Consider the following 72,089-nt stretch of genomic DNA (forward strand, 5'->3'; position numbering starts at 1 on the left):
GCCATATCGTCTTCAGAATTTTCTAAATCAAAATTTTCTTGAGAAATACATTTAGAATATTTAAGAGTGATAGATTTACCTTTAGGAGCTTTAAAGTTTAACTCATAGGTTTGTAAAGAATTAACTAGTTCTTCTACCCTCATATTGTCCGTATCACGAAGTTCCTGGATCGCGGTTACCTTAGAATTGAACTGTTTAGGAAGTGAGCGTAGTATCTTTGCACACACTTTACTTTCTGGGATTTTATCGCCAAGACCCCATATAAAGTTTACAATGTCATTTAATCTTATATAAAAGTCCATAAACATTTCATTTTCTTCCATATGAATTTCCTCAAATTTGGTTGTGAGGAGTTAGACTTTAGATTTCTTGACAATTGAAGTACCCTCGTGTGTTATTTCTAAAATATCCCAAGTTTGCTTTGCAGTATCACAGGATATAATTCTTTTGAACTCATCCGGTGATAGTGTGCAAGTGATTGCATTTAGTGCTTTTGCATTGACACTACTTTCACTTTTCTGAACTGTGGTCTAAGTGAAATATGGTGAAACTTTTATTGATTTTGAATCATCGATACCAGTCACTTCAGTGGTAGGGGGTTCCATTCAGTCACTGTGGCTTGCCACATACTCTCATCTATAGATTTAAGGAAAATCCCCATCCTAGCTTTCCAATAGGCACAATTGGAGCCATCAAATGGTGGAGGCCTAGTGACGGAGAGGCTATCAAAAATTGACATCTTATCAATAGCTTAGATCAATTAGCTCAGGAAATAAATCCAAATATAAAGAATTAGAACGAGCTATTAGGCTCTGATACCACTTGAAAAGGCCAAGCTATATGTCCCAGAGGGGGGTGAATAGGACAATGCCAAATTAAAAATAATAACAGCAGAATTAAATAATGAGATTGCCAAATAAAGGAAATCAATTCACAATGCTGAAATGAAAGGCAACCTCAGTAAACAAGTATTGAGAGGTTGATACAAATGTTGTTCTAAGGATAACCTTACACCATAAAAATCAAGGGTTTATGGCAGAACAACCTTATTTCTAAAACGTTCTTCGTATCAAAAACTCAAACCGAAAAGGAATAAATAAATAACAAAGAATTGAAATAAATTATAAGAATTTAAATCTAAATTATTACAACATTCCTTGCAGTGCTTGAAATGTAAATATTACAACATTCACATCCACATATACATTCCACAAACTTGAGTGATAAAAGATAGGAAATATAAATTACACATCCATAAAACATAAAGAGTTATAGCGGTTCGCCTATGTGTACACCAACTGTTAAACAACAGCCACACAACTTGCTACTCCACTCCTAATATCCTCACACAGGGGATATTAGCATTCACTATGAAAATAGGTTTCATAGGTTCACTTAAAACCTTCACAATTGTGTCTTTCGAATGGGCTTACACAATTCAAAAACCCTACTTCTGAGTTTTCCTGACTCTCCTCAGATAACCACTAGATTGAGATTTTTCTGGCTTAATCTCAAACAAAAACCAAAATGAAGGAAATTTACAATACAGTAAAATACCTGAATTTCTCATTTTGTAGTAGCTCGGAAGAACTAATCGGAGTAGAAGTTCGAATGTGGAAGTTTAATGTCCAATACTCACTTTAAAATGGTTCTAGGTTCTAATTGATCTTAAATTAAACCAGTTGGGCTAACAATATTTGATTTTGATTCCAAGAAGAATGGATACAACAATTCCTCTTTTCAATTCAGATTGAAATATAGAAACAAAATCAAATTACTAAAGCTAACAAAAGAGAATATTAAATACGCATAATGTAGCTTAAAAATAAACACAAACTTATCTCAGAGTGATGCCTTGATTTTACTTGAAATTCGATATGAAACTCTGAAATTCGTGTTCTATTTATAGTTGCAGAAATCTCATCTACGACTAGTCCTGAAGACACCACAACTGGTCGTAGACTGAACAGAATTTTGAAATTTTAAAAGGGATCGGATAAAATCGTTTCACGATTGGTCGTAGGGTGTTCACGACTGGTCTTAGACCATCCACGACCGGTCGTGAGCATACTACGACTGGTCGTGAGAAACCAGGAACAATTGTTGGAATTTGAGTCGTAGGTCCAGGACTGGTCGTAGGACGAGTCGTGCACTATTCACACGACCGGTCGAACAAAGTCTAGGATTGGTCGTAGTTCAACCAAAAAATTTCAAAAATTTGCAATAACTTAGGACTGGTCTTGGAATTTCTTGGACTGGTCGAGCCAGAGCTAGGACTAGTCGAACAGAGTTTAGGACTAGTCTTAGAACAATCCAAATACATGTAAAGTAATTCAATTTGAATTATGTATACAAAATGACCTATTCTAAGGTCAATCCAAGGTCAATCATACCTTGAAAGTGAGGTATGAACATTGAGACTTCATTTCTTCAGATGATAGTTGACCTTTGAAGATTGTGAAGCTTGAGATCTCTCTACTTGATGTAACATTGAGCTTGAGATCTTCTAGAGCTTAAATTACATTTAATCTTGAGTTGTACTTCTTGGAGATTGAATTACACTGGACTTGGGTCTTAAACAAGATCACTTCTTCCGTTGTAGCTTGTACTTGTATTTCTTGAAATGGTTTGAAGTAATTCTTCATTTTTGATTTGAAGCAAAGTGTTTAGAGAGGTGATGCAATGTCTTGATCATATATACCAATGAGCTACACAAGACATAAATTGATGTTTTGGCACCACAAAATTTGACAACCAAAGGAGCATAAAACCATAACACTTACAACCCGACACGTCGATAGCGGATCCATTCACGAGCTAGTCAAACTCAGCCTAGTTATGCATACTCCCTCAGGCGGGTAAGGCCATACCCCCTCCTAACCGATCACAATACAGTGGGAGACGCAGCCTACTGGAATACGACCCTCATGCGCTCATATATATCCACTCGATTTTGACGTTGGGGCATCATCTGGTACCAAGAGGGTTTATGAATTTTCACCCAGGGCCATCTATGGCAGCCCGATGCTAATAACATATTTATGGTATCCCATCTAACCATCAACGATATACCTGTGGAGGCTACGACCCTGATGTCGCTAGGGCGTACAGTAATCACAACACATAATGCCAGATGCATGAGTCATACAATCCAGTCATGCATCAATCGTGCGCATACCGTACGGTCATGTGAGATAACATCCGCCTATCAGGGAATCTCATAACAACCTGCCCAATGACATATGCAATGGTCAAACATATCTCATAACAAACATGTAGATGATGCGTATGGGCATGTATCATGATGGTATGCTGTCACATACTCATAATCGGTATCAATAATCGATATCAACAATCGGCCTCGACTATGCGGACATTTAATCAACATTGTCCCAAGGAATGACCCTCATAGAGCCTAACATATAGTGGACTCATGACCTTGCACAAGGGCCTAATATACAACACCATGGGCCTTACTCAAGAGGTTAATACACATCACGATGGGCCTCTCGCATGGGCCTAATATATATCACAATGGGCTCCATCGCCTGTCCCTCAAATGCACCATAATGGGTCTCATTATATAGGCCGCATATACATCACATTGGGCCTCGACAATCGGAATCGGCCTTGATAATTGGCCTATACAATCGGCCTTAACAAATCAGAATCGGCCTCGACAATTGGAATCGGCCTCGATAATCGGGATCGACCTCGACAATCGGAATCGGCCTCGACCTCAACAATCGGAATCAAATCAGCCTCGACAATCGGAATCGGCCTCAACCTCAACAATCGGAATTGGCCTCGACAATCGGCCTCGACATCCAGAATCGGTCTCGTTGATTAGACTTGGCCTCGACAATTGGAATCGGCTTCGTCAATCGACAATCGAAATTGGCATCGTCAATCGGACTCGGCATCGACAATCGGAATCGAATCGGCCTCGACAATCGGAATCAGCCTCGACCTCAACAATCGGAATCAGCCTCGACAATCGGCCTCGACCTCAACAATCAGAATTGAATCGGCCTCGACAATCGGAATCAGCCTTGACCTCAACAATCGGAATTGAATCGGCCTCGACAATCAGAATCAGTCTCGACCTCAACAATTGGAATCGAATTGGCCTCAATAATCGGAATCAGCCTCGACCTCAACAATCGGAATCGGCCTCAACCTCAACAATCGGAATCGAATTGGCCTCGACAATCGGAATCGGCCTCAACAATCGGCCTCGACCTCAACAATCGGAATCGGCCTCGACCTCAACAATCAGAATTAGCCTCGACAATCGGCCTCGACAATGGCCGCACACAATGGCCTAATGTACATCACCATGGACCTTACGCAAGGGCCTAATACACGTCACGACAAGCCTAATACATGCGCCTAATATATATCACCAGGGGTCACGACCCATGGTCCCCATATACATCATAATGGGTTACGACCCATGGGCCTCGATATACATCATAATGGGCCGTAACCCATAGGCCTCAATATACATCATGTGGGTTACATCAATGTCCGCACCAATGGTCCTCATATACAATGAGTGGGTCGCATTAATGGGCCGCACTAATGGGCCTATATACATTAGATGAGCCACATCCCATAGGCCTAGTATACATCACATGGGCTGCATCACATGGGCCTATATACATTAGATGGGTCACGTTCCATGGGCCTAATACATCACAATGGGCCTCAACCTATGGGCCCCAAATACACCTCAATGGGCCGCACCAAATGGGTCGCATCAAATGGGCTGAATCAAACAGGCTAAATCAATGGGCTGAATCAAATGGGCCAAACTAACTGCACCATTCATCCATTTTTATATATCAATTTAGAGTATTATTTAAAACCATATCAAAAGATCATCTGGACCATACTACACCTAACTGTGGTGATAATGATTTCCATTATTAAATTCCAATGGCCCACCATAGTTATTTTTTTCCATCCAATCTGTGCATAAGATTGCAAAGACCTGGACATGGAGGAAAAACAAATATCATATAGATCTAGAACCTTAAAATCCCAAAGGGTTTTCAATGGTGGGTGTTCATCCCACTGTTTTCTGCAGTTTGGTCCACTTGATATTGGATCTATTTTATTTTAAGTCTCAGGCTTGGAGACAAGCTCGTCAAATAGATAGACGGTAGGGATACATCACATGCATCATGGTGGGGCCAGTTGTCAATGGGTGGACGGTAGGGATACGACACGTACATCATGGTGGGCCGGTGCATGGCTTACATCACAGTGGACTCCACCCGTAAAATGGATGGACGGCATGGATGTCATGCATGCTGCACCGTCTAGCAACTGGATGGTGCAGATATATACATCATGGTGCGGTCCACGTAGTGGCCCACCTATATAATCTTAATAATATATATATATATATATATTCTTATTGTTATTATTATTATTATTTATTATGTGCAGGAGGCAGCACTACCATACTCACACACCAGATTCATCTGGACGGTGCAGATCCCATGATTAAAGGTAGGTCCCACATAGGAGTCTACGTCCAGAAGGTATGAGCATATATATATATATATATATATATATATACACACACACACACACACACACACACACACACACACACACAATAATATAATATAATATATATAAGCCATAAGGAACCCACCGTCCAGACCTCTGAAGGTTCTGGACGGTGCAGATTTCATGTGTATATCGTGGTGGGTCCACACGTGTGGCCCACCTCATCATGGCTATATGAGTATCTATCATATTCATATATAAATAAACATACACACACACACACACATATATATATATATATATATATATATAAAATATTATTTATTATAATTATTATTATCATTCATGTACTGAAGGTCCAGCGTCCAGGGGGTCTGGATGCTCTGGACGGCGTGGATTTGATCCACAACACTATGGGTGTAGGCCCCACCGTCCTGACCCTTGGATGGTGTGGATAACATAAACGTCATGGTGGGTCCACTTGAGTGTGGCCCATTAGTGGATTAAGCTAATATTTCTGTTTTCCCAACCTGCCCAAAGCGACCCAACAGGTGAATAGCAAGGTAGCTGCCACTGATGGATGGTGTGGATCTACATAGTTTATCAAGGTGGGCCACAAATCGAGAGAGAGAGAGAGAGAGAGAGAGAGAGAGAGAGAGAGAGAGAGAGAGAGATGTGATGGGGAGGGACCCCGCCACTATTGGGCCCTCCCAAATACAATGCATACATCAAGTGGGTCCCACAACAAGTGGGCCCCTTAAAACTCGAAATCAATGGCTGATCACCCACCTATTGGCCTTCTTCTTTAACTCATTGGACTCCTATGCTCCTTGTCTTCAACTTTGATGGAGGTTGATGGAGATTGGAAGGTTGAGATGGGAGATGAGAGGGTGGGAAAGTGGGCCACACATGGGAGAGAGAGCTTGGACGTTGAAAGCTCTCATGAGAGTTGGGATGTTGCTTAAAAAATGAGAGAGAAAGAGAGGTGATAGATTGATATGGCATGGCTGTTGTAAGGAAGGTATGGGCTTGGTTGAAAATTGTGTAAAAAGGGAATGGGTAGGGAGAGAGAGAGTTGACTTAGGGAAAAAGAGTGATGGTTGCTTGTACTTGAGGTATGGAGTGTACTTGATTATTGATTGATTGATTGATTGATGAGACATGTTGTAGAGATTCTCTCGAAATTCGCAACGCGTGGTGTTTCTTTGGAATGAACGCAGGCCTACAACTCCTGGCTTGGGTATCGGATCAGTGCGCGAGCTGCGGCGTTGGAACCGCGGCGACGGTGCGGTCGTAGGGGTACAAGTTTCGAGTCGACTATATGCGGGACTCGGCTTAGGATCGCGCACAAACATTGGATACGGGTCGAGGATTGCCGGAATTCGACTGGAAGGACCATGGAAGCCTACGAAATGGTACGTACGGACTATAATACGGGCCTTACAGCATGTGTTCTATGATCAATGTATGGAGTAAGAGTTTGAGAAACTAAGATCAACCAACTACGTGTAGGAACTTAAACGGGACAAATGCTTTTAGATACTCGATAGGAAGCACTGAGTTATTAAGATAATCCAATTGCCGAGTTGAACTATCGACCACTTGCCCAAATAAGATATGGTAGCTAACTGCATTTTTATATTCTTGTGTAATCAACCATTTATTGCGAGATTGGTAGCCTTACCTCTAACAATAAACAGAGTGGGAGAACTTATGATCTTACAATAAGGGGATAATAGAGATAATTAGGGCAACCAAAAGTTGCAATAAATCCCACATGATTTGAAGGGTCCCTAGTAAAAATGAAAGATCTGGGACAACCTAAATAATGCATTCGGTGGTAGTACGTGCAAAAAGGCTATGATTGGGCAGCGTCATTCCTACTACTTGAGGATAATGCTCGGTTGTCTTGGGTTGACTAGGTTGCCAGATTAACTAAGTATGAGATCTGATTGGAGTTCGAAGCAGCCCCAACTAAGTCCTCGCAATGGGAATGAGACAAGTTCTCTTCAATTGAAGGAGTCCACTAAAGTACACACACATATGAATATATTATGTACTCACATGAAGTTTTTTCTCTTGCGAAATGAACTTTGTCCTCAATTGTTTGATCGTAGAAGCGTGGGTGCAATGGATCATGTGTTTTAAAAATATCGAATTGAAATACGCTCTACGATATTCTCTATCTTTTCATGTCGACTATTTCCTTCTTAGATGCATAGAAAAAATATATATATACATATCTCTCTCTCTCTCTCTCTCTCTCTCTCTCTCTCTCTCTCTATATATATATATATATATATATATATTAGATAGATAGTATGTTTGTGTGTGCATACATTGCATACATATATGCACATACACACATATATTCATAGCAAACTGAATTATGTACTATGTTTCGCATCCTTGTTTATTGTTATATCAAGATCATATTCAAAATGGAGAGTGCCGTTTACCTACGATCCTCTTGGGAGTTCATGCACCCCTGTTCCATTAGAACAACCCCATGATATTTTTTGTATACCAATTCTTAGATCAATGATTTTCTTTATTTTATTTATTACTTTTTTTTTTCTATTCAATGATACCCCTATCAAGTTGTGTAGAACATTCCTTAGAAAAATGAAATGTTGACTCTCCAAAAACTCATATTTCAATCTTAAACAACATACCTAAGCAAAATTATAAAGCATAATAAGGAACATGTCCAAAATTTATTGAAGAAATGAATAATTAGACCATCTTAATCTAATTATTCTTGTGCAAGTTTCCTGGTTTGTAATTACAGTGACAAAAATGAGGAAAATGTTGAATGTTAATAAATTTACATTCCTCAAACAATGTCACTGTAGATATAAAATAGTCACCATCAAACAGAGAGGAATTGAGACATGATTGCAGAAAAAAAGTTTTCTTGAAATTTAAGTACAAATCCAACCTATATAAATAAAGCTTGAGTGGTTCATTGGACCACCACCAACCACTCGAAACACTCTCTCATATGGATCAATCAGTAACAACTCAAGTGTTTTCTTATCAACCAGCAAGGTTTAATATGAATCTTAGCCAGCAAGTCCTTAAGAAATAAACCAGTGTAGTGGTCCAAGCCAACAATTTCTTTTCTTTCTCCTTGATTTGAGATTTTTCTTTAAGTTTTAATCCGCTAGTAAATTTTGTCACAAAGTTCCATTAGTGGTTTCTTCATGCTTGATGAACGCAGAGCTATATACAAGCTCATCGTATCCCATAAGCTATTTTCCTGCAACCTGTCAATAGTTTCAATTACTTAGAGAATGTGCGAATGACACTTTAAGGACAACGTAATCACTGTGATTCAGTTTGTCCTTACTATTTTCATTTTCTTTTATGATTTAACAGAAATTGCAAATATGACATTTGAGAATATCAGGTTTGTAACAACAACTATCTGCCGAATCCAAATTGGACCACATAATTTGTAAGCAATCCAAAATATCAGCTCAAATCGAACACAAAAAGGGACGGTGCAGAAAAAGATGGTCAACTGTCTCCTCATCTTGCATACATATAATGCATATATTTAGGATCACTGTTACTCTTTTCTTCAGGTTATCAATGATAAGAACTTTTTAACTCCCAACTAGCCATCCAAAGCCCGTTGTATTAGGAGGAACACGGTAGAACCACATAAATTTTGTGCACCCCACCTCTCTTTGATGGCTGACACGGCATACAAGAGAGGAAAGGGATTTAATCGATAAAAGGCTAGTCTTGTCGGCTTTGCCCATGGGCCCCAATGCAACAGCTTACAAATAGAAAAATCCCACTTTTCAATAGGTGGCTCAACAAATTGACAGTTATCAACGGTTGTTACTCCAATCGTGAAAGAGCTAAATATTTTTTAGCCAAGACCTCCAACTCTATGTGCAGGTCTATATACAAATGCACGGCAGGAATGTCCAACGAAGATCCAAGTGGTGCCTACAGAGCTCATACTAAATTCCCACGAGGTTGACCTTATAGAACCTTTTTCCACGTACTTGTGTGTGGGTAAAAGGTACTACGAGGTTGACCTCATAGAATCTTCATATACGTATCTGTATGTTGAGTAGGGAAAAAGGTTCTATGACGTCAACCTCATGGGAAGCTTCCCATGAGATTGAGCTCTGTAGGCCCCGCCATGATGTATGGCGGGCATCCATCTCATTAATCAAATGCACCCTTCCATGGTAAGCCCCAGGCCTAAAAATCAGGCCAATCCATGACTTAAGTGGGCCACACCACAGACAACAGTTGAGAGTGGATGCCAACCCATTGAAACCTTCCTGATTGTGTATAAGGCCCAGTGAGATGTGGTTTACACATACAGCCCATCCATTGCATGTCCTACTTGGATGAGGGGTTACGCCACATTTTAAGGCATTCCAAAGCTCAAGTGGTTCCCACCAAATCCTTTTAGATGTTTTAGGCGTGATTTCCTATGATGTCACACATCACGATGGTGCCCACAGAGCTCAAACTTTGGAAGCTCCCATGAGAGCGTCTTCATAGAACCATTTCCCATCTCTCTCTCTCTCTCTCTCTCTCTCTCTCTCTCTCTCTCTCTATATATATATATATATAGAGAGAGAGAGAGAGAGAGAGAGAGAGAGAGAGAGAGAGAGGCCCCAACTCTATATATCTCTTTATGTATAGAGAGAGGGGCCGCAGTAAATCAACGTCTGGATCCTGAAACAAGGGCCCCACACACAAATTACAAATACCAACCCAGCCTGCATTGTATAATACCTTTGCCTCAAAAGAATTCTATACTGAAAATACCCCTCAGATACTTGGGTAGAGTAAGAACCAACCACTACTCATTGAGTAGTGCCGTATATACAGCACAACCAAGGTTCCGAGTAAAACAGAATAAGAGACGCCTGCATGCAATGCAGAGTACCTCGGGCATACATCTCTCTTACAACCACAAACCAGCCGGGTGGCTGGCAGATTAGAATTATAAACATGGCCCCAAAATGCAGTCCAGTCAGCTCAGATTAGTGGGTCAAACATCGGCCGTGGGCCAGATTGATGCTAACCTGCAATAGATGGATGTAAGATGGATTCAGATAACCAATTAGTTAAATGATCCATGAGGTGTCCACCAGTCTGCCAGCTAGGACATCAATTCAGAAATTCCATACTTGGGTTTCAATGACCTACCAAAATGGGACCCATATTTTTTTAATGGTCTAATGAAAGTAATATGTATGCCCCACCTTATACAATCTCGTATACATGCATATAACCGCCATTAAAAACAGAAAAACAAAAATCAGTGGAAAGGAACCGGTACCCTAGAACCACCATCAAGAGTAATTAGAAGACAACTGTGTAGATCAGCTACAAGGATAATAATGATAATAAAAAAAAGCAGCAGCAGCAGCAGCTTAGTAAGCTATGATGTTGGCCTAATGTACAAGAAGCAACAGAGCCTTGACTGAAAACAGACACCCAAAATTCGACGTTCCCGGTACAGCAACACAACTGCCTCAGCAAAAACATCATTTTTTTTTTGGTCATTAAGAGGGTGGGTCTCTCTGCATTAAAAGAACCGTTGCCTCCATTCTCCTTTCCTTCTACCTATGATTCCTAATACCCATAGTTGGTGCCATAGGCCGAACTGTAGCCTCCGCCGGTGTGGCCTCCAGGTCCAGCATTGGACGGTGGAGATGCGTACATGGGCCCACGAGCCTGAAAAGAATTATATCCCGGGTCGACAGGGCCGGGTGGGTTGTGTGTTCGTCCTGCAGCTTCAGCCATGGAATTCTGCAACAAGGACAAGCATGTTTATCAGCAAATTGTCCCGTGCATATCCAGATGTTGCTTAAAGAGCAACCACTACTAAAAGCAGCACCCAGATAATCAGCACCCAAATAAGAATTAACAAGGTCCCAGTTCCCAATATCAGAAAGGTTATAATCTCACAAAAAGGAAAAATATCAGAAAGGTGAAATCACACGCTGTTGTGAAACAAATAGAATCCAACAGGAGTTGCCATTGAAACATATCAAATGAGGGAGTCACCATTACATAACAGTTGTCTAATACAAAAGCCGAAAAGAATAAAGAGAGTAGAGGCGTGGCATCTATTGTATTGGCTGTTGCAACCTGTACCACTACCCATTTTGTAACGACTGTAATTGCAATCTAAGAAAAACAGCATAAAATCAGGGACACAATAGCACAGGCAATACTATGAAATAACATTCGCCAAAACCATAAAATAAAGCCGCTACTTGTGGGATTTAAATTTTAAGACAACAAAGCTAAGTGTCACAAATAGCAGGCAGTACTAGCTTTGTTTCATTGCTATGGCAACATTTTGATAATGGAAATACAAAGTTTTCTATATAACCCATCCTGATAGCCACTATTGCAGTTACATAGGTTTCATACGCTGCTTTTTTCTTCAAAAAGAACGGGACATACAGCTGTTATGACAGCAGGTAAGATGACAACAACAAAGTGGAAAAAGAAGCCCTTAAAAAAATTGCATTTTATTTTTTATTTTTTGAGATGTGAGACAGTGATTGAAAAGGAGTAAAAAAGAAAAGTTCTATTATTACGTTCTTTCCAGCATTCTATCCATTGGCGATAGATCAGCTGATATTTTTGGCGGACAAAGTGGAAAAAGAAGCCCTTAAAAAATGCATTTTATTTTTATATATTTTTATTTTTTATTTTTAAATGTGACATTTATTGAAAAGGAGAAAAAAGATTAGTCCTATTATTACATTCTTTCCAGTATTCTATTCATTGGCGATATTGGCTGATATTTTTGGCATCGCAGGTTAGCAATGGGATACTTTCCTGGAATACAAAAATGCCAATATTTCCTGTGATATCACAGGAAACTATTGCAGAAATCAGCAATATTTCCTGTGATATCTGCAATAGTTCCCTCCTGTTATCTTCCACTCAAAGGACATCATGAAATAATATTTTCTACTCACGCATCTCTTCTTAATATATTTCATTTATGGAAGTGGCGGTTAATCACTTAATACCATAACTCTGTTCAAGGTGGACGAAAGTGATCTTCAAATATCTCATCTTCAGTTTGATGATGATACTCTCCTGTTTTGTGATGCTGTGGCCATTGAGGTCGATAATCTTCAAAGATCATTCAATGCTTTGAGGTTGTGTCGGGTCTTAAGATGAACATACTTGAAAATGAAATGTTGGGCGCAAGCATCACTAATGAGGTGGTTCAGGAGCTGGTGGAGGTGTTAGGATGCAAGGCACTGCTCTCGTTGTCTTACTTAGGGCTTCCTCTATGCGCTGGAAAGCCTGCAAAGCATTCCTTGGGACAAGGTAATTGAAAAAGTGGAAAGGAAGTTTGCGTGGAAGCAGTGACATCTTTCTTTGGGTGGAAGGTTGACCCTAATCAAGGCAGCGCTTGCAAATTTCCCGGTGTACGTTTTGTCCTCACTTAGGAGCTTAAAGGAGGTTTTGAACAAGCTGGAGTGGCCAAGACCTGACCTTTTATGGCAAGGGGCCGAGGAAAAGAACAAGTTCCACCTGATGAAGTGGGAGTAGGTATGTAAGCCATATACAGAGAAGGGGGTGCGGGAGTTAGGAAGTTGGAAGTGATGAACAATGCACTTTTGGGCAAATGGGTTTGGGGGTTTGGAGGTTTGTTTTGGAGGAGTGTGGCATGTGGAAGTAGTGTGAAGGAATTAGTGACCTTTCCTAGCATGCATAATGAAGTATCCATCAAATCACAGTTCGGTTTCTTTCAAGTCAAAATTGAGAGTACCATAAGGGCTCATTTGGAAGCCTGTAAATGGGAAATGGAATTGGAGGTAAATGAATTGGAATAAATGGCTTACATAGTTGTGTTTGGATGGAAGTAAATGAAATGCATTTGAAATCCAAAAGTAACTTGGAATTTGAGCCCTCAATTGAATACTAAGGTAATCACAAATTACTCACAAGTTGGTTTCCACTTTATTACACTAGCATGTAGAATTCAATTTGACAGTGCATTCCAACACAAACAAAGTTACAAGTATCCACATGTAACACTTGAAACCAGAGGTCCAGAACTGTAAAAAGAAGTGAGGAGAGCAAAGTGATTTGCAATTTGAAAGTCAAGAAGCTTGCCTGTATCAACTGTTGAGCAGTTTGGACTTCTGTAGCGGTTCCATTAATTTCAACTGACATTTCCCCAAGCATGCCCCTTGACTCTTGTATTGTAACGGTTGCCCCACTAGCACGACGAATATAGCTAATATTCGCACCCGAACTTCCAATTACAGCATCAGCATATGACAGTGGAATCTGCATCTGTTGTGTCATCTGTGGAAAAGACCAACCTTGGATAAGAATGACCTAATATTTGCTCCAATCAGCTGAGAGTTGAAGAAAATGACGGTCTTCTAATCTCAGCAATGAATTGTACCAGGTTTGGTGATATGTTTCAACCATCCATTATCAAAGGTGGACCTGAATAGTGGATGCTGCTTTATTCTATGGCACATTCAGTTTGGCCTGCCTGAGTGTTGGCTGCCTGATGAACAGTCCATATCGTTCACATGTTTTCCCATGTCAACATGAGGGTATGTGTGTTTGGCATTGGCGGATGGGTGTTGTCCACTACATGCCCCTGGAAGACAAGTTTATACTACAGACCAGAAACTACCTGTTTGATGATTGGTGGAGGTGGTTGTACATTCATCGAAGAGTGAACACCCATGGGCGCATCTCTTCCATATAGAGGTTGATGAGGCTGTCTGTTGAAAGGAGGAAGGTCAGGTGGTGGATAATAACCATCATGTTGCCTTGGAGGCATGAATTGAGAATTTCCACCAAAACCAGAACCACCAGCATTTGGTAGACCTTGAGGATGTCCCCAAGAATGGTGGGGCATGTTATCAACCTGTGAATTCTGCATTGACATCTGCAGAAACAATGAGATTGTTTACCATGAAAAATGGTTACATACTGTCAAGATTCTCATATTAAGTAATGCATGCTATTGTGGATGTGCATCTGCAACCATTAAAAAGAAATGCTTCACGTATGCCAATGTGTCAGACATCTGAGAGATCTGGGTCATTCACAAGACACGCCACACAGCAAATGTGCCATAACCCATAATTCAACTCAATCTGGTGTGGCATTGATACAGTTGAATGTCCACATTTCGTTATCCGTGCTTAACCTTACATTTTTCCCTTACATGTGTCCTGCCAGACGCACGAACTGGCCTATTTTAAGCTAAAGCAAATTTACTGTGGGGTCCATGTGAAGAATGGTTGGCACTAACCACATAGGCATGTGTGCTGTGTTCGTGTATGGGACTTGCATACATGTGTCTTTGAGTTGGATTCCTACACTGATGCTAAATGAAAACCTTAGTTCACATATAGCTTTGCTTGTAAATAATAAGAGGCTTCATTTAGGACAACAGACTCACATTCATTTCGAATAGCGGAATGACACTGCGATCAACCAAAAACTTCCTCAAATGAGATGCAACTAGTTCAACCGCTTTATGCACACCTGCTGGTTCACCTTGTATCTCAACAATTCTATCATCCTTCAGGGCAAATGCAGGCAGTTCCTCTGCAGAAAATCAAAACAGGAATGAGAGTAGAGTAACACCGAGTAAAAAATGTCATCTTGCATGCAATAATAACACATCATATTGCAAAGAGAAAAGGAACAGTCGAAGGGTGGATTTCTTCTCCAATTGGTCCTTTTCGTCTCTGAATGCCTAAATAATAGCACTTTATGTAAGACACACATCATGAACTTGAGAAATCTTCAATAAGATTTTTACCAATTGGGCCTAAAGGTTATCAACTTACCAATTGGGCCTCATGATGTGGCGTGAAAGTGATGTAGTGACCAGTGTTCGAAATACCGGTATCGCGCAATGTATCGCAACCTTGGGATACAAATACGTATTGGTTATCGCACGGGATATATCGTTTGTATCGCGTAATTTATCGCACTTTTTGGGAAACATGGGGAAACATTGGCAAAACAGTTGAATTTTTTTATGAAACTTCAGGGATTATTTAAAAAGACCTTAATACACACTTTTAAATCATAAAATCTCAAGAAAGAAGTGCACATAATAAATTTCCTTTGTATAAGGTCCTAAGTTATGCGTTATCTGATTAAACTAAGATAAATATATTCAAATATGATGCATAACATTTATAAATGTATAAAGATGTGTATGAAAACATAACCAATGCATTCAAAAGCAAAAGATACATTAGAAATTAGAAAACATACCTATCAATGATGTGTGTATTCAATATCCACCCCGTCCATCCGTTTTTCCATGTCATTTTAGGACATTAGCCAAAAAATGAAGCAGATCCAATAATCAGGGGGACCATACCATAAGAAACAATGGTGATTGACCATTAGTGGCCACAAAAGTTTTGGATCAAGCTGATAATTGTTTTTTCCCTTCATTCAAACTTATGTGGACCACGCAAGTGAAAATAGTTGGAATTGATGCTACTGTCGAAAACAATAGGGCCCACCTTGATGTATGCACGACATATCTGCATCGTCCATTGGTTTTGCGACCTAATTTTAGGGATTTGCCTTAAAAATGAGACAGTTACAAATTTCGGGTAGATGTGGACCACTCCACACGAAATAGTGGTTATTGACCATTAAAAATTTTAGGCTAGAAATTTTTTTGGATCAATCTGATATTTGTGTTTTCCTTTCATCCAAGTCTGTGTGAACTTATCAACGGGTTGGATGGTCACAATGGACCTTAGAAAGTTTTCAATGGTGGGGCACACCGTGATGTTTGTAAGAAATCTACCCCCTCTATTCGTTTTGTCAGCTTATTTTAAGACTTAAGACAAACATTGAGTAGGATCCAAGACTCAAGTGGGCCACACTAACAGAAAAGGTGGGTAGGGAAATTCCTACCGTTGAAACCTATCCGAGTCAATCGTGATGTTTACATTCCATCCGTACCATTCATAAAGTCATTTCTACTGGGATGAACTGAAAACACAAATATTAGACTGATTCAAAACTTCTGTGGCCCCACAAATATTTCAACTGTGGACATTCAATCCTCACGTTTTCAGCCCATCCCCACGTCCTAAAATGAGCTCGAAAAATGGATGGGTGGGGCGGATTTCTCACAGATATCACGGTGGGCCCCACCTAAGTTTTCAACACATGAACTTCCTGCAAAGACTTTCGCAGGAAATCCGCGTTCGTGAAGGAAACGGATTGGCTACTCCCCTGACACTAGCCCCGGGGCTGGTGGTCGGTGTTCTGTGGGCCCCACCATGATGTATGTGTTTCATCCATTCCGTTCATCCATTTTTAAATATCATTTTAGGTCTTTATCCCAAAAATGAGAGGGATATAAATCTCAGGTGGACCACACCACAGGAAAACAATAGTGATTGGATATCCATCATTTAAATCCTCCTAAGGCCCACTGTACTGTTTATTTGACATCCAATCTGTTGATTAGGTCATAAAGACCCAGATGAAGGGCAAAAACAAAGATGAACTTGATCCAATACTTTTATGGTCCCCAAAAAGTTTTTAATAGTCGAAGTTCATTCAACACTGTTTCCTGTAATGTGGTCCACTTGAGACTGGGATATACCTCATTTTATGTGTGGTAACATAAATTGATCGAGAAAAATAGATGGACGGAATGGATGAAACACATACATCAAGATGGGGCCCACAGAGCACCGACCACCAGCCATTGTCTGGTGGCAGGGGAGTAGCCAATCCGTTTCCGTCCGTGAAGATGAGCGCTGAAAATCCTCGAGCTGAGTTGTACAAATAGTTCAAAGGAGATCAAAGTTACATGGGCCCCACAATAATGTATTTATTATATCCACACCGTTCATCCATTTGAAGAGATCATTTTAGATCATGAGCTCAAAAATGAGTCATATCCAAAGCTCAGGTGGACCACACCACAAATAGCAGTGAAGGCAATGATTCTCACCATTATAACATTCGTAGGGCCCACCATAACGTTTATTTTCCATCCAATCTGTTCATGAGGTCACAAAGACCTTGATGAAGAGGAAAAACAAATACCATATCGATCTAAAACTTTTGTGACCCCAAAAGGGTTTCAATGGTAGACGTCTAATATCCCGCAACTTTTTTCAGTGTGGTCCACTTGATCTTTGGATGTCTTATTTTTTGGCTAAAGACTTAATGCGAGCTCGAAAAATGGACAAACGGTTTGGATATAACATATAACTCACGATGGGACCCACAGAACTTGGTGACGTCAACACACCATCTAGGTCGGTGGTGTGCAGTACACCAGCCCATCCGCTTCCTGTAAATAAGGGCTCAAGGCCCCTTTTTTTCGAAGCAGAGAGGGTTCCGACATTCCGGAACCCTAAAATCTCTCCCAAATGACAGGATTTCGAGGATTTCTTTGGATTTCACGCCCAAATCTCTCCAAATCAGAGACTTGGATTCGAATGGCCCATCAAACGCAGTTTCCGATCAGGACAATCTTCTTTACAGGTACTGAAATCTACTCTTGAAAGTTTTTCTTCCGATCAGGACGATCTTCTTTGGCGATATTATGCGATATTTATCGATATATTGATCGATACAAAGAATTATGTAAATTTTTTCAAATTTTTAGTATCTTCTGAAGGGTTTCGTATCGCTGGACTGCGATGCCGATAAAATCGGCCGATATATCGGCCAATAGTATCGATATTTCAAACACTGGTAGTGACTAAGCAAAGTCTAGAGAAGGCCTTGAAACCTATTCAAGCCTTGTGAAGAATAATTTTCCAGGACTTCCTCAGGATATGACAAAAGGAAACATTTAAACTCAACATGAAGTTCATAAGCTTGACAACTATTGACGCTCTAACAATAAGTGGATACCTGCTGCATTTCTTGAATCTAACTCCGCCATCAAAGAAAGAAGAACTTCCCACTGCATTATGGAGAAGGCCTTACCACACTAATTGTGGCAACATTTTAAAAAATGGACTGAATGTTAGAAACAGAAAAGCTGTCAGTCCGGTCAAACCAGCTTGAACCACGAAATCCCAAAGCAGTTCAAACACTGCTTCATACCGGTGCATACTGGCAAACCACTTTTTGATGATTTTCAGACCACAATGGTTTGAAACTGACCAGAAAGACCTCTAGTTCCAGTTGAAACCAATCAAACCAGAGGGTGCTGTCTTTAAAACAATGATTTATGCAACACTCTAGTTTAGGTAATTAACAGAACATGACCCATATCAGCTATGCCAAGGACACATTTCTCAACATTGCAATTTTGAAAGGAAAAAAATCTGTGAAGAACAATGCCCTAGCTAAACAGAATAACATTTCTGAAGACCATTTCAAAACATAGTAGGGACTTGGGACTACCCCTGCACAAATAAAGGATGCAAGTAGCCTGAGACCCCGCCCGCTGGAAGTACCTGTGGTTGGAAGCCACATGTGGTCCACCAAGATGTCCGTGGGAAATCCACCTCATCCATCAGTTTCTCCAGCTCCTGTTAGGATATGATCTCAGAAATGAGCCAGATCCAAAAATTAAGTGGACCACACTACAGGAAACAGTGGGAAAGGAAATGCCCACCATTGAAAATGTCCCGGGGCCCACCATGATGTTTATATGCCATCCAAACTGTTCACAAGGTCATTCTAACTAGAATGAACTGAAAACACAAATATTAGCCTGATCTAAAACTTCTGTGTCCCCATAAAGGTCTTGACAGTGGGCATTCAATCCCCACCGTTTCCTATAATGAGGTCTGCTTGACTTTTGGATCTGGCTCATTTTTTGGATCATGTCATACATGAGCTGCATAAACTGATGGACTCACAAACATCTTGGTGGGCCCCACAGATTCTGACAGCAGGAACTTCCTGCAGGCAGGGGTCACAAGCAACTCATGTCCCACAAATAACTCATTTGATATAAACATGAGGTTGCAGATATCAGAGTCCAAGAACAACCACATTCAGCTTGCAACCAAAATAACCAGTTGTTGCCAAGAAATATTATTATGCATCCACGGAGAAGATTTCAGTTTCCTAATATGTGCATGGCGCACGCAGAAGTATTGATCATATGTTTCTAGTCAGCGTTTGATTCAATGGTGCTCGAGAACCCTTCTTAGATCTGAGTTGGTCTTGTGGCACCATCCCTGCTAAGTGTCAATTTTTGTAGTGGTTTGCCCGCTAGATTATCTTAAAAGGCCAAGTACCACATGTGGCAAGACAATTACGAACAGATCCCATGATAAGATAGTGACAGTCTGTTAGTGTCTCATGAAAAGAGAAACCAATCCCACATGCTACAACATGTAGAAAACTCCAGGACTCCTTGATTGAAGTTCAGCAGCTGATTTCATGCCAGTACAGGTAAAGCCAGCAGTTGCTAGTTTCACCAGAGCAGTGTTTTAAATAGTGTGTAGCGTAGGGCATAGTCTTCACCCCTCTATAGCGTGTAGCATTAGTGTAAGATACATTGTGTGTGGCGTAGGCTATAAGATACTTCTATTTTTTAAATTAAAACAACAGGAAAATATGGTGAATATAAAAATAATAATTATAACAATAATAATAAGGCCTACAAAAAATATGGTTCATTTTTCAAGTAAAAGTATGCTCATAACAAGTTATCAAAAGCCAACCCACTCATAGTCCAAAACAAATCACATTAACGAATTAAGAAGCAAACAAATAACATAAACAAATATCCACAAATCTTTTCTGCAGTTTGAGTGAAAGAAAAATGCTTAGTAGCTGAGTATCACCAAATGAATAAACATGTATAAGTTGTGAAACTAACCGTGGGACTGGATGGGTTGGATACCAGATCACAAAATAGAAAAAAAAAGGACAGCCACCATAAAGAAAAATAGTTGGGCCTATCCGGCATCACATGGGCCACAACATACAAAAAAAAATGCACCACCGCTCAAAAACCACCACCTAGCATGGGGGGCAACATGATGGACTGCACAGGTTGGACGGCATACCATACACACCACAGTAGCCCCCACACAACAAATGGTTGTAGAACAAGCTTATTCTACAACTTTGTATAGGATCCAACCTCCCAAAAAGAAGAAAAAATGAAAAGAAAACGGCCTACAAGTACCCTAAATTATATCCAAAATGAAATAAAATTCATTACTGAACATTAAAGGGAATAACTTACCTATCCAAAATTAAATAAAATTCATTACTAAAGATTAAAGGGAATAACTTACCTATTTTTTAGCTTTAAATAAATAAAAAAAACTTGAGCTCCATAACCGTATTGATGTTAAAAGGGGAAAATTAATTCTCCTTTGATTGGGCTCCAATGCTCCTCGAAATTTAGCCAAGAGAATTTCTTGTAGGGCCGATTGATTCTCGAAGTTATTATCTTCAATCATTGTGGATTGAGAGAACCAAAAGAGGACTTTTGAAAGAGGGAATAGCGTTGTTGGTGAGAGAGGGAATAGTGCTTCAAAAGAGGGAAAACCAAAGTCGTTGAGATTCTCTCAAAGATGCCTACTTCAGAGCAATCTACCTATAAAAAATTAAATGGAGGTAGAGATCTAGGGCTTCGTGGCTTAAAGCAGGCGATAAGAACACCCGTTATTTCGATGCGATTGCCAATGCTAGAGCTAGATCTAACAAGATAAGTAGCATCAATGTTAATGGCTCCAAATTAGAAGACCAGAAGTAGGTATCAGATCATATTGCTTCCTTTTACTCTTCTCTACTTCCAACAGAACCATGGGTGAGGCCTAAGCTTTATAACTTAGATTTTCCTCAGATCTCTGATGTGAAGGCCTTGGGGCCTTGAAGTTCCCTTCTCTAAGGAGGAAATCAAATCGGCTATTTTTCTTTGGGAAGGGATAAATGCCCTAGCTCTGATGGTTTTCCTATTGCCTTTTTCGAATCTTTCTAAGATGTCTTGAAATTCGATTTCATTGATCTTCTTGCGCATTTTTCTCTTTCAAACAACATTTCCAAGGTATGGGGGCTTCCTTCACAGCCCACATCCCCAAAGTTGAGGGTACAACTAATCTTAAACATTTTCGACCTATTAGCCTCTTGGGATCTCCTTACAAAATCCTTGTTAAAATCTTGGCTACTAGACTCAAACTAGTGCTATCTAATTTTATCTATGAGGCTCAAGGAGCTTTCTTGGCTAATAGGCAAATCTTGGATTGTGCGTTGTTAGCTCATGAATGTATTGATTACCATAAGAGAGTTCCAATAGGTTTAGTTTATAAATTGGATATCAAAAAACTTTCGATCATGTTGATTGGGGTTTCTTAGACTATGTTGGCCAGATTTGGCTTTAGCCAAAAATGGAGGTGTTGGGATAGTGGTTGTCTATCCTCAGTCTCTTTCTCTGTTTTGGTCAATGGATCCCCCAAAGGATTTTGTTTGGATCTTCCATGGGACTTAGGCAAGGAGATTCCCTTTCCCCCTTCCTTTTTTGTGATCACTTCTAACGGCTTGAGTAGGATGTCGGGGAGAGGGGAAACTATTGGGTTATTTGGTTGCTTTAAGGTCTCCCCCTCTAGTCCTCAGTCACTCATATCCAATTTGTTGATGATACTCTCTTACTTTGCAAAGCCTCAATCTTTATGGTGGTCAATTTGAGAAAAGTGATCAGATGTTTCGAAGCAATTTCAGGTCTAAAAAATAATCTTTCCAAAAGTGAATTACTAGGTATTAACATCTCTAACTCTTCTCTCTCCAATTTAGAAGAGGTTTTTGGCTGCAGAGTTGGTTCCTTCCCTTCCTCTTACCTGCTGGGGCTTCCACTTTGCATTAGAAAGTCGGACACCCATCTATAGGATGTTGTCATTTAAAATATGGAAAATAAACTTTCTCCACAGGATAGGCGTTCACCCAAACTCAAATGACTCGTGGATGCGCTCTTCATTTGGCTTACTCACTGCTAAATCCTTCTGGAGCTTCATTCGAAACATGAATTCATCTCCTTCCACATCCTTCCTATCCTTCATCTAGTCATATGGAGCTCCTCCTAAGATGTTAGTATTTGTTTGGCTTCTTGCTAGAGGAAGGGCCCTAACAATGGACAATCTTCGGCGTCATAGAATGATTCTGCCAAACATATGCCTTCTATGCTGCAGCAATGCTGAAACTATTCCTTGCCATTGCCCTTTTCCATCCAAATTTTGGGCTTCCTCCTCCAGATTCCGTTAGGACCAAGGTGTCTCATTGCGGTAACGGTGGGCATAACGGTGCCCACCGTTACCAATACGCTAAATCGGTGTAAAGGGTGTAACGGCCAATACGCCCCTGTATCGGTCAATTCTTTTTTTCTTTTCCTTTTTTTGCTAAAAAACTTTAAAATATCTAGAAAATGCGGAAAATTGTAAATATTCTAACTATGCATTCATTTCTAATTTTGAGCATGTTTAAGGTAGTGTAATGGTCCAATCTTTAGGAAGAATGTTGTATTGGGTTGTCCGATGAATTATGAACCTGGCAACTTGGAATTAACTGCAAATCTTTTATATTTAATTATTTAAATACATAATATCAATATAAATTTTTTAAAATGAATATAATACCAAAACGTCTCATATTTGTAGGCTTTACTATGATTTATAGTATTGGTGTATTACATACTTCACAACTCTTGCACATTTCATTTCAACATACATAGGTTAGGGACTTTTGATATCATTTTTCCCAATAGATCTTAAGAAAAAATTGAAATTAAATTCAGGTGAATAGTGTTGTTGATTTGGGGCTGATTTGGCAAACCATTCGATGTCTCAAATCAACCTTAAATTCATGCAATCTATTGGTACTTATCCCACTAATGGATTTGTGGACATTTATTGGACAATGAAGAATGAAAATTTTCAAATGGTCATATTTCAAAAACCAAATGTCTACAAATTAACGATGAAAATCATTCAAATAATTTAATTTTTGGATTGTGAATTAGCAACAACGGTCCATAATTTAATTAATTAATTTTGAGTTAATATATGCCTTATGTACAATTTTTTTGGGCCATGTACATGGGCCCACCTCAATGTATGTATTATATATCCATGTTGTTAATCCGTTTTGCCAACTCATTTTATGACATGGTCCAAAAATGAGGTAAATCCAAATCTCATGTGGACCACTAGTGGCTGAGGTCCTGAATGTGGGCCCCATCTCAATGTATTGTTATATCCATGCCATTAATCTGTTTTGCCAACTCATTTTAAGGCATGGTCCCAAAAATCACACAGACCTAAATCTCAGGTGGACCATGGTTAGTGATGCCTTGAATGTGGGGCCCACCTCGACACATTTGTTGCATATCCATGCCATCCATCCTTTTGCCAACTCATTTAAAGGCATAGTCCCGAAAATGAGGCAGATCCATCAGGTGGACCGCACAATAGGGATTAAATTCCCACCATTAAAAACTTCTTGGGCCAAAAGATTTTTTTTTGGATCAATCTGCGGTTTGTGGTTTCCCTTCATCCAGGTCTACGCGACCTTATCAATAGGTTCAATGGCAAATAAACATTACAATGGACCATATGAAGTTTTTAATTGTGGGCATTCAATCCCAATTGTGCGGACCACCAGAGATTTGGATTTGTTTCATTTTAAGGACCACGACCTAAAGTGAACTGAAAAAACTGATGGACGGCATGGATATACAACAAAAATCAAGGTGGGCCACATGCACCAAAACAATGCATGCGCATGTGCACTAAGCGGCGTATGCCACAGTATTGCAAAAAAAAAAAAAAACTTAAGTGCATGGTTGTTACTTCCATTCGTTTTTTTTCCCGAGAGAGAGGGAACGAGAGAGAGAGAGAGAGAGACGCACCATGGGAAAGAAAGAAGAAGAAGAAGCCATAACAACCCTGCAGCAGTACCGCACCAGTAGAAGAAGAAGATCGCGTACGTTTTTTTTTTTCTTTTTCCTTTTTTTTTTTCGTTTTCTTTTAGGTTACCGTGTGTAACGACTATTACGGGGACCGTAATGGCCGTTATGCCCTATAAACGGTCATTACAGTTCTGTTTTTTCTGGACTTTGCTGTTTCAGCCCCTTATTGTATAGCGGTAACCGCCATTACCATTACGTTACGGCCGATACATAACTGATTTGGGACACTTTGGTAGGGACGATTCCTGAATTTCTTTTGCTTGTCATGAAGGAAGCTTTGGCAAAGATCTCAATTCTTTATGGCGGTTGTCATTGATGACCATCCTATGGGCAATCTAGTTTGAGAGAAATTTGTGCTACTTCAACAACAGATCTTCTTCTTCTTCTAGCATCTCAGCTCAAGTCTGCAGACTTTTGAAGGATCAGCCTTCTTTGCTCAAGCTCTCTGACATATCTTTTATCTCCTCCTCCTTAGGTTAGGCTAGTTTCTTTTCAAATTCAGGGCTGCTGTTGTGCTCTTCCATCTGTTTGTTCTTTGCCTTAGTCCTCTAAGGCTTCTTTCTACTGAATTTTGTGGGGTGCTCCTGGGGGTTCTTCTCAAGTTGTATAGATGTTTTGTTAGGTTTCTTTAGTTTGTCTTCTTCTTTTCTTTGCTTGTTGACCTTTTTGTTTTTCCAGTAGCTTCAGCTCCTTAATATATTTTTGTTTCAATCTTCAAGGAAAAAAGAAAAAGAAAGAGAAAAAAGTCTTTGCTTTTGTGTTAGAATACTCTCCCAGTTTTACACCATTTAGAACTAGTTGTAACTCCAACTGTACATTTGGCAGAGTTCTTACAATTGTCTGATAAATATCATTCTAGAGATATGTTCCATCCCCCATAGGGGCCCCAGTTTGGATGGTCTGGGTAGCTGTAAATCAAAGTCACGTGTGAGGAGAACGAATCACTGCCATTTTTCAAATTGTGCTTAACATAAAAGTATTACAACATAGAACTTTTTAAAATTTTAAGCTTTAAAATGCACTTCCACAGAAGCATGCGCTACCTACACCATACACTACAGTGTATGGAGTACCCTACGCCCAAAATAGTGTACGCTACATGGTAGTTATGGTATTTTGGTGCACTACATACACCACCGCTACGCTACAGACGCTATTTAAAACAATGCACTAGAATATGGCTGCTGAAATAAGAAATGGAGGAGCAAAACAACTGGATGTTTCAGTCCTTCTGGAAAGTGAAGCTTGTTCGATCACTATCCCTTTCAGGTCTTAAGGTCATGCAGAGATTTGTCCGTTTCAAGATTTTCCAGTATGAGCCATTCTTTCTATCAAGCTCCATACAAGGAGGCAAATTCACTGGCAAGCTTTGAGAAAAAAAGAATGTTGTCTTGAAGAGCAAAAGAGAGGATTCAAGCAATCAAATGAAGCAACAAAATATGCAAAGCCAAAAGAGAAGACATGGTGATCTAGTTCACGAAGCATGAGGCAATATGGTATAGAATAAAATAAAATTAAAAATAAGTTCAAGAAGCATGAGGCAATATGGTATAGAATAAAATAAAATTAAAAATAACATATTATGAAGACCACCTGCTCCAAGAACACGAACAACAACACTCGAAGCTTCTTGGATAGATTTTACAGTTGCCCCCTGCCTTCCAATAAGGCTTCCCGCTTGTGCAGCAGCCACTAGCAGCCGTGTCGAAACTGCAGCACCAGCATTTGTAGGAGCATGACCAGACTCATTATCTAAACCATCAATAGCACGTCTATGGATCTTCAAAAGACCATCAACGGCAGGAGGGGTCGAAGCATCTGGCTCTTCTTTTGCTGAAATGATTACCTTTTGAAAGATCGGTAAACAGAACAATCAGGGACGAATAGCTTTATTCAGTCTTAACAAATGAAAATAAATCCAGTACCCAATTTCTGAGCTGAGAAGCAATCAAGTGATGATTCAAATGCTCGAATAAATACAATTAAAAGAAAGAACATAAACATATTGAAAATTGCTCCATAACAATATCATATTCATAACTATGAGGTCGTAAACCATATCATATTGTAACTACGAGGCTGTTATGCTGCATGGAAGGGTTTTTTCTTCTCTTTTTTTATCCTTTTATAACTCCGGGCTTAAGTAAAGATATTGTAATATTGAGCAATAATTACCACACAATATGGTAATAACAATGCCAAATATTTTGTTTCTCACCATATTAAAATACAAAAAGGTGAAAAACTTCTAAAATTCCACTGTATTTTACTGTGACCGAACGCACTCCAAACTATATGGTCCAAATATAAACCTATGATAATCCTTTAAAAAAAAGAGCTTCGAAAGCAACATGGATCTACAGGAGGTAAGTGTGGCCAAATTGCAACACAGACATATTATGTTACAACAGGACAACCTTTCTTCTGGATAAAGGGAAAACAACTGAACATCAAAGCCAGGAAATGCACTGCTGGGATGCAGTAGAGCAATGAGCAGCCAGCTACAACGGAGGAAGGTATATGAAGCAAAGTCCATCATCAAAATTCTAACAAGATCTTCTGGCAGGGCACCAACCCCAAATGGAGAACTTGTTATCAGTAGTTCTTGTGATATCCCAATATGCTAAATTAAAAGCCTTAAAATAATTTGGAGCGACACTTCATTTGAAGTCGAGATATCCTTACAACACCATTAGGGGCACAGCTATCTTTTACATGTTACAATTTATCCATTTTCTGCCAAACCTAGTTCCCCTTTAGAAGCCTCACCAAAATTAAGCTTGAGACAAACAACCAACATGGGCACAACAAAGTCTCACCTATTTGAGAATATGAACATTTTTCCATTAATTTCTATGGTGGTTGGCTCTAACTTTGTGTGACCTTATCCTTTCTTGTCAAAGCCGCAAACCCAATTTAAGAACAATTCAACCCTAAACAATATGTACCCTTCATTTCCAGTTACCAGATCTTCTCATATTCCTTCGGATATCTCACACCAAATTTCTCATATTTTGCTTGCAAAAGGTTTCTTACACAAGCATTTTAAAAATCCTTCCAGCCTTCTCCTTTTGAAGAAATAATCCATTTTGGAGAAATGATCACCTGCCACTGCCTGCATGATAACTAGTCACGCTGTCCCATCCTTCCTGCCAACATGGCACTCAAGTAGGAAAACCAAAATATGAAAATGCTAGGTCCCCACCATGAAGATCACCTAGCAAAAGAATTAGACTGAACCACTTATCAGGTGGGCCACACTGTTCCAATCGATGGACAACTGACAATCTGACTCAACATACAGGTGTGGCCCCGCTAATGATGGGATCAGTCTGACTTTCACCAGGGCCTAGATTGCCGTGGTTCGAGGAAGAAGAAATCAAATGGCACCAACGATTGCATGCAACATGATTAAAAGGTGCAAAGAATACTATGTTTTTTCATATCATGGCAAGCGCAAGAGCAAGAAATAATCATACAAGTAGCCTGATGATAAATGGCTTAAGGGTGGAGGACAAGGCCCAAATTTGCAATGTTGTAGTCCATTTCTACAAACACAGTTGTTGTGCGGGGAGATTTGGGAGCGGCCACTTCTGGAAAATTTGGATTTTCCTTGGTTGTCAGAAGCTCAAGCTTTGGCTCTTGAAAGTCTGATTTCAAAGAAAGAAGTGAAAGGCAACAGTTGATTCTCTTGGAAGAGACAAGGCCTTGGGCCAAGATGGCTTCCCCTAGTCCTTGTCCAGGTTTTTTGGAGGAAGGTCAAACATGAGGTTATCACCATTGTGGAGTTCTTCGAAAGGGGTAGGTTGTCCAAGGAATTGGGAGCTTCTTTCATTGTGATTATCCAAAAGTGGAAGGAGCTGAAAATTTGAAGGACTCTAGGCCTATTAGCCTTTTGGGGACACAATACAAGATTCTTTTGAAGATTCTCGCTTCAAGATTCCAGGAAGTTCTAGCGTCTGTTATTTTGAAAAATCAGAGAGCCTTCGTGGCTAAGAGGCATATTTTGGATAGTGCTTTGTTAGAGCATAAATGTATTGATTCTAAAATACAAAGAGGGTGAAGCGAGGGTGGTGTGTAAACTTGATTCAGAGAAGGCATACAATCATGTCAACTAGGGTTTTCTTGACTACATGCTGGGACGGTTAGATTACTCGTGGCCAAAAATAGAGATCATGGATCCAGGAATATCTTAGCTCGGCTTCCTTTTTAGTCCTTGTAAACAGTTCTCCTACAGGTTTCTTCAAAGCTTCTCAAGGCTTGTGTTAGGGTGATCCATTATCCCCTTTCTTGTTTGTAGTTGTTGCCCAGGCCTAAAGTAGGATGCTTATAAAAGTACAAGAAGTGGATTTAATCCGGGGTTTTATGGGGCTCGCTTTGGTCTGTCAATTACCCACCTCCAATTTGCAGATAATATGATTTTGTTTTGCGAGGCGAAAGAAAAAATGGTTGGCAATTTATGGAAAATGATTACTTGCTTTGAAGCATTTTCAGGCTTGAAGGTGAATTCCTCTAAATGGGAATTGCTTGGGATCCACACTTTGGGAGGAAGGGGTGCGATGACACACAAAAACCTTTGGCTGTTCTGTTCGATCTTTCCCTTCTTATCTCGGTTTGCCTTTTTGCATTGGGAAACCAATCAAACATCTTTGAAATCTAATCATTGAATGAATAGAAAGAAAGTCGTCCTCTTGGAAGAGTCGACATCTATCCCTGGGAGATCGCTTAACTTTGATAAAAGCGGCTTTTGGCTTTTCTCTAACATGCCATTACATTTCATGTCGCTCTTTCAATGTCCCAAGTAGATTTGGGCAAAGCTTGAAAAGTTAAAGAGGGATTTTTATGGTATGACGAAGAAGCACGGAAGAAGGATGCTTGCAAGATTCAATTGGGGGGGGGGGGGGGAATCACTCCTTATTGAGCAAGTGGATGTGGAGATTTGCTACAGAGGGCAAAAGCCTACGGAGGGAGGCGATCACTAGAAAGTAAGGCACAGGGCTAGGAGGGTGGTGGATCAAAGATTTTTCAAAATACAAAGCTTTAGGACTTTGGAAGCCCACTTTTTTGGTGGCTTCAAAGTTCAAAGAAGGTATTTCGTTCATCATGAGAGCAGGAACTTGCATTCACTTTTGGGAGGATCTATGGTCAGGTGATTGTGTGTTAAAGTATTCTTTCCTGGGTTTGGCCAATCTATCCCCCAACAAGAATATTTCTATTGCTAGTTGTTATTCCAAGGATGGTGCTGGGATAGTGTGGACGCCCCCTTGCCAAAGAGGTCTATCGAATGAGGAAATAGAGGTCTTCTTGAACCTTTTGGAAAAACTGGAATTCTTTGTAGTTAACAAGATGGCAGAAGATGCAATAGTTTGGGAAGATCATAACTTAGGAAAATTATCGGTCTATTCTTTCTATAGGTTCCTCACTCCTTCCCCCGTTCCCTCTTCCCACAATTTTTAGTTTTGGAAATATGGAGCCCCTTCGAAGGTTGTTGCTTTCGTGTGGGTTAGTTAGAAGGAATAGAGTACATACCGTGGGCAATCTTCGCAAAAAGGGAATGGTGCTTCCTAATATTTGTATAATGTGCAAAAGTGGTATTGTGTCGGTTGATCACGTATTTATTGATTGCACCTTAGTGAGGAAGGTGTGAGACTCCTTCCTTTCAACTCTCAACATTGCTTGGGTTATGCCGATGTTCGTCCCCTCCCTTTTGGTGTCATGGCATGATGGGGGTGTCGGGAAGGAAGGGAAGGCAATTTGGCGGTTAGTGGCGATGGCATGCCAATAGGCCATTTGGGGAGAAAGGAACAAGTGTTGCTTTGAAAACAAATCAGGACCGAAAGGCAAGATCAGTCGTAGGGCTTTCTCTTTGGTCGTGGAGTGGGCCCCCGGTGTGGAGGAGTTGGACACTGGCGTCCTTATTGCCCTCTTGGGGTTGTAATTTCCCTTTTGTCGTCGTGTTTTCTTTCCAACCTTTTGTGTGGTTCTTCAAAAAAGTTGTTGCCTTACCCCCCCCAAAAAAAAGAGCAAAAAATAATGCATATATAATAAGTTTTCATTTAATAGGGGCCTAAAAGCATGTGTAGTCATAAGAAATCAGTCCAACCATCCCATCTATCCATCCAAACACCCATTGATAATTCAGAAGATCAATAACACACAATGTATTGTCAAAAAATCATCAATAATTAGAAAGGAAATGGAAGATTGTGATCATGATATCGACCATGTTGCGATAATAATATCGTTGACAATTTGAACAATGAATATAACCATGTGCCCATAAAAAAATTTAAAATGGAAAATTTTCTAATAAACATATTTATATCGCCGATACACTAACGATATTACCAAAATCTCACTAATACATTGGCGATATCAATATAACAATGATACAAGCGACACTTGGAATTTACACAGTCGAAAATACTGGTGATATTGATATATTGGCGATACTTAGCGATACATCATTGATACCTGAAATTTCGGATACCAGTGTTATTAGTATTGTTACCAGTATTATCGGTATTGTCGAACTGAAGATACAGATAATATCATGGATATTTTGATAATATCGGGGATACTTCGAACAATGATTGGGACCCACTAAAGTTTTAGATTAGGCTAATCTTTGGTTTTTCCCTTCATCTTTGCATTATGTACTTTTTGAATGGGTTAGATATCATATGAACATCGCGATATCATGGATATTTTGATAATAATGGGGATACTTCAAACAATGATTGGGACCCAATAAAGTTTTAGATTAGGCTAATCTTTGGTTTTTCCCTTCATCTTTGCATTATGTACTTTTTGAATGGGTTGGATATCATATGAACATCGCGGTGGGTCTCAGGAAGGTTTCAATGGTGAGCGTCCCCATTCCAATTATTCCTTATGGTGTGGCCACTAGAGTTTCAAACCAGCCTGCTTTTCAGGCTCGTGACCTAAAATGATATGGTGCAAGTGATGGACAAACTGGATTTCACACCATCATGATGGCCCCACAAATTGCTTGCACTACCTTGGTCACATCAAATGCAGATTGAAAGGGTCACTTGTCACATCACATAAGGTGGTGAATCCTCTTGAATTGAATCACCATAGCAAATGATTCACCGGCATCTGGTATTACCAAAAAAGTGAGAATTTTGTGGAAGTAAGCATCCAAAAGAGCGGTAGCGTTTTTAGGGTCAATAGTTAGAACATGCTTCCTTTCTATCAATAAGTAACCAGGCATTATTGCCATCTTTAGTTGTCAAATCTAGAACACATCACACAGTTACACTGTCCAAGAATAAGACTGTAAAAGTTGCAGAATTTGTTTTCATCCACCAATCCCTCTTCTCACCAATCACTACACAGGTTTCCATGTATTGAAGGTGTCGCCTATCATGATGATTCAGTTCTAACTTCTTGAGGTGGTCTTCTAAAAAAGAAGATGAATACCATCACAGAGGTGGAAGCCCTTAGCTTGCTACCAAGTAGAATGATCTAGCCAACCACTTTACCCAATGAATTAGGGGCAGTTTCTTTGAGTCACTCGCATAGTTTTCAAAGGCCTCTAGAATGTTTGAGACAAATCTTCAGAAGGCCTCCAGTATGTTCTTGAGGCCTAATTCCATTAGGCTTAAGCCTCATATGGCTGAGATGGATACCTCAATCTTGAGGTGCACATCTCCATATGTGTAAACTTCATGTATTGGCCAAAAATGCCCTTGTACTTTCAGTTTTTGGTTCTTTGATTTGCACGATTTTACCGCATCTCCATGTACAGGTGGCAATGTGTCAGGTACTCGGGTCAGTAGTGGGTGATCTTGTAGCAGAACACACCACAAGGCCATGTAAATGTGTGGTTCATTCTTATTTGAAGAGTTGAACCTAAAACATGGATAGGCGAACCAATCAATTAGGAGTTAGGACCACATTTTGGAGGCCACTGAGCAAAAATAACACCAAACATTTGATTCTAACCATTCAATCAATGGCGTATCAATGGTTAACATCATTCATATCAAATATGTAGGACTTTCAACATGAAACCTTGATTTGGATGGATATTATAATATGATAGGGAGAGGTCTAGAATGCAACTCTAGTGAGGACAATTATAGAAATGAGGCTTAGTTAAAATCAATCATCAAGAGATTCCTCATGGCAATGTCACTCATTAGTTTGTTCTATTATTGAAAAGGATGGGGAGATTGACTAGGAAATTTCTGAAAGAATTCGAGCTGCAAGATGAAGTGATTAGGTACCCTTGAAGTGTTGTGCGATAGTTGCATGCCTATGAAACTTTTAAGTGATTTTCTTTCTTCTTTTTTTTTTAATGAATACTTAAGGAACATTTTATGAGATAGCTAATCAACAAGCTATGCTATATGAGGCAGGTGTTGGGCAATTAGAAGGTATCTTGAGCAAAGATTGAGCATGGTAGAGATGAAGATGTTGAGATGGATACAGGGTAAGGCCCAAAAGGATAGCATTAAGAATGAGGTTACCTAAAGCACCCTGGGAGTAGTCCCAATGAGAGAATGGTAGAGAGAAGATTGTGATGGTACGGTCAGGTGCAAGGAAGACCAGTAGAGATGGCTCTAGTAAGGAGGGAAACATTGGTGAGGGTTAAAGAACCTAAAAGAGGATGGAAGGAAGACCTAAAAGGACTCGGATTGAGATGGTGAGAAGGGATATGAAGGATCATTCATCTACCACGTATACAGTCTTGGGATCGATTGGAAAAATAGGATGTTTAGAGCCAACAGCATAGACAAGGTTATGATGATGAGAAGGATGACATGCTTCACGGCTTAGACATTGATGTCTCAAAATGCATGCTTCACAACGGCTTAGACATTGATGTCTCAAAATGCATGCTTCACAACGGCTTAGACATTTGTAAGTGCTATAGTTTATATCCCTGTCTGTTGTCAAATTTGTGGTGCCAAAATCACTGTTATATATAACTTGCATAAGTGAAGCTCTCTCAAGGATCAACATTCATGAACAAGCTAAGTTACAACAAGCAAAGCTCACAAGTACAAGGATCAATCTTGAATGCAAGAACTGCTCACAAGACAAGACTCAAGCTGCAAGACTGCAAGAAGAGTACAAGGCAGTTTGTAAAGAACTCAAGACACTTTCAAGATTGAGCTACATCAAGATTTCAAGATTGAGCTACATCAAGATTTCAAGATTGAACTACATCAAGACTTCAAGGCTCATACTTCAAGGCCACTAGTTCCTAATGTTTCAATGTCCTTTCTTCATGGTTGAGGTTTGACTGACCTTAGGTTGACCTTAGAAGTAGGTCACTTTGGATATATAAATCGAATGTTTATTTTACATAAGTTTGGTCTGTTCTTCGACTAGTCCTAGGCCTTCTTCGACTAGTCCTAGAGTTGCTTCGACCAGTTTAAGAAATTCCTCGATCAGTCGTGAGTTTGTTACAAATTTCGGATAAAATCTGTTAGGCTTCAACTAGTCCAGGAATCTGTTCGACCAGTCGAAGGAACAGTGTTGACTGTATCTTCGACCAGTCGAAAATCTTCGACTCAAAATCCAGCGATGTTTTTCAGGTTCTTCGACCAGTCAAAGGAGACCTTCGACCAGTCGTAGAACGGTCAAAGCTTATCATGCCTGATTTTTCAAATATCTGTTTATGCTTCGACTAGTCGAAGAGCTCCCTAGACCAGTCGAAGACGCGATCTGCTCACCTATAAATAGTGCACGAATCTCAGAAGAAATCATTGAAATAATTAATCCATTCAAGCTAATCTTCGTCTAACTTCTGAGAGATAATTCTGTGCTCCATCTAAGCTAAGTGTGCTTATTTAATATTCTCTTTCCTTAGCTTTATTTAATTGATTTTGTTTCTGCTATTCCAATCTAATTTGATAAGAGGAATTGTTATTCCCTTTCTTTAGAATCAAAATCAATTAAGGCAAGCCCTATTTGGTTTAATTTAAAATCTATTAGAATTAGAACCATTGTAATTGAGTACTGGACATTGAACTTGGACATTCAATCATCTACTCGACTTAGTTGGGCCGATACAACGAAGGAGATAATCAGGTATTTTACATTTAATTGTAAATTCCTTTCTGTTTTGGTTTCTTTCAAGATTTGCCAGAAAAATCTTGTTGTATTGGTTATCTGAGGAGAGCCAGGAAAACTCAGAAGTGGGGTTTTTTAATTGTGTAAGCCCACAGACAAAGACACAATTGTAAAGGTTTTGGGTGAACCTGGGAAAACCTATTTTGTTAGTGAACACTAATATTCCCTGTGTGAGGATATTAGGAGTGGAGTAGCATTCTATGTGGCTGTTGTTTAACAGTTGGGAACCACTATAATCCCTTGTGTTGTGGTTGAATGATTTATACTTCTGATCTTTAATTATTCTTTTGTGGGATGTATGTATGGTGGTGAATGTTGTAATCATTTAATTCAAGCATTGTGAGAATTTTGTAATAGTTTAGAATTTATTTTCTGCTATTCCTTTATTAGCTTGATATTCAATTTCCTTTAAAAGTTGTTCCAGCAAGGTTGCCCTGCCATTTTTATGGTGTATGGCTGTCCCTAGAACAATACATTTGTGATTACAATTTATTTTAATTCAGTTTGTATTTATTTCTGTATTCCTCTTCGGTTTGAGATTTGATACAAAGATCTTTCTAGAAATAAGGTTGTCCTACCATAAACTCTAGTTTTTGGTGTAAGGTTGTCCTTAGAACAACATTTGTATCAACCTCTCAAGATCTGAATTTTGAGGTTATTTTACTTTCTTGCATTGTGATTTATTTTGGCTATCATATTCTTTTTAATTCCGCTGTTATAAGTTTTATTTGGCATTGTCCTATTCACCCCCCCTCTAGGACATATAGCTAGGCCTTTTCAAGACATTGATGTCTCAAAATGCATGCTTCACATCATGGTGCTCAACTACCTTGACCATGCCTCATGAGTTTAAAAACCTTGGTCGCTTGCCAGTAAAATATAACTCCGATTCTCATTGGCATCTAAACCCTATTCATAATCCTATTGTTGACATGGCCCCACTCTTAACCTAATAACATTCCACATTTCATGCTCACGGGAAAGGAGCTACATGACATATTTCGGCTAGTCATCAATCTGCTAGCATTGAGTTGTGCATAGTGGCTCCTATCTCATGTAGGCAAATTTGGGGTTTCCAATAGGCATGTGTAATTTCCTTTTCTTTTCTTTTTTTGAAGATTGTAGTATTTTTTTTTTTTTTTTTGGGGGGGGGGGGGGGGGGTTAACAAAGCAAGGAGAAGAAAAGAAAGAGCTATACATGGCGAAATAGAAGAACCTAAAGAGAAGTTATAAAACTCAAAACATAGGAAAACGAACCCGAGAAACAGCTACCCTAGAAACAACCCAAACCTAAAGAAAGAAGAAACCCAATAGTCTATACAAGAGGAGCATAAGTTGAAGACCAGAGCAACTAGCTCTCCTAGCTTAAGATTTGTTGGATCAGATCGCGATCACTGGGGGCATACGAACTCGTATCAATCCTTGAGATCTCAGAGAATGAAATTGATAACCTTGGGAGCAAGAGAGGAGGAATTTTGAAACATCATTAGTTTCCCTCTAAATGTTCCAAAAAGTTGTCAAAGCAACCAATCAACAGGAAGACGAGTTCCGCTAGAGTTCCTCCCATTCCAAGCATGCAGGAAGGCACAAATCATGGGGGGCATCACCCACGGTTGATGCAACCAAAGGAGAATAAAAGACCACACATGCCGAGCAAAAGAGCAATGCAAGAAGAGGTGGTTGATAGTCTCTTCACTGTTTTGACAAAGAAGGCATATATTAGGGAGAATCATGCCTCTGCACTGTAAATTATCAACCATACGAGTCGCTCCTCGAGCAAGAAGCCTAGATGAAAGCCATGACCTTGGGAGGGGCCCCATATCGCAAGATGAACGAAGGGGACCTCAGGGATGGTATCATGGCTGCTACCAACTAGGTTGAAAAAGGACTTGGAGGTGAAGAGATTGGAAGGAGACAACAACCATCAGAGGGAGTCAAGCGTTCCAACAACAAACCAAACACCATCTACGAGCTTTAATAGCTCTAAAAGTTTGTCATTCTCAGACTCTGTCAGGTCCCGTCTGCATAGAGGGGTCTAGGCCCTTGAACCAATGGACGAGAAGCAATCAACAACCGATATAGAAGGATTAAGAGATATACTTGCTAGATCAAGAAAGACAAACACTAAAGGAATATCTAAAATCCATAGGTCAGATCAAATTTTGATTTGAGACCCATCCCCCAAACCAAAACCGATGCCTTCCCTGAAACGGGAAAGGGCACTGGCAACGGCCTTCCAGATTAATGAAGCCCTATGGAGAGGGGATGGTTTGGTGAATCAACCACCTTCCTCAACCCCATATTTCAAAACTATCATTTCTCTCCACCAACTTTCCAACCCATATCCAAATCTCCATAGCCATTTTCCAAGAAGGGTTGTGTTAACCTCAGAAAGAGCCCTAATCCCAACCCCCTTTCGCAGAGGGCTTTAAAGACCTCAGACCAACTCAAGAGATGAAATTTGTGACCCACAGGATCCCTGTTCTAGAGAAAATCACTTCTTGTCTTATCAATTCTGGAAAGGATTGAAGTAGGGAAATGGAATAGGGATAGGAAATAAGATGGGGGGTTGGACCAAGGTATCCCGTATCGGTATCGGTTGGCGTAACGGTGCCCTCCGATACCGATACCGATACGGATACGGGGGTGTAACGGCCCATAACGGTGCAATTTTTTTTTACCAAAAAAAATGAAAAAATATGGATTAAATCCGGAATATTCTAAGCATTCCAAATATGCATTCATTTATAAATTGGAACATGTTTATGGTGGTGTAACGGTCCACTCTTTGATGAGAAGTTGTATCAGACTGTCTGATGAATTTATGAACCAGATAACTTGAATTTGACTACAAAATTCATGTATTTAATTTTATAAATATCTAATTTATATACTTAACAATTTGATATCATTTCTCCCAATAGTTCTTTAAAAAAATGAAATTAAATTCAGGTAGATGGCATTGCCAATTTGGGGCTGACTTGGAGGACCAATCCATGCCCTGAATCAGCCTCAAATTCATGCAATTTATTGGCGTTATCCCGCTTATGAATTGGTGGACATTTATTGGATAGTGAATCATGAAAAAAAAAAAATCAAAAGGCACTATTTTAAAAAATAAATGTCCACAAATTAACAATTAAAACTATTCAAACAATTTGATTTTGGCATTGTGAGTTAGCAATTACAGTCCATAATTTAATTGGTAAATTTTAAGTTAATACATGTCTCGTGTACAATTTTTTAAGGGCCCGAATTAGGCGAGACCTAAATTGTGAAGTGTAGCACACGTGTCAAAGTTTTTTGGGCCCCACCCATGATGAATGTGTTATATCCACACCGTCCATCCATTTTGCCAAATAATTTTAGGGCATAAGCCCAAAAATGAGGTAGATCCAAAGCTCAGGTGGACTGCACCATAAGAAACAACAATAATTAAACGTCCACCATTAAAAATTTATTGGGGGCTACAAAAGTTTTAAATCAAGCTGACATGTGTGTTTTCCCTTCATCCACGTCAATGTGACCCAATTAACAGGTTAGATGAAAAATAAACATTACAGTAGACCCTAAGAAATTTTTAATGGTGAGCATTCTATAACCACTGTTTCCTGTGTGGTCCACCTGAGATTTGGATCTTACTAATTTTTTGGATCATGACCTAAAATGATATGGCAAAATGGATGGACAGCATGGATAAAATATATACATTATGGTGGGGCCACGGGGCACGTGTACAAAAGCGTGTTGCGTAACTCCAGAGAGTCCGATTTCTTTGGAAGCCTGGTGTACCTATGTGTATTGACGTCAGTAAGTCTTGTGGGTCTGATCATGAGGTATGTGTTATATCTAAACCGTCCATTCATTTGACGAGATCGTCGTAAGGCTTGACACGAAAAATAATACAGATCTAATGGACCGCACTGCAAAAAGCAGTGGGGGATTGAACGTCTACCATTGAAACCCTTTTTGGGATCACAGAACTTTTGGATCAATATGAAATTTGTTTTTCCTCTTCATTCAGGTCTTTTTGACCTTATGAACAGATTGGATGGAAAATAAACGTTATGGTGGGCCTACGAATTGTTTAACGGTGAAAATCATCATCTCCGCTGCTATTTTTGGTGTGGTCCAGACGATCCTTGGATACGATTCATTTTTTGGGTAATGTTCTAAAATGATATTTAAAAATAGATGAACGGTGTAGATATAATAAATACATCACTGTGGAGCCCATGTAACTTTGATCTCCTTTGAACCGTTCGTACAACTCGGAGCTCGAGGAGTGTTAGCGCTCGTCTTAGCATGACACGTACCTACAGCAGCTATACTGGTGTGTGGTACACCAGTCAATCCGCTTCCGATTTCAAATGAAAAAGACGCGAGAGAGGGAAACCGAAAAGAAAAAGAGGGAAAGGAGAGAGAGAGAGAGAGAGAGAGAGAGAGAGAGAGAGAGAGAGAGAAGAAGAAGGAGGAGGAGGAGGCCCGGGCCACAGCCGCAGCAGAGCGAGAAGAAGAGGAAGAAGAAGGAGAAGAAGAAGAAGAAGAGAGAAAAAAACAGGTATGCTTTTTTTCCCCCTATTTTTTAGGCCCGTAACAGCTGTTACGGGACCGTAACGGCCGTTATGGCCCCTAAGGGCCGTCACGGTCGCAGAATCGGGGGGGTGCCCGTTTCGACCACGTATCGCGTAACGGTGTCGGCCGTTACCATTATGTATCGACCAATACGGCCGTATCATAACGGATACGGGACACCTTGGGTTGGACAGAGCCATCTTAATTAGAGTTAGACAACTGCTAATGGACAAGTAACAACCTTTCCAGGAAAATAATTTCCACTCCATTCTTTCTAAAACAATGTCTTAGAGATTATTAGTAGGTTTGCTTATGCAAAGAGGGAGGCCAAGATAATTTCCACTCCATTCTTTCTAAAACAATGTCTTAGAGATTATTAGTAGGTTTGCCTATGCAAAGAGGGAGGCCAAGATATGTGGATGGAAAAGTTCCCACTTTGCATCCAAACACTTTAGCATAAGAGGCAAGAGCAAAATCAAAGATATTAATACCCAGCATTTTGCTGTTGAAAAGATTGATTCGAAGCCTTGAAATGGGCTCAAAATAGTGAATGACCTTTCTCAAATTGGACACGGCAAGCATGGAAGCATCACAACAAAGCAGAGTATCATCTGCAAATTGGATATGGGAAACAGAGAGGGTAGATGGGGCAACTTTGAATCCACTAAATAGACGTATTCACCCATTTTCAACATTCTACTAAGCCCATCAGAAGCGATTACGAAAAGGAAAGGGGATATTTCGCTGGTGTTGAGGGCAAAAATTTGATGGTTGATGAGAACTTGGTGTCATTCACAAGACTTATTTATTATAATAATTATTATTAAAGATAACACACTTCTATTAACCAAGTCAAACAAAGATAAGAGACTATCCCTCCTGTAAATAGATGCCAAAAAAGGTTTCAAGTACACCCCAATCTCCCAGTAAGATTAGCAAACAAAAGAATGGAGATACCGGTATCAACTTACTGATATATCTTTAAATAATCCTTCAAAAATAAATATATCCTTTCATAGCTTTTTAAGGTATGAACATCTTCACTCAGCTGTTAAAATTCCTTGTTAGACTTTTAAAGAATATATGGCATGTGGTTGTCATATATCTTTAAGAAATCCTTCAGAAAAAATATATCCTTAAGTAGGTTTTTAAGTATGAACATCTTTACTAGACTGTTAAAATTCCGCGTAAGACTTTCAAAGAATATATGGCATGGTTGTCTTTATGTACTGTAATTTCTACAGTCCAACGAACTTCAGTTATTACATTATAATTAAATTAAAAGTCATTTACTCATACATGCGCTTCAATGTGCGTATATTGGAACCATTAAAAAATATATGTATATTGGAAACACTACAAATTTATAAAAAAGAAAAAAGAAAAAAAAGAAGGTAAATGTCAAAGCTTCTTGTGCATTAAGCATCCATGCCCATAACAAAACAGCACAGGTTTTCAAATTTTACTTGAATGATACGAACAACAATTGCCATTGTAAAAAGAGTTGGTATGCTGAACATGCATGCAAAATACAAGTGATGCACAAGGAGCAACAACACAATCAAGAAAGGTATGGTCTTCATAAATATGATATTCTAGTTCTTTTCCAGGTATCTATCTGGAAGCATTTTATATATGTTGCAATCTGATACGTAGAACTATATATATAACATATCCATGAGAAAGTGCAACTACTTAGGTTTTTTACAACAGAGGCTTCCTTTCTTTTCTTTTCTTTTTCAATAATTTTCAAGGCAGGAACTCTAATGAGTTTGGCCAAGAAATCAGTCAACCAAGTTCTGAAGTTACCAGGCAGAAAACAGAGCTTCTTGTTGCACATGTTCAACGAAGGGGTATGGTTATTGGGTGCTTAATGAGACTGACTGTTCATCACACATAATGCCCTCGATAACTGGCCACTACAATCCACATCTTTTGGTTCTTCTATTTTGGAGTTCGATGATTGATTGTAATAGCCATAAGTTACCAGACAGAATCTGCACACATTCACTTCAGTTCTTGTACCAAAGCCTGGAACTTTAATGGCTTCTTGGGGACAATTTTTCTTCTTCCTTATAAAAAAATGTTTCTCCTCCCTTACTTTATTTAAGGATCATAATGAAAAAGATAAGCTTTTTCATTAGACCTTGTGAAACCACTGTCACTGGGGAGAAGTAGATTAGGAGATTGAAGGGAATGTTTTATATTTCCTGAAACTAACACTGTGCACAAGTTTCCATTGGACCAGCATAAGCAAGTCATGATGCATCACATATGAGGCTAAAAAAATAATGAGAAATAAATTAATGGAAAAGATCGAATTCAACATGGCATCGAATTCGACATGGCATAAATGGTGGCCCAAATCCATTCAAAAATAGTGGTTAGAGCACTGGAGAGTGGAGAGTACAAACACACAAAAACGACTATGAAAAGAAAGAGGCAGCTGAATTACGTCATTTCTACAGAACGATAAGAAAGAGAAGGATTACTATTTTCCACATCAATCAGACATGGAAGGACTGCACATTGAAAAGATGCCAACATGAAACACACTTACAGCTCTTTCTGGTATGCCTGGAGGACCATCAAGAATCTTAATGCGAGCTCTAGATTCCTCACATATTCTTTTAATGAACTCCCCCTTGCGACCAATGATGCCACCGACCTTTTGAGCAGGCACCAATAACCGGAAAACACTCTCCCCAGGCCATCCAGGCCACCTCTTTTCTTCTGAATCATCACCACGCCCACGTTTTTGTTGAGTGTGTGAATTATCTACCAAACCAGTGGCGTCATGCTCCCCAGGATTTTCCACAGAGGTAGCCATCATGCAGTGCACTAAACCAAAAGGCAGCAAAATATGTAAACTAGTCAGCCAAAATGTCAGACAGCAAATAGATTTCAACAAGCATAAAAATATCAGGAGCCTTGATTGAGGTATAATCGAGAGATCGAATTAGGACAGTTCTCATTTAACAGCTTTAATGTCATTCTCTGTAGTATAGTTGCATAAAGCGTGAATTGAAGCAGCAACAGATTCAGGTGTGATGGCAGAAAAGCATCTGTATAAACAGCTGGGAAGAGGGAGCAAGAGCATGAGTTTGAAGCACGATTTGAAGAGGGAGAGGTGCCTGCTTAGAAGGATCATGGAGCTAATTTCTGTAGCATCCTCTTTCAGATTCCCATGCTCGTAGAGTCATATCGCCAAATGGGTACAATTCCTATGCAACTGGTAAGTCCCAGTTGGGAGGATCCATTATAGGGACAACGATGGATTGTTTATCCATTCTATGCGCCACAACCTTATCTTTTGTTATTGTTTTTACACTTATCAAATATCTTGTTACTCAAAAATGAAATTTACAGTTACCAATAAAAGAAAAAAAAAATGTTACTCCTTGACCTATAAAGGGTATGAACCTTGGTATCTTGCAGTGGTGATTGAGGAGAGCTTAGAGCCAAGGAGGCAGCACCACCATGTGCTGAATTTTGGGCTATTTGCTACTAGTTTGGGGGATAAATTTCAAAGACTGCCATTTACTATTCCTTGAAGATTAGAGGTGATGATTCTGAAGACATGGTTGCCGATTTGGAGACATTCTAAAGATTTGAGAGTGATTTTCTTGATTTACCATTACGATTTTTCGGCATGCCAAAATCTTTGAAGATAGAGTCATGGCTATCTTAGATAGATTAATCAATCTAACAATTGGAAAATCTCAAGTACAGATTCATGGGGATTTTAGGGTCTTTTAGGATCCGTAGAAGGGTTTGTTCTAGGATACAAAAGGCATTGAATTTTCTGAAATTTGCAAGATTTTGCATAAGTATTTGCAAGAAATGAAATTAAAATAAAGCTTTTTGTCCTTCTCTATTCCAATATGTGGATGTTTGTCCATTCTCGTGATTCACGTATTGAAATCCCATTGATCCCCGAAGTTAGCATCAGAGCAAGTGATCACTGCCAATTTTTTATTCTACATCATCACTTAATGGCTTTGACTGGGGTGACACAGGAAGAGTTCACACAAGTAACCCAATTGAGGAACAGTATCTTCCTATCTGAGAGAATTTTGAGAAATTCTCCATTCACAGCAAGGCCTATCAGATGATTGGATTGAAATCTACAGCCATGGCCAACATGTGCAAAATCCAATTGAGTAAAAAAAATAAGAAAAAAGGACTAAAGTAAATATGAATTAGAACGAACTACTTCTTGTTAATCTTATATACAAAATTTTCAATACAAATGATATAACTCTAAGCCATAGTACAGTTTGTTGATCTCTTCAGGGGAACAGCCTCCAAAACTCTAAATAATTTGCTTATTAACTATAGGCCATATGTCATCTACATTTTATAATAAAAACTGTGATAACACTGAATAAACTCTAACAGCATTCTGAACCAACTTGCTATCATCAACAGTGCCTTGTCCTAACTACTTAGGTTGCGCTTTATCAGTTCAATTTCTTAAATCATTTGCATCCAATGCCCCATCCTCAGTAAGTGAAAAGTCCATGTCCCCTTTCAACACCTCAATCCAAGTCCTTTTAGGTTTTCCTCTCATCTTTCCTTCTAGGGTCCCTAATCAATATTCCCCTCTTTACCAGACCCTTCTAAGTCTTTGTTGCCCATGACTAAACCATTTTAAGTCTTCATTGCTCATGATAAAAACATCCCAATCTGCTCTCCATATTTTTATCTCTTAATGTAACTACTCAAACATTGCTTCTAATGCCTAGTTTATCCTTCCTAGCTACTTCGAAGACCTGAAAACTCAACTTGGCTTGATGTATATATTTGGTGCGCCATCTTCAATTCAATATCATCCATCTTCACTCGACGTGATATTTAATAAATCATCGTATAAGCCATATCCCAACCAACTGGGATCAGCATAATATTCGATAGATTAAAAATATTTTAAATAGTTTGTGAATATTAAAAATAGAGAACTGCCCATGCCAACCAGTTGGACAATAAGTTACCATCCAACCATCAGACAAATTCCAACCTGTGACATGTGTGTCAGGCATTCAACAATCCAATAGATTGGTCCCACCATGAGGACTGCCCAGTTAAAAAATCAGCTTAATAGACTCGCCTGGTGGCCCACGACATAGACAACAATTAATCACTGCTGATTTAATAAAAAAGACAGGTACACCCACATGATGGGTGGATCAGACTGATTTTTCCAAATGTTGATCCTCATACTGGGGATGAACTTTTGAATGGTTCAATGTTCACTTTTCCTAGTAAAAGGGCATTTCATTTGGCTCTGGTTCGAGCTGACTCACCAACTGACCCAGGTTTCAGTAACCTGAGCGACTCAGTTCGAGCTGCAACACAAGAAGCATGGACTCAGCTGGTCAAATTGACGAGCATTGTAATGCTCAGTTGGAGTGAGCTGGCGAGCGAGCCTCCAAGTGATTCAGCTCGAGACTTCGTCGAGTCGAGTTGACTCGGCCGAATTCCGAACAGAGTTACCTTTTTTTTTTTTTTGAAAGGTGAGAAACACACACACTCTAACACCCCCACGCACACATGGATTCTCGAACCCATGACCTCAGAGTTGAAAAACACAGTGTCTACCACTTGAGCCATGAGCAGATACCCCAGTTTTAGAACTACATTTCCTAGTCTTCCCACAAACGCAAATCTCTGCAGACCCTAACAATCCCAAAATGCATTTTAAAAAACCTAGAAAAACTAAATTCTAAAATAAGCTACAAATGGCAAGTAAGAGAAAATCAAGAAGAGAGAAATGACATTTACGTACATTGTTTTGATGCATACACCCCCTTCTCCTTCGGGTATCAGAATGGTACTGAAGGTGTACCATTCGAACACCAAAAGTTTAAAAAAAAAAAAAAAAAAAAGTGTATGAATCAAAAGAAAGGGTGTGAAAATCATTCCACTAGAACATAAAAAAAGTAGAAAACTAAAATAAAAAAAAAAAAAAACACAGAGAAAAATGAAAGATGAAAAGGGTTTGCGGTTTGATTTTACTTACAGGGTTTGATTGATGAATGTTATTCGATAAACCAGGTAAAATGAAACGGCGGGGAGGCCGTACCAGTTAGGGCTTTTGGGTTTTGGATAGAAAAAGACCGTACGAGTTAGGGTTTTTAGGGTTTGAGAGAGAGAGAGAGAGAGCGTTTGGACGTAGGTTTTGGTGACGTCCAGCAAATCTTGTGGGGTAGGAACGCTATTTAAAGCCACGCATTTTCACGCGCCAAAGACAAGCGCCGTGACACGTGCCAGGGTTTCACACGTGAGGAAGATCTAAGTCGCTCATCAGACGGACCTCATGGTTATCATTCTTAATATGCAGAGCTTTCTCTCCCACCAACGGTCGCTTGTGCAGGACATCTGAACCATGAAAAACGGGTGGGCCACACAGATCACCTGATTCCATAATCAGGCCAATGTACCCATTAGGTGGGCCTAGTCTGCATGTTGATTTTCACGGTATGGCGCTCTAATATTGGACCTTCAGCCACAGCTGATCTTCACTGCGGGGCCCATCGATTTCATGGCTCCGATGATTGCGAGAGTGAAGAGAGTGGGAAAGACCAAGCTGCAACCCTACTGCATGCGTCCATCACCAGGCTCCCCATTCTAAAGAATGGACGGTTTGGATCAGAAAACTAAAGTTCAACGTAAAACGGACGTGTAATTTTTATACCAGAAGGCATTCAACGTTGGCCTCACCAGATGTACGTCTCGGATCACACACTTGTCCATTTTAGCAAGAGCGTGATCACTCGTGTTGTTTTGGCATGCGAAGAATCCACGACTACGGACAGCTCGACTCAAAGATGACGTAACTAATCCGACACGCCCCATCTTCAAGCGCCGAAGACAAACACGCAGTACTTCCAATGTGGCACATTTTCGCCGTGATCCGAAACATTAATAGGGCTGAACCTACCGTGAATTACCCTTGGCCCGAAATCTAGACTTTTATATTTATCAAGTGGACCACACATACACGAAGAAATTGGACAGTCAGAATACGATAACTAACGGTCGGCAATCAGAGTCCATGTGTCGCGCACGTGATGAGCCGGCCAGTTTTAGGGTAGGGGACATTCCCTTTGAGGAGCTCTATAGAAATGTAGCGTACCTCAAACATGTGCAATGTTCGTACGTGTGGTGCGTATGTGCTTGGCGCTTGAACATAAGCGTCGTGCATTACCATTTCTCTCGAATGCCATCAGCGCATGATGGCCCATGCGCATGCATTGAGCCACTGTAAGCCGTACGTGTACACTACCGCATGGAGCAAAACCGTCCAAATTGTGGGCCCGTTTTTGGAATAATCGTTGGCCGTACTGGTACACCAGCACGTGTATATTGGGCATGAACCGATGGTCACTCTCTAAAACAACCCATTTTCTCACGTGGGGTCCATCTAGCAAGGGACCGCCGGACAGTTAGGCGAGGGAAAGTTCAGTGGACCCCACCTAGTGTATGGCCCAGATGTTACATCGTGTCACACTGGTACCATTAAAGCATTCAAAGGTCCACGATGGTCCCTAATTGTCTACAACTGGGCTTACCTTGTTCTACATGTGAAATTGGCCCAGTCTATCAAGTGATAACTCTTAATTTCATGTAAAATCAAAAGGTCACCCCATTGAAAACTTCATACGGGCAACGCCAGAGAAAAATCCACCGTCCACTGAGTTTTAGATCAGGTTGGCTTTTTATTTTTGTATGTTTTCATTATGACAATAATATATTGTTGTATATTTGTCTTTGAAAATAAGTTTTAAAAATATATTATTTTATTTGAAAAGAAATTTTCTTTTAAAATTTTTATAAAGCAACCAAAATTTTTTGTCTTATGGTGTGGTACGTTTAATCCCGAATAGAGTTGTAAATGAGTCGAGCTTGGCATAGCTTGACTTGGCTCGGCTAGTAGGTAACCTCAGCTCGAACTTAACTCGGCTCGGTCCTCGAGCCTGTCTTGCTAGCTCGGCTCAATTTGGTCAATAGCTTGGGCTAGTTCGGACCTTTCGGCATTTTCTTAAATAGGTAGAATGCATCTTCAATTTTTTACCGAATGTAAAACAGTAATAATATTTTACAGGTATTTCATCAAACAACTAAAGAGCAACATCAAAATCAAACACCTGGGCGAGCAGTGTCAAAATTAAACAACCAACGTATCCATTCTTTCCTCGCCAACACTTCATCGAGTCATTTCATCAAACATTCGGTGAGCAACATTCATATCAAAATAATTGAGTCACTGAGTTGATTAGATCTGTTGGCTCGAGTTGAGGTTCGATTCGAGTCGAGTCGAACTCGACCAAGTTCGAACTCGCCTCAAAGTTTTTTCAAACTCCAAAAACTAGCTCAACTCAGTCCAAATCCAATTTCAAGCCGAGGTGAGTTGAGCTTCTCTAAATCTAATCAAGCGATCTGACTGAGCTAACTGGACTCGTGTACAACCCAAACCCCAAAGTAGATTGGCAAAGAAAAAATAACTAGTATATGAGAATAAATTTTTGCACAGGGCTTAAGGCCCCTTTCATGAGCATGTGAATTTGATTGTGTGGGGACTATGCCTTTAGCTTCGATCTATGCTATGAACCACACACATGCGTCGCGCCATGAACATGACACTCAATTTTGCAATGGTAGGGTAGAATGATCAAAATTTTGATCAAACATCTCTCTTACGAAAACCCAACAACCATGGCTCTTGACAGATGGTGCTTATACACCCTTTCATGATGACCATTGTCTATAAAAGTAACTTCTTTGGTTCTGTTTTTTAAATGTATTAAAATTTCTCTGCACTTTGAATTTCTACAAGTACAAGTTATTTTGTTTTCGATTCGGTACGACTCTGTCATCAGGTTAAACATATGGTGGTGGTTCGAGTCTTCATACATCAAGTGCACTGGTGTGTCGAGATAACAATTGAGGGTATCCCGAAGTTGATTGTGCAATATTCCTATTGCGCTACGAACAACATATAAATGAGGTCAATCAATTTTAAGCCAAATGATTTTCATCGCAACTTAATTCAACAAGTCTTTCTAATTCCTTTGATTCAAATCTTTATTTTTCTGCTACAGCTTTTCTTCCAAATTTTCAAATTTATGGATTTACAAATCCAAAATTCCAACAATCTTAAAGTTAATCTTCTAATATGTATATTTGTAACAATGGCTAACATTAGGATGAACCTGATCACTAAACTGTCCAAAATTGAACCATTCTCTCTGGATGTCATTTTAAAATGCAGAAAAAGAAACTCACATTTGTTGTAGATACACTGAAAATATCATGCATATCATTTGATACTTTCCAATATGATGCTAATAAATAATCAGATGTGAGGAATAACCACAATTGCAAAAACTATATTTTTAATTCCCTTTTAAACGAGTTATATGATGTTTACCCATCATACGAAAGAGCCAATGATAACTGGTCTGCGTTGGCAAATAAATATATTTTAGAAGAAGTCGGAGCCAAAAGGCCATGTTATATCTTCTTTAAAAAAAAAAAAAAACCAACAACAACAACACCAATGTAAGAAAAGTGGCTTGCTCATAACAAATATTATCTTATATATATCCGAATGGAAAAAGCTAACCAAATAAGAGATCAAAAGGAAAATACTATTAGTACTGCTTCAAATGGTAATTTAATTTAAATGAATCGGAAAAATAGAAGAATCAAAGGATCATGTTCGTATTGTGAACAATCAGTCCACCTTATTGATTAATGTTGACACTTGAAATGAACTTATTTCCATTATGAAAAACTAAACTACCATGTTGAACATTATTGGCTCAAAAATTAGAAAGAAAAATTGGTCAAAAAGAAAGAAAAATACTTTCATTGTAGTAAACCCGAACATCATATTGAAGAGTATAGACACAAGAAGAAGGCTTTCAAGGCTTAGGCTAATTTGACAAAATAAGATCAATAAGATGAAAAATATCATGGTATTTAAAATAAACTTTGTCAACACTATGCATCGAATGCTAGACACTGGGGTTATACGTCATATCTGTAAGAATCGAAGTATGTTTGCCTCTTACTAAGCAGTATGGGGTGAACAAGTATTTATGAAAAATGCTCGAACCTCCCCTATAATTGGAAAATGAAAAGTTCTAAAGCTTACTTCTGAAAAGACCTTTATACTGAAAGAATGTAGTTTTTGGCTCCCTCTTGAATAAAGTTGGTGTTGATATATAATCTGGATGCGGAAATCCCAGAGATCTGCTTGTGCATAGGACATAGAGATTTAGGGTTTAGATGACTTATCTAACCAAGACGCCATGAATGAAGAAGTAATAGACCAAAAAACCAATGTTAAAATCTTCCTCTCCTTAACACCCCTATAATAGAAGAATCGATGGAACTTTGCCTTCTTGTTGTGGTGTAGGATCGGGGACCTAGCCCTTAATATATATTAGCTGGGGTGTAGAGAGTTTGAATCCCATCACAACTCTCTCCCCACAGCTCCACACTTATTCAATCCTAGTTATATGTAAATAGCCTTGTGTATCAGGCTTATAGCACTCCACCCCTTACGCAGTTATATGCAGACACTGTGCGTAAATCACATTAAAGTGGGGTCCACTAGTTTACCCGATCACATAGTCCAACTGTTAGATCAATCTGGATCGTGGATCAATAAGGCCCACCTTATAGAGTTCTAACAGGTGTTAAATTGGTATTTGATTTGAAGAAAGTTGTATTGTTTAAGATGTGGGACTTGATCTATATGCGGAATAGGCCCACGGATCTGTCTGTGCATGGGACATGGGGATCAGGGGTTGGATAGCTTACCTAGCTGAGATGTTGTCATGGAAGCCGGATAAGAATACCAGAATACCTTTAGAGCTTAGGATCTTCCTCTCCTTCACACCCTTTCTGTAATTCATAAGATGGGGCTCGAATTTCTGCTGTGGTGTAGGATCGGGGACCCAGCTCTCTTTTATAAAATTTGTGGAGAGAGTTTGAAACTCATCACAACTCTCTCTCCCACGCTCCACATTGTAGCATCTTAGTGCAACTCAAACTGCTGTCTACGTAAGACAGCTATAGCATTCTAGCCTTAGTACGCAGAGCTGCGCAGATAGACTGCGCAGCGCATCACATGAAGTGGGACCCATTGGTCTACTCAATCATCCAGTCCAACTGTATGACAATCCAGACCATTGATCAGTGAGGACCACTAAATAGAGTTCTTACATTCTCCCACTTGGGCCTCATTGAGCAACGTTAGTGATAGTCATATAGAATTATTTTGAAAATAAGTTTTGATCTTTTAAGAAAATATCTAAATGGTTAACCAATGAAAAATAATTGGACAGTATGAGTAATACTATTCAATCTGGTCCATCAAGACAATCAGTATCGAAACGCGGTAGTCATCACAACATTTAATTTAGGCGAAGTGAGTCTAAGTGCGATCACAAATACTTTCAATCTTAACGACATAGATCACGAATTAGGAAATGTGATATAAGGATTACACATTTTAGTGTGACAATATGTGTCTATCCTTAAGAGGTCCTGAAGCTTTTAATGTCTCCAACAAGACACGACTGTAATTCTACTTACTCAAAATTTGCGCATATATATAGAGAAGTAGAAATGAATCTTTATATCAAAATCATTCAAACAAACTGTATAAAATGAGATCTCTAAATGTCTGTGAAAATCAAAGTACGCTCAACTCCCACTAACTGAAAACATCTGTGGGATTAATGACTCCCATGGATGTTACATGCTCCTGAAATGGCGTGATAGGGAGCCCTTTAGTGAGCGGATCTGCAATCATCTGCTTAGTGCCGATGAATTCCACAGACACTTGATGATTCTGAACCCTTTCCTTTACAACAAGATACTTGATGTCGATATGCCTCTACCTTGACGAATGCTTGTTGTTAATAGAGAAGGAAATAGCAGCCGAATTATCGCAAAATATTCTCAATGGTTTCTGGATATGCTCCAATACCCGCAAACCTGAGAAGAAACTCTATAACCATAGTGCCTGATTAGATGCCTCATGGCAGGCAATAAATTCAGCTTCCATAGTGGATGAGGCTGTGGTATTATTTCACGCTTTTCCACGACATAGCTCCTCCCACCATCATGAAGATGTATCCTGAAGTAGACTTCTTAGTATCAACGCAGCCTGCGAAGTCTGCATCTGAATATCCGATCAACTCCAACTGATCAGACCTTCTGTATGTGAGTCTAAAGTCTTTCGTTCTCTGAAGATACCGTAATACTTTCTTTGCAGGTATCCAATGTTGCATTCTTGGATTAGATAGATTACTTTCCAACATTCCAGTGACAAAGGTAATGTCCGGTCGCGTACAGACTTGAGCATACATGATACTCCCTACTACTGATGCGTATAGAAATTCTTTCATTCGATTCTTTTCTAAATCATTCTTTGGACACTGAAATAAACCAAATTTGTCGCCCTTCACAATGAGCGACTTTCCTGAAGCACAATTTTGCATGCCATACCTTTCAAGTACCCTAGTAATATAGACCCTCTGTGACAAGCTGAGCAGTCCAAGTGTTCTGTCACGGCAAATCTCAATGCCGATGACGTAAGAAGCTTCACCAAGGTCTTTCATTTCAAACCTTTGAGATAAGAATTTTTTGGTGTCACTCAACATCTTGGTATCACTGCTTGCTAACAGAATGTTATTAACATACAAAATCATCATAACGAACTTACTCCCACTAGTTTTAATGTAGATACATTCATCTGCAGTGTTTTCTACAAAGCCATATGAAGAAATTACTTCATGAAACTTAAGGTACCACTGTCACGATGCCTGTTTCAACCCATAGATGGACTTCTTAAGTTTGCAAACCAAATGTTCTGAGCCAGTAGCTACAAAACCTTCGGGCTGCAACATGTACACATTCTCATTCAGATCCCCATTGAGAAATGCAGTCTTTACATCCATCTGATGTAACTCTAAATCCATATGAGCTACAAGAGCCATTATGATCCTGAATGAGTCTTTCTTGGATATTGGTGAGAAAGTCTCCTTAAAATCAATGCCTTCACGTTGGTTAAAACCCTTGGCAACAAGTCTGGCTTTATATCGTTCGACATTACCTTTAGAGTCCCATTTGGTTTTAAATATCTATTTACAACCAATCGGCCTTATTCCAGTGGGTAAATCTACAAGATCTCATACTTTATTGTCCTGCATGGATTTCAACTCATCTTTCATGACATTAAATCAACGAAAAGGATCAGCACTTTGTTTGACTTGTGTAAAGGATTCAGGATCCTTTTCCACCCCTATGTCAAAGTCGTGTTCCTGTAAGTATACGATGTAATCGTCTCGATTTACAGGCCTTCTCTCTCTTTCAGATCTTCTTAATGGTTCAACTTGTTGGGTCTGATCTTGATTTTCCTCATCAGTGGTTTGTATATGAGGTTTTATGTGGTGCTCTGCAGTGACTACAGAATCGACTGCATCATTAATGTCCATGTGATCTAGATTGACAATGACAGGAGTCACAGTCCTTTGTTCCTCAAATATAAAATTTCTTATGTTCGTGCTCCCACTGTTTTCAGTGTCCTCAATGAATCTGGCATTCCTAGTATCAACAATCCTGATGGAGTGGGAAGGACAGTAGAATTGATAGCCTTTTGATCTTTCTGGGTATCCAATGAAGAAACAACTTATGGTTCTAGGATCAAGCTTTTTTTCATGCGGGTTATAAAATTTTGGCCTCAGCAGAACAGCCCCAAACATGTTGATATTAGAGACTTAGTTTTCTCCCATTCCACAACTCAAAAGGAGTTTTGCTTACTGCTTTGCTGGGAACCCTGTTTAATATATGAACTGCAGTTTTGATCGCATCACTATACAGAGATTCTGGTAATGTTGAATTGCTGACCATACTTCGCACCATATTTATAAGGGTGCGATTACGTCTCTCAGCAACTCCATTCTGCTCTGGAGTACCAGGTATAGTGTACTGAGCAACAATGCCATAATCCTACAGGTATTTAGCGAATGGCCCTGGATTGCGTCCTGATTTGTCATATCTGTCATAGTATTTACCACCACGGTTAGATTTGACAACTTTAATTCTCTTATCGAGTTGATTTTCAACCTTGGCCTTATAGATTTTAAAAGCATCCAGGGCATCTGATTTCTCACTGATAAGGTATAGGTACCCAAAGCGAGAGTGGTCATCTATAAAGGTGATGAAATATTTGTGGCCACTCCATGAGGCTATAGGGAATGGTCCACAGATATCTATATGTATAACTTTTAATAGATCTACACTCCTGGTTGCACCTTTCTCTCTCTTTTTAGTCTGTTTCCCTTTTATGCAATCAATGCATACTTTATAGTCAGAGAAGTCTAGAGAATGCAAAATTCCTTCTCACACAAGCTTGTCTAATCTCTCACGAGATATATGGCATAGCCGCCTGTGTCACAACATGGAGGAATTCTTATAGTCTAGTCTTCGCTTGGATCCCACTACATTTTCATGTAAGGTATTAATATTATAGACGTGAGAGGCAATCAAGTCTAACTGGTATAAGTTGTTTACTAAAGAGCCGGTTCCAACTTTAATTGAATTAAAGTAAATACTAAAACTTTTATTTCCAAAGTGGAACGAATATCCCAACTTATCCAAATAGGAAATTAAAACTAAATTGCTCCTTATAGACGGCACACAGAATGTATTTATTAAATTCAAAAAATGACCAGATTTCAACTTAAGCCTATAGACTCCTATTGCCTCTACGTCAACTATGATACCATTGCCTACGTATACTAAGCGCTCCGCATCAGTTGGTGGCCTGACCTGTAGTAATTCTTGCATAGAAGTGCATATGTGAATAGTAGTTCCTGAATCTATCCACCAGGAATCCACTGACACATCGGTCAGATTAGATTCAAAATAAACAAGAACAGAATGATTACCTTTCTTTATGAGCCAATCCTTAAAACCTTCATAGTCTTTCTTTATATGACCTGTCTTTTTACAAAAGAAGCACGGTTTGCCTTTTACCCGTTTGCGTTTAGATCCATTTCCAGATTGATTATCATGGTTTCCAGATGGAGGACCAGAGAATCCATTATTAGAACCTTGTTTCCTCTTCCTTCTACCTTTATTCTCTTGCCCATGCCCTTGTCTTGAAGTCACCATGTTAACATTTTGAACTTTTATCATCTGTCTGATCCTGTCTTCTTCTTGGACGCACTGAGTGATGAGTTCATCCAATGTCCACATGTCCTTCAGAGTGTTATAATTTACTAGGAACGTGCCGAATTGGGGAGGTAGGTTGTTCATGATCAAATGAACTAGTTAATCATCAATGAGTACAAGCCCTAGAGCATGAATCTTAGAAACAACTTTGATCTGCTCTACAATGTATTCACGGATGTTGCCTTTTCCATCGTAGGATGAGCGAGTCAATTTATTCAGAAGAATACCCACTTCAAATTTATCAGATTTCTTAAATCGTTTTCTCATTTCAGTCAGGAAAACTTTGGCCTTATATGTTTCAGGCATGGCATCCTTCATCGATTCAGAAATTGAATACTCAATGACTTTCAGGCATGTATCATTTGATCTAAACCATGCAACCCATCTATTATATTCAGCTTCAGTGGCATTATCAGATGGCTTTGGCGGTTCTGGTGTTATCAGGGCAAGATCTAATTGAAGACAGCCCAGTACAACTTCAATGGCGTTCTTCCATTGAGTGTAATTAGACCCATTTAAGGTAGGGACTTGATGCGTATTAGTTGGAATTGAGACTGAAATATAAGAGATACACATATACTCACATTAGTTCATTATTTCACAAAATAGTTTAGTAAACAAAAATATCAGGCAAAGATAACTGATTCAGTTGCTAAGGGAAGCATCAACTGAATCATCCAGGATGATGATGGGCCCAACCATCTCATCCTGGTGAGGAGCTGTTTACATCATTATCATTCCTCCTGTGGGCGGTAATAACAATATATTAGTGATCCTCCTGAATATGAAGCTAAGTAATGTAAGTCATGTAAATCTGAGATACTCAACACCTGTGGGTGAGATGAGTCTTTCAACTTTACATTACCAGAACAATTTACTTCACTCGTTCACTTGACTGCCAAACGTTAATCATCTGTGTTTTCGTTACCGTGCGCATGAAAAAGTGAACGCAACTGTAGGTAATCCTCCTTATCCCAATGTTACAAGTCTGTACTTGTAAAGTTTTCATCGATTGAGGTCACTATGGTGGCTAACACAACCGAATCCAAAACTACAAATATAGACTTTAGGATTACTATTATAATCCTGCCTCTATATGGTTTATATCTTAATTAGTCTGATGCGGTCCATAAGTTAGTTGATTTTGACCTTTTGAAAATCCTTAAAGTGAAACATATAAATAGGTTTCATACCTTATATTCCAACGGTCCATATCAATACTTAAAGATGGGTGATGGGCCAACTATAGGGCCGAATCAGGACTCTTATTTGATCTGTGTACTTGTTCAAATGAGCATAATTAAATCAAACTCCTGACATTCTAATGATAGACAGATAGTATGGACTGAATAATTTGATGGGTAGATCTAGGTATGCCATCCATAATTTGAACACATGAGTTAATGAAAGTTCCTGACTAAACTAATAAACAGTCAAATCATAATAGATGGTCCATATCCTCTTGAATGAGTTAGACTATACGCTCATGATTGAACCCATAGATGGCCAGGCAAAAAAAAAAAATTATAACAGAATGATATCAAGTGGACTAGATTATCGGTCAATGGGCCTTGAATGATATCAGGGCCCACTAATTAAAATCTGGATCCTAGTATATCTGGTTCGGGTCCTGAATTACAGATCCTAATGACTAGCAATCGGGTCCTGATACCCATTAACAAAGGCAGGCAGCGATAATCCCAACCTCATATCTGTTCTAAAAAACCGGCAGCCGCTGCAAGCCCTAATTCCATAATATTTTGAAAACGAGTTTTGTGCTACTCCATCTGAGAGACGAACTGCAATCGCGGCCAGAATCTGGTGGCTAAAACCATAAGCTGCATGAGTATCGCCATTGTCTGAGAAGATCAGATCCAGGAAGGTGGTCGTGATCAATGACAGCAGCACCTAGCCGCTGAATAAAGGATCGGACGGCCACAAAAACACGATGTTGATGGCTGACGGAGATAGGACGAGACCATCAAGAGCCTTGGATGAAAGGGTCATGATCAGAAAGGGCGGCCGAATCTTCGGCATCCATCGGGCGTTGTCGTCAAGCATGGCTAGCATCATGGATGATACAGGTAAGGATTGAAAAACAAAACCCTAACAGCTGGTTTGGGAATCAAAATCCCAAACGGTTTGTCTGGATTTGGGGTTTGGATCCAAAAATCCCTAATTAAAACTGGATTTAGGGTAATGGAATTGAAATCCCCAATATGGGAATTGGGATTCGAAATCCCTATTTATTTGATTTCTGAATTCAGGGAAAAATCACTAATTCTCTGATTTGGGGATTCGAAATCGAAAACCCTAATTTCATAATTTGGGGATTGAAATTCCTAATTCCTAATTTCAAAAACTGAAATCCCTAAATTTCGGAATCTAGATTTGGGGATTTGAATTTGAAAAACCCTAATTCTCTTAATTTTGGGGATCTGGATTCTGAAATCACTAATTATCCTGATTTAGGGATCAAAATCTAAAATCCCTAATCTCTGAATTTGGGTTTGAAATCTGAAATCCCTAATATAAGCTGGATTTTAGGGTTATTAGACTGAATTCCCCAATATTGAGATATGGGATTCGAAAAACCCTAATTTAATATTTCTGTATTCAGGGATTCGGATATCCTTAATTAATTGAATGAATCTGTATCTGAAATAGATGAATTTGATCATCCATTCCTATGCACAGATGGCTCTGATACCAACTGTGGGACTTGATTTATATGCGGAATAGGCCCACGGATCTGTCTGTGCATGGGACATGGCGATCAGGGGTCGAATAGCTTACCTAGCTGAGATATTGCCATGAAAGCCGGATAAGAATACTAGAATACCTGTAGAGCTTAGGATCTTCCTCTCCTTCACACCCTTTCTGCAATTCACAAGATGGGGCTCGAATTTCTGCTGTGGTGTAAGATCGGGGACCAAGCTCTCTTTTATAGAATCTGTGGAGAGAGAGTTTGAAACCCATCACAACTCTCTCTCCCACGCTCCACATTGTAGCATCCTAGCACAACTCAAATTGCTGTCTGCGTAAGATAACTATAGCATTCCAGCCCTAGTACGCAGAGCTATGCAGATAGACTGCGCTGCGCATCATATGAAGTAGGGCCTACTGGTCTACTCAATCATCCAGTCCAACTGTATGACAATCCAGACCGTTGATCAGTGAGGGCCACTAAATAGAGTTCTTACATAAGAATGAGACATTTGTTAGGAAGATATATTGTTATGATGGACTGTTTATACTGACTGTATCTTCTATTGATATTGATAAGATGAATTTAAGTTCTACTTATTTGATTGAGTCGCTTGATTTATGGCATAATAGATCAGGTCATGTAAATGTAGATGTTGTCAAAAGAATAAAAAAACTAAGTCTTATACATGATTCATAGTAACTTGGGTGATTTTAAGAATCACATGTCTAGAAATAGTAAAAAAGATATAATACTATCTTCATAGATGACCTCTTTAGGTATATCAAGTGATGAGTCCCTATCAACATACATAGGGCGATGGCGAGCCATGGCAGCTCGAATGAGAAACTCCATCGATGACGAAGAACAGATATCCATGATCGTACATTTAGCAAATCTCAACATTTCAGGATATCTAATCTCGTATCCCTATGGAAACTTCTCTCAGCTCATCTGGGCTGGAGAACAAGTGGAAGCTGGGATCAGAGCCGGAACCATCTCCCCATGGCCACACCAGGTTCCCATGATCAGAAGAAACAAAGTTAAGGGAAAACCCATTGGATACGGGAATGGAAACGACATTGCTCCCACGCAACACACTCGGAGGTTAATAATATTGTCACCAACACTCAAGGTAACCAGTATGCTCCACAACTGGAGCCATAACAAGACAGGCAGTACCAGCCACAGTCAAATAGGCAGTACTAACCACAGCAAGCCCAACATGGATATCAGGCACAGCCGCCTCAACAACAACTGCAACAGCCTAGAGGGAATGCGCAAGACTCATACAAATAGGTAATGTTAGGAAGGAAGTTCACCCCTTTAGCACAAACATATAGTCAGGTTCTGATAATGTTAATGCAAAAGCAACTTCTTACACCACTCCAACCTCGACTTTCACCTAATCCCTTGCCACCCGGTTATAATGAAAATCAGTATTGTGCATATCATCAGGCTCCTAATTATCTAACAGACTGCTGCTTCGCTTTGAAACATGCGGTCCAAGATTTAATTGAGAGCCAGAAGATTGCGATCACCCCGCAGGCCAACAATACAGTTCAGGCCAACATTCTTCAAAATCCCCTACCATCGCATCAAACGGGACCCAGTATATCTAGCACCTCAACCGTCAACCATATTGAAGGAGGACGACCTACGTACTCCTCTTTACATCATTCCATACAAGCAATCATGCCCGATACAGCAAATCGGACGTGGGGATACCAACAGGTACCATCACCTAGGCTACAGGTATTCCTTGAAGCAGCACCAACAACACAGCCTCTCATATTCCTTGAAGCAGCACCAACAACACAACCTCTCATATTCCTCGAAGCAGCACTAACAACTCAGCCTCTCATCTTGCAAGAGGCACCCCCAGCATCCATCAGGTCATATCCTCAACACCGCACTCCCCAAGGGGCACGTCCAGTCCCAAACTCGACAAATTCAAAAAGGTCGAATTCTGAACCTGTCATTCTCTCAGTAGGCCTCCCTGATATAGCCCCGCTAACTTTGCAAGGGGCACCCCTGGTTCAAGAACCAAATTTTCTAATGCCTCACCAACTGGCAATGCTCAGAGGATCCCTCCCACACATCAAGTCAAGGAAGAAAATCCCATCGTCAAATCTCACCAAAATTCGATCACATTTCAAGAGAGATCATTAAGTCCATCACAAATAATTCTAGCCACAATCTCTCAGCATCAAGAACCAATGATATACCTAGAAGGAAGAGTGATTCCCTCCTCCAACCCAAAAGCAGTCCCATGGCATTACCCAGAATGCGCCGAAGTGGGTAACAACGGGAGGTATTTTGGGAGAGAAAATCAAAATGCAAAAGAAACCCGAGGAACTTTGTCGGGAACCACCCATAAAATCGATGCTGCTTATGATATAGCAGCCCAACTCAAATCCATTCCCGCACAAATTTCCATCTGGGAACTCTTATACACATCAAGGTCGCATCGAGAAATCTTTACGAAAACATTGAATGATGCACATATCTCCTTTGACGTACCTCCTGAAATGGTGGCAAGTATGATCGGACAACTCCTTGCACTGTAAGTCATCACTTTCTCTGATGAGGAGTTGCCACTCGAGGGTCACAAACATAGACGCTCATTAAACATAGTTGCCCGTCACAAGAATTTCAAGGTCCTACTCATGCTCATTGACAATGGATCCAGCCTTAATGTTTGCCCTTTAAGGACTGCCGAACGGTTAGGGATAGAACCATCTTCTTTCAGACCCAGACCATACGTGTAGAGCTGGGCATTGGCCCGAGTCGAATCAGATTGGGTCCAACTTGACCCGGTCCGAGTTCTGCATGGCCTGACCCGAACTCGGACCGATCCTGGACCGAGTCCAGGTCATATGACTCGATTCGATCCTAACACCTGCTCCCTTGGACTGATCCGAGTCTGACTTGGTCAGGAAAACCGAGTCGGATCGGATTGAGCCAAATTCGGATCGGTTGTTTTCCTGTGGCATTCTATTTTGGTGCACGATTTGCATTTGACAAAAATGACAGGTAACTTTCACTGGTTGTTTTTCGTTCAAAATGTTGTGTTTAGATTCTTTTGTTAGTCATATACTGAGGCAGTATATGCATTTACAATGTCTTTACTTCCATATATTCCTGGGTACATCGGCCCCAATATGTTGTTTAAAAAAAACTAGAAAATAAAATAAAAGAAAACATGAGCAATTTTATGTTTCGAGGAATGCAAGGCTCCAACAATTCAGTTCTAAGGAGGTGCATCCATCAATGGTTTCTATTCCATCTTCTTTTCTAAATACTCTAATCTTCACATATCATGCATGCCTTGGTGGGTTTGACAATCAAATAGTCCTTCGTATAGGCATTCTACAATCTTTGTTGACTATTTTATTGTTTCTCAGGTCTGTGGTGTTTGTTGAGGCAATCCACATTCTGTTCTTAATATAGTTATGTTCAGATAGACATGCATATCTTTGATGGTGGTTCATGTTTTGGTGATTTGGCTAATTGATCAGTGCCTTTTGTTTTCTATTCTCCATTATAGAGGGAATTTACATTCTGTACTTTGGGTATTCCATTGTTTCTCATATGTGTCCTGTATAACATGTTATGATCACTTATTTTGGATGGGAAGCTGTGTCATGCTTTTAAAGATGCATAAAGTGCATGCCATGTTGTTTGAAATGCATTTCTTGTTAAAGAAACAGGAAGTTGTTTGAAAATTCACACATGTCTCGTCTGTTGATTGATTATTGCCTTGCTTATTTGCAGTTTGGACTCATGGATACTCTATCTGTTTGTAAGGGCCTTTGGGTTGAATCCTTTCCTCTAGCAAATGAAAGTTCTTTGCTATAGAGATGGAGTAAGGGAGGAATTAGAGTCACTATGGTAACTAGCATTTTCTAAGATAAAGAGTCACCTTAGTAAAACACATCTTCTAAGTTTTAGACTCACTCTGGTAAAGAGCAAAAGTTCCTGTATAGCTTTTTAGATGGTCAATAAATGCTCTTTTTTGGGGAGGAAGGCGTACAAGTTCCCTCTTATAGATCATTTAAGAATCATGAAAAGAGGGAACAATCCAAACACAGGGAGTTTTGCATCATGTGACTGACATGAGTTTTGCATTAGCCTGATTTTTGGGCTCCAAGGAAAACTTGGGGGAGTGCCTACAATGGATGGGTTGGCACTTAGCTGTCATGTACATATTATGGTGGGCCTCACAAATCTCGTTTGTAGGTTAAGCTTACCGGTCGTGACCTTGATGGAGATGAGTTTAGGATGCTTATCATCTTCTTCCAGTGGACAAGAGAAATTTGCTTCGGCTCATTTTTGGCTCCTTTTCTACAACAAGGAAGGCTATTGGTCGTTTCTGCAACATGTAAGGCTTTTGGTGGTAGCTTATTTATAGCCCCAAAAGGAAGAGTTGAAAGTGATTCAATCAAACTTGCAAAGCCAAAAGCTTGTGCATGAACTTTCGGTCATTCGCTTCCTTGTTTTGGAAATTACCCTGATTAGTGAAAGGAAAAGTGTTATCATTGCAATTTTACTGTACAATAATACAAAAATGTTATCATTACAAGTTTACTGTCGATAATCCAAACACAGGACTTGACAGTAAAATGCATTTGCTGTTAGGAGATATATAAAGTAATTTATAACCATTGAACATTTCCTTTATATTACACCAGAAACTGGTGAAAGAAACAGGTCCTTAGCCACCAAATCCACATTAAAAGATGCACCAGTTGCACAACTTACCAGCCCATAGAGTTTGAACAAATCACTTTTAATTCACAAAAGCCAACTTAGTTCACAAAACCATGACCACCCATTTCCTACTAAGGTCAGCTTCTTCCTCTCACCTTTTTTATTTTCTTCTCTTCTACTAAAGATTCCAAGGTAAGGCCAGTGCTTGTTTTGGAATATCTACTTGGCCCATATCAATAACTAAAGGCATGTCTTCCCTTATGCATCAAAGGTCTTTTCTTACACCAAGGATTTTGCCTTCCATGGCATGCTAACAAGGCTACAAATGAAAAGATTTGGGTTGGAATGCATCACAACTGAAGCCCCCACCCATACAGATGTATGGGTTGGAATGCGCGCATAAACACATGGGGTTCATGTGAGAGGGCCCTTAAAGGTCTGTGTTGTGTATGCATTTGATGAGGGCAAGATTTTTAACATGTTCTTAGCTTATTGTGGTCCGAAAGGTGAAATAAACAAAGGGCTGTAACAGCAAAATCATGTAATATGAGTAAATAGCAAACATATATGAGTAAATCTGCTTCCAAGCATTTATAATAGGTAGGGCCCAATAGTAGCTGCATCACATTCAACTCCATCCCAATGATGTAATTACAATTTTTTTTTTTTAATAAACAAATGTTAAGGTTTAGTGATTGTCACCTCATTAGACTAACTTCAGTTCAATTTTGCAACCAAATGCAATCTTAGTTTTGTATCAGGCATAAAACCCAAACCCAGAGTCCAGAGACAGTTTTCAGTGATAATTACAAATAAACTCAAATGCCTGACCACATATCTATATTCTATACTCATGTGTAAGGAACTTATGCATATCTGACACCTGATATGTTTCCCCAAGCTTAAATATCTCTTTGAAACCTAATTTACATATCAAATAGCACTCTTAAGAGATTAGCAAAGAGAAAATAGAGTTTAAAAACATAGAGAACTTGCAAACCTTCAAAATACAACAAATGAATGAAAATTCCCACACCGTAGCACATGGAGATGGTGGACCCCAGTCAACAAGAAAACTCTAGAATAAGTGCTTCAAATTTGAAAGAGAGACAATGTGTTAAGATTGCATCATTATTTCATGAAAATATCATGATATATTGTGCCACATTAGGGTAACCGTGGCTGTATCATTTCTAAATTTAGATGAGCTCCTTCCCTTATCTTCTTTCTCCTACTAAGGGCATGGTTGATCATGTCTGAATTTTGATGGTGGACGACTCATGCTCACATTTTCTGATCTTGTGAGCCATTCAACTGAGCTTACTGTCAGACTGTCAGTTGACCCCCAAAAAACAGATCTTATTTCAACTGAGCTTACTCATCCAAGTCAAATATTTCTAAGCCTCACTCAAAATTTATGGAAGAGGTTTCAAGATTACTGCAGATTTTCATGAAATTTGGTACCAAACATACTTTAAGCTAAAATTTAAAGAATAATAAAGAAAGAACAAGAAAAAGACTAGGCCAGAAAAGCAAAGTAGCATCCAAACGAAAGAACATTCTTCACTTCGAAAGTAAATAAACCATGTCTAACATCATGTCCAAAATCAAAAGTAAAAAAACTTAACATGCACATACTGACATATAGATTAAGAAAAACTTTCATACATTCAAAACCTTCTATATGATGAATGCCTTTGTGGCATGTAATTAAATGAACCTTGTCTATAATAGTAACCCCCTCCTCCACCTCCACCTTCGTCGCCAGATTCATCCTTCAGCTCTTTTTACTAATTCAACTGCAGGAGAACTCTTGGACGATTTCGAGGTAGATGTGTCCAAAAAATAGTCGTTCACCTCTGCTGAATCAGATGGTGAGAATCCTTTCCAATCGTCGTCATTCACAGATGCAAGAACTTTTTTCAGACCCTTTTTATGATCTGATTTGTACGGGATTCCCAATAGCCTATAAAATGCTGGAAGACTTTTAACAAACTTCGATGGTTTACTTGTGCCTGCTTTAGCATCATGTTGTCTCGGAGGTGGATGTTATTATCTGGTACTTCTTGATTTGTATGTCATTTGCATGCTTTTTTTGTTGGCCTCTTTATAATCCCGTTCTTCTTGGTCCCTTAAAATTCTATCTTGTTCTTCTTCTCTACTAATGGTGGTTGTGGAAGGCTTGGAACTAGAGCTAGAGGCAGTTGTAGTTCCTCTGCTAAATCCTTCTTCATTTATAACAAGCCTACTTCTATATATTCTTTGGTTTGTTGTATTAGTTATAGTTGCAGGGGGAGGGGTGTGGGAAATCTTTGTATTAGAATCAAGAATGGCTCAAAATAAATCTCAGACCTCCTGAGAAGCTTTGCTACAAGGTGCGGCGTCTCCTCCCCGACAAGCCAAATGTAATTTGACTTAATTTATTTTATTGACAAACTGTTTTCCACACAACTTACATTTTAACTTTATCTTTCCATCCTGGGAGTAGGTTTAGACTCCATAATCCCAAATATCCGCTGATGCATCATCTTCCGATGACATATCTAGTGTATATCTAGTTAGCTTAGGACAAAAAAAATTAAAGTTATGAATGAACGGAATTACTTAACAATATAATAAGAGATTTAAACAATATTATCTAATTGGATAGTACTCGTGGAAAAAGAGAAATATTCATCCACCCATAAAACATAACCATAAAACTTCAATGTAACTGTTTTAACAAAATTACAAATAACATGATATAACAGAAATAGAATGCATCAAAATCATATTGCAGCTGCAGGTACTGTCTCATCAATCTTGTCACTCTCCTCTTCATCGAACTCCTCATCAATAGAGTTCTCTTTCCCCCACATTGGACGCAGCTAATCCTGAGTACAAATGAGCGTTTCAACCGATTCAGGTGTAAGTGAGCTTCTATACTTGCTTATGACCCGACTCCCCGTACTAAAAGCGGATTCTAAAGCGACAGTTGAAATTGGAATTGATAATATGTTGCGTGCCATTAACGAGAGCACAGGGTACTGTAACTTACCAGATCTCGCCCTCCACCACTCTAAAATATCAAAATCATCACCTTTGTTTAAAACTAGAAGATCCTCCTTGAGATAGTCTTCAAGTTCTGATCTAGCCATCCGTACTTGAGTCCCTTTTAGCTGTGTATAGTAAGACATAAAATCATCTGCCGTATCTTTTTGCGATTCATTAACAGCAGAACTAGAACCCATATGGGGAGATTGTTCTTTTGAGGCACAGATACAAATTGTACAATTCACTAATTGCATCAGAAATCTTTTCGGCCTCAGCAACACCCATCAAACCTTACAACTTGTTATATGAAGCCAACCATATACATCTTGTATCAGGGATCAAGAACGACCGCAATACCCATTACCAGACTACATTCAGACCAATACTTATCAAACTTTACCTACATACCCATGGTCATAAAGTGTAAAAAGTCATGTCCACTACTGCTTTTGCGCAAGGCATCTTTTACCTTCTAAAGTTCAGACAGAAATATATTTGCTGTTGGATATTTGCAACCCAAAAATTTCTTTGTGTAGTTGTAAAAAACAGAAAGGAACTTACGAACTGATTCAGCTCTTGACCAATCATCTTCAGAAGGCAGCCAAACATACGCACTATCACGCTCTGCATAGTGAGAGAATGCGGGTCTCAAATCTATCGCTGAATCCAACATTTTAAAAGTTGAATTCCAACATGTCGTGATGTCCAACTTCATCGTTCTTTGAGTTGACAAATTCAACAGCTTCACGATGTCATTCCATGCATGTAATCGTGAAGGTGACCCCCTTATATACTTCACACTCTCTCTTATATTCTTGATCGTTGGATCGATTGTTTTAAGGCCATCTTGTACAATCAAGTTTAGGATGTGGGCACAACACCTAACATAAAATATCTTTCCACTGAAATACTGGTCACCGGTGGCCTTAAACTGGTTGCGTAAATTAATTATCACGCTATCATTTGAAGAGGCATTATCTAGAGTAATTGTGGAGATCTTCTTCTCAATTCCCCACTCTATAAGATATCTATGTATGCAGTCTGAAATCATCAAATCACTATGAGGAGGCATAAGATAACGAAAGTCTATTATTCTCTTGCAAAGCCTCCATTCAATATCAACGTAGTGAGCAGTTATGGACATATACCCCTTTCGTTAATTGGATGTCGTCTACAAATCTGATGTCAGGCTAATTTGGGAAATCATTTTCAACTCTCCTTTGAATTTAACCTTCTCGCCTTCATACATCTTCATACACACCCTCTTGATTATTGTACGAGAGACCTCGTATTTGGGATTAAGGCATCTGGCTAGTTTAACAAAAGCAGTACTCTCTACCATCTGAAATGGTCTTTCATCTGTAATAATTAACTTGGTCGTCCACTCATTCACCGACTCTCTGTCATACTTGTAGATAGACACTGATGGACCCTCTGCAGATTGCGAAAATGAAAGTGTTTCTTACCTTGTCATACTTCTCACTTTTTTATGACACCTTGAAATATGTTTCTTCAACGTTGTGGTCGAACCATTTGCTTGCTTAGTGTAATAACTCTTGCAGTACTTGCATTGTATCTTCACTTGGCCGTTCTTCAGGATTACTTCTTTAAAATCTTCCCATACTGCAAACCTCTTCTTCGATTTTCCCACAACATGTGACTGTGGTACAAGTACAACGACATCGACGGGCACCTCTTTATGTTCAAGACCTAATCCTTCATCTTCAAGGATTATAGGTGATGTAATTGACTGACCACTAGAGGCTGAGGACAGGATATTGGAAAGGACTTTACTTTCCATCTGATAGTTGAAATATACTAAATCATATTAACATTAACAATCTAATGCTAACAGAGTTATACTAAATCCTAAATTAGTTACTCATTCAAGGTTGAATAGATTGTAATACTTTCATATTTTCATTTAAACGTCCACGTTAAAAATCCGGCAGCATCTCCCCGTGTCTCTCCAGATAAGTTGATCTTGCGTTACATTCTGATGCCAACTATCTAAAACAATGTAAAGATATTTGGCATTGGATACAAAATGGAAGAAACATATTCAGAGAGAAACGAGGAGATGGACCGCGGATCAGGCATGAACATTTAAACAGATTATATAAAAGCATACTATCTATCTAACCTTGAACTGTCCAAAAATGGAACAATTTAAGCGATTTCTATGCCACCAAAAACACACCATATCTATGCATGGTCACATAGAAATCCTTAAATGAGTAACTAATTAACTAACTTACAAGTAACATTTACAACTCACAAGTCACAACTATAAACTAACAAGTCACAATAATAATTTAAGAAAAAAATAAAGTAATGATTGAATAGACAGTTGCATGTTCATGTTCACATAAAATTATAAATAGACAGTTGCATGTTCATATACATACTACTGTTTCAAAGTACAGATTCAGTTCATCTATGTGGTAGTAAAAGCTTTAGTGGTTGGTTTCTTGTTGAAGTATCCCTTGAGTCTGACATCTACCATCTTAAATAGTTTAAGACTCTTTTTTCCCATTCGATGTTGATCGCAAACCATTTCATTTTTTAACCATTAGTTAAAGGGCAACATTTACAAGGCTAGGATCACCCACTTAGCATGATTTCAAGTGTGTACAGAACCTAACCACTGGATGGTCTAGATTCACTGGCCCACCAACCATGTGTAAGGCATAGGGCCAGAAATGCCTATTGCTGATGTAGATGCCTGGAGGCGATATATTGGTGGGCTATGATCACACTAACAAATTAGGCTGCATTCCTAGTCAATAGAAATAACTGGATTGAACACTTCAACTTCAGACCTCTACCTCAATCATAAAAACTTTGAGACTAATCCCACCATTTTATGGAAGTGTGGAACTGCCTCCTCGAATGTTTTATGTGAAAACTAGATTGCAACCATCGGGGGCTCTTCTTATGAATGGAGAAGTATATTGTTCAGCAAGCAATCCAGACTGTCGATGTGACGGATCCCACCATAGATAGACCACAGCCCAATAAGGTCCATGACTGGAAAGTTGTGGGCATCCAGTATTTGGACTTCCACAGCTGAATGTGAACCAGTGCCATATTCCCTCTCTTAACCATTGCCCATCAAGGAATTTTTAGGGCATGGTCCATCCATGGCGGCGACCATCAGATCGACAATCTAGACTTGTGCATACTGAGAGCCCAAGGATACGAGTGGTGCAAGTGCAATTGGCGCAGGGAGTGATCTAGGAGGCGATTCGCAGCAACATGAATCCATATGAAAAACATGTGCAAGATCTAGACCACCTGTCAGGTGGTCCCACCATGATGATGACCTGGCACGAAAATAAGGCTGGCCCACACATTAGGCGGCTCCCAACTCAAACATGCACAAGAAAAATATACATTTGTGGAAAGAAAAATATGACCAATGGCCTATATCAGATGTGCACATCCAGCCCACCTGATGAGCCGACCAGCTTAAAGTTTTGGGGCCGGTCACGCTCATGGTAAGACCAACGTGATCATCAGCACCGACACGCATTTGTACCCCTCGAATTGCCTCTTCAAGATCTCTGGAATACACTGATCATCATATCTCAAAGACAATACAAATATCTACAAAGCTAAGATGGCATAATTCCTCATCCAATCCAGTTGAAATTTCTAACAAAATAAATTAAAATAACCAATCCAAAGCCTCATCCTTCCAATACCACCAACAGCCCCCACAAAAATGAACATGTGGAAAAAAAACCCAAAAAACCCAAAACCCAAAAAATTAACTCAAAATTCCAAAACAAAATATGAAAAAAAAATGGCATGCAAATCAATAAACTAACTAAATAAAAAAATAAAAAAATCACAGATTCTGCATATATCCCACAACAAATGGATGAAAAAGACCCATCCAAAAAAAGGGAGAAAGGACCCCGACCCTTACCCGATTAGATGCAGAAAGGGACGGACGGGATGGCTGGACGTCGGGCAGGCAGCAATGAAGAGGAGAGGAAGAACCGATCGGGCAATGAGCATCGGGATGGAGTGGTGGCCTGGAGTGGTTCCGATCGAGCGACGAGCGTCGAGCATGTTCTCGTTCGGGTGGGAGAAATTTGGGGAAAAAATTGAGCTAGGGTAAAAACGAGGGAGAGATTTGGGGAAAAAACAAGCTAGGGTAAAACGTTCGGGTGAAAAAATAGGGTATTTATAGTATACCAGACGTCACTCCGGGTCGGGTCTGTTTGGGTCGGTTCGGACCCATTCGGTCTGGGTATTCGGACTGGATCTGTTCGCATACAATGATATCCGGACCTGATTCGAAATTCTATCGGATTTGGATGATCAGAATCGATCAGGCCCGATCAGACCATCGATTCTGTTCAGAACGGTATCGAGTCGGGTTTGGTCGGGTCGGATCCACCGGATCGGGACCAAGTTGCCCACCTCTACATGAGTGTTAGAGCCTTCGATAACTCTTGGAGACAGGTTGAGGCAGAAATCGACCTTGAATTGCAAATTGGACAAGACATGACCCTTGTCACGTTTCAGGTCATTGACATTCCTACCTCATTTAACCTTCTGTTGGGGCGGCCATGACTCCATGCTGCTGGAGCCATCCCATCTACCCTCCATCAAAGGGTTAAATTTCCTTCGAAAAATCGAATCATTTCAATATTGGCCGAGCCAGAAACCATCTTACCGGTGACGGTCAATATCCCAGAAACCGACATCCCAGTGATTGACATTCAGCATGTAGAGGGCGACATATCGTATCACAGCTTTGAATTCGAAAATGTGAATGCAATCGCCAATCCACGGCCTCTCGCTGCCAAATATGTCATTCCCCCTGCTGAACGATTAATCCTGAATTATCGTACCGAGTTCCATGAAAAATGTATGGTGGTAAAGCCAGCATGTGCCAACATGCAGAGACGGGGACTGGGATATCAACCGACATCAGAAGATTAAGATGAAAGACCCAAAAAGGGTTAACTATTTAGGTGCACATCCATCAAGTTCATTAAGGCTGGGACAGTTTGTGAAGACACGATGATTTCTCTTGAGGATCACTTCCAGCAACTCAAACTTTCGGAACATTTCAACTGTGAGTCCGTCTGGCCACCGATAAGGTGGGATAGGATCCTCAGGGCATTAAAAGCACATACGACGCCAGGGGCAGAACCTTCAGACCCACCACATGAGGCTAGGGGCATGGAAAAGGATCCACCCACAATGGACCCAGAACTAGGGGTGCCCCTTGCAAAGGATACAGGCAGGAACGGGGAAGCATCCATCCCCACTCGCGGTCAAGGGGACACATCCCCACCACCAGCTCAGCAACACAAGGGGCAAAAGCAGCCCATCCATTGGATTGATAAAGGGAAGTGGCCTTTCCTTGATTGGACAGACATCAGGATCCCACCGCAAGGTGAATCCGAAGAGCTCGAAGAGCTCCAGCTTTTGAGTGAAGAGATCGAATCAGACTCCGATTCTGAGCCCAGCCCAGTAGACATCATAGTCATCAAGATAGGTGACCCTCAGGAACAAATAAAGCAGAATAGCAAGATCGAAAGGGGGAAAGAACCAAGCTGGTCAGCCATCCCCCTGACGATCGAAATAGCTGGTAGGCCATCCATGGATGCCGGTCCCAAAAAAATGCCAATGTAAATAGTAGTTGGTACCCCAAACTAGGACAGAATCAATCATGGTTTGCAACACCGTCCTGTTCGGGACCCCTTGGCGACACAAAAATCAGAAAATTTTTAAAATAAAAAAACAACACATATTTCCAAAAATACAAAAAAATCAAATATTCATCAAAACCACAAAACATCAAAAAATTTTCAAAATACAAAAACAATAGAAAAACTTTCAAAAATCGTTGTGCCAAACACCTCAGATACAACGCAGGAGTTTGAGGTCGACTCATATGATTTCGATCTAGAGTTGGACTTCGAGCTCATGGGTTTGGATAAAGCCCTGGATGAAGAAAATGATGATACCGCTCACAAATTCGAGGATTCTCTCAAAAAGTTTGAAACAAAGGCCAATGTTGTAGTAGATGATTTCGAAATTGTGAACTTAGGGGCAATGGAGCTCCCCAGAGAGGTGCGTATCGAAAGATCACTCTCCCCAGAACACAAGCAGAGGATGATGGAGTTTCTGAAACCAAGGTTGTCCAACTTTGCTTTCTCTTATGAGGACATGCCAGGACTCAATAAGGACTTGGTGTTACACCATCTACTAATAAAGCCAGACATGAAGCCTGTCAAGTAAAAGCTGCGGAGAATGAAGCCAGAATGGGCCTTGAAGATCCGTGATGAAATCATCAAGCAAAACAATGCGGGATTCCTGGTAGTCTCCAACTACCCAGAATGGCTCGCAAACATCGTACCAGTTCCAAAGAAGGATGGAAAAGTTAGGATGTGCATCGATTTTAGGGACCTCAACAAAGCAAGTCCTAAAGATGATTTCCCTTTGCCCCACATCGACACACTGGTAGATAATACTGCTGGACACAAAATCTTCTACTTCATGGATGGTTTCTCAGGCTACAACCAAATCAAGATGGCCATCGGATATCGAGAGAAGACTTCATCACACTATGGGGAACTTTCTGCTATCGAGTTATGCCCTTCGGGTTAAAGAACGCAGAAGCTACATATTAGCGAGCCATGACTGCCTTGTTCCATGACATGATAAATAAGGAAATGGAAGTCTATGTAGACGACATGATCGTCAAGTCTCGCATAATCGAAGGACATTTCGAAGACCTCAAGAAGCTCTTCGATAGGCTGGAAAAGTTCAAGCTCCGTCTTAACTCGCAAAAATGTGTCTTCGGTGCAATGGGAGGTAAGCTGTTGGGCTTCATCGTCAGCGAAGATGGTATCCAGGTGGACGAGACCAAGACTAAAGCAATCATCGAAATGCCATCACCCAAGACTGAAAAGAAAATTCGGGGTTTCCTCGGAAGGATCTAGTATATCAGCAGATTCATCGCACAACTCACTTTGGTGTGCGAGCCCATATTCAAGCTTTTGCCGAAAAACTCTCTAAAGGAATGGAATGACGACTGTCAGGTTACTTTCGACAAGATCAAAAAGTACCTGCTGAACCCCCCAGTGCTCATGCCACCTACTCCAGGTAGGCCACTACTGTTATACATTTTCATCGTAGTAGAAGCAATCAGATGCGTTCTCGGCCAACACAGGAAGAAAGGAGCAAGCGATCTATTATCTAAGTCGAAGGTTCACA

The 72,089-nt window shown here is 39.7% G+C and overlaps 1 protein-coding gene across 3 annotated transcripts; it reads right to left on the reverse strand.

Annotated features, from left to right (window-relative positions):
* Positions 1-10,702: 10,702 nt before the first annotated feature.
* Positions 10,703-45,331, reverse strand: LOC131251092 (flowering locus K homology domain-like). Of its 3 annotated transcripts, none has more exons than XM_058251604.1 (7): positions 45,156-45,331; positions 41,694-41,974; positions 26,042-26,294; positions 14,972-15,120; positions 14,195-14,452; positions 13,657-13,851; positions 10,703-11,316 (listed from the first exon to the last, which is right to left on the reverse strand). In XM_058251604.1, exons 2-7 carry the CDS (start codon positions 41,964-41,966, stop codon positions 11,140-11,142), a joined length of 1,305 nt encoding a protein of 434 aa, XP_058107587.1. In that variant the 5' UTR covers positions 41,967-41,974; positions 45,156-45,331; the 3' UTR covers positions 10,703-11,139. The 3 variants fall into 3 exon arrangements, with proteins under 3 accessions (XP_058107587.1, XP_058107586.1, XP_058107585.1); XM_058251603.1 differs by lacking the exon at positions 45,156-45,331 and adding an exon at positions 42,100-42,142 and having other exon boundaries at positions 14,195-14,440; XM_058251602.1 differs by lacking the exon at positions 45,156-45,331 and adding an exon at positions 42,100-42,142.
* Positions 45,332-72,089: the final 26,758 nt, after the last annotated feature.

The sequence above is a fragment of the Magnolia sinica genome, chromosome 7 (assembly GCF_029962835.1).
Source record: "Magnolia sinica isolate HGM2019 chromosome 7, MsV1, whole genome shotgun sequence".
Taxonomy (NCBI): Eukaryota; Viridiplantae; Streptophyta; class Magnoliopsida; order Magnoliales; family Magnoliaceae; genus Magnolia; species Magnolia sinica.

What these genes read in the sequence shown, in the direction of transcription:
- LOC131251092 (XM_058251602.1), bottom strand. Translation starts at nt 42,127, where the DNA reads ATGACATTAAAGCTGTTAAATGAGAACT. An exon ending in TGTTCGTGTTCTTGGAGCAG is followed by an intron (nt 15,121 to 26,041) that starts GTGGTCTTCATA and finishes GATTTTCTGCAG; the next exon opens with AGGAACTGCCTGCATTTGCC. An exon ending in CTGCTCAACAGTTGATACAG is followed by an intron (nt 11,317 to 13,656) that starts GCAAGCTTCTTG and finishes TCCTTGTTGCAG; the next exon opens with AATTCCATGGCTGAAGCTGC.